Source organism: Silene latifolia, chromosome X (genome assembly GCF_048544455.1).
Source record: "Silene latifolia isolate original U9 population chromosome X, ASM4854445v1, whole genome shotgun sequence".
Taxonomy (NCBI): Eukaryota; Viridiplantae; Streptophyta; class Magnoliopsida; order Caryophyllales; family Caryophyllaceae; genus Silene; species Silene latifolia.
Genome location: NC_133537.1, coordinates 20,859,631 through 20,931,719, shown reverse-complemented (window position 1 = coordinate 20,931,719; position 72,089 = coordinate 20,859,631). Strand labels below are relative to the sequence as shown.

The following is a 72,089-nucleotide window of genomic DNA, read 5'->3' as shown; positions in this document are numbered from 1 at the left end:
GATACACCTTAAAAACTGGGCTTCGCCAACTAAATTGGGTTAGAATTAACAATTCCTTCTTAGAACGGGTTGATATCTTCTCTCTTCGAGAGGGGATGATTCTGTGGGAAAAAGGCTTGCCTTCCGTCATCGATATGGAAAACAAGGAGCTAGTCCGGGTTTGTCCTAGAATAATCTAAAAGCCTGTCATAAGCCTGGTTTTGATGGAGGTTTTCTACCGCCAAACATGGAATAGGTAAAGGAATCAAACACGGGATCCTAGTGTACCTTACATTTTGAAACGGGACATATTTCTACCCCAGGGATGCCTTTGAGTGTGTTGTGCATTTTATCATGTTTCCGGAATGATTGAGGATTGAAAACAAGACATATTTGGGAAACGAAACTGCAACCTTTTATTGGAATGGCAAAAGCTTAACAGAGTCGAAAGAACGATTCCTAGGACACACCCTAGGTCATCGCGGGACAAACGACTCAACTCCAAGAAAAGAAAGTCCTAGACTCGACTCGACTAAGAAAAGAAAATAGATCCCGACTCATAATTTTCAAATCTGGTCTTGAGCTTTCTCTTGTTCAGCTGTCAGCTTAGATGATCGGTTCTAGTCCTTGATCCCTTTGATGGTCTGCCTCCATCCTGAGGTAGTCCTCTGAGGATCTACGCCAGTGATGAAGGTTGGTGAATCGAATTGTCCTTTATTAACTTCGTTAACGAGAGGAGTACATTCTAGAGCAAGACTCCCGACTTGAATTTCATTCTTCGGGTTTGGCAAGAATTCACAGCAATCCACAGATATTTTCCCGATAAACACCCCTTTCAAGTGACATGGGCGGATAAGATGGGAATAATCGACATTGTCTTCGACAGAAACAAAGTTAGTGTGATCGCCAAATGGATTGGTGATGTTATTGGGTTTAACAGTTGGGATCGGGACTTTTCCATTCTCGATCATGTCTTGGATTTCGTGCTTCAGTCGATAGCACCTTTTAGTATCATGGCCTTTCCCTTGATGAAAGGCACAGTAGGCATTTGGTTTATACCATTTACCTTGTTGATCAGCGGGAGGGTCCGGAGTTGGACCAATAGGCTTCAGCTTTCCTTGGGCTATGAGCCTTTGGAGAGCGTATGTATAAGTGCATCCGATATCGGTGAATGCCCTAGGTGTTCGGCGCTGCGACTTCTTCGATTGCCCTTCTAAGAGATTGATGGCTTCATCAATATGGGTCGTTGCTGGGGCCTTGGCCTTAGACGATGAGGCCCCTTGGTACCCTTTCGGCTTTTCAGCCTCTGCCCTTATGACATCATCTTCTACCTTTATCCCGATTCTTATCAATTCTTTGAAAGAGCCAAAATTCTGGTATTTCAGAGCATTACGGTAAACAGGTCGTAGATTCTTTACGAACTTATCTACCGTTTCAACTTCATCAGGCTTCTTGTCTAATTTCACGCTTTCAGCGCGCCATCTTGCGAGGAATTCAGTAAAGCCCTCTTTTTCCTTCTGTGTCATTACCTCCAAAGTCCTTATGTTGGTTTGAATCTCGACATTGTCAGCATAGTGCTTACAGAACTCCACCGTAATATCTTCGAAAGTGGGGAAGTTCTTAAGGTCAAGATTATAGAACCACGCCTTCGGTGTTCATCCGGAGATTGGGCAAAAATTTCGAGAGATGCATGTCAAACAGTACTCCCTTCAGTGCTAAGTACCCTTTATAGGCCTTAACATGGTGGACTGGATCTTCGGTGCCCTTGAACTTTGGGATGTCAGTGAGTACCATGTTCGTGGGCAGCTTATCCTGAACTCGGGCATAGGCCCTAGCATTCTCATAGTGGATGTTCTTCCCCTGGGAGAGTTTCAGACGGTCTTCGATGAACTTGAACCGTTTCTCCAGATCAGTCAGAGGTGGGGTAGATAGAGGGGAATCTTCACCCAGCCTAGATTCGATTGCATCCATGCGGGTCATCATGAGGTTCACGGCCTCAGTGAGCTTGTTAACAGCATCTTCCATTGCTTGACGTCGGGTTTTTGGCGGCCTTTCTACAAGAAAACCCCGAACCGAGTCAATATTTAAAGTAAGAGCCCCTGCACACTTAAGGACACGACACCAACTTGACTCAAGCAAAGACTCGACTTGAGACTGACTAACCAAAAGTTCGACTCACGGTTGGATTTAGACCTCGATTTATTTTAGACTCGACAAGACGACATGACTCAAGTTGTCATAGCTCGATTCTAAACTGGACTCGGTGTGACTAAACCCGTGATTGGACTAACATAGCCCATAGGTTCGGGTGAAACGCCCTAAATGGCCTAGCGTGGACGTTTCTGTGGACTATCCTAGACCAAAAGGTAGACCAACACGACTCGAATCCCAAGAAGTGGGCTTGGGCGACCCAACAAGGTCGTGTTCTAGACACTTGAGACGAGACACGCCTAGCCTAACACGGCCAGGGCCCGGACACGACTCGACGCATTTCATGCTTGGTTAAGGTTCGAGAAATATTTTGGATTGAATTTGAAAAAAAAATGAATGATCGATTTGAAAATGAGATTTGAAATGGGCAGCATGCCGGCTATAAAAGCTCATTTTTGGTCGAAAATTCTAGTCCTATTTGGGCAGCATTCCGCGTTTTTAAAACCATGCTATTTTGAAAGTAAGTTGTTCAAAAGTTCGGTTTTGAAATTGATATGGAAAATTTTGAAAAGACTCGGGAAATTCATTTCGCACATTGTCATTCACATGTTACAAGGATGTATGCTCCTAGACATCTCTAAGTCTCGGCAAGTCTTCTACAAGAAGGTCTATGCCCTCCATCCTTTTTGGGTCTTATAGAGCAAGGGCCTTTAGGTAGAGTACCTAGAAGAGCATCCCCACCATCAAGAACCACGACGAGGCGGAGTGGAAGCAAGCAATGTGCGAGTTCCTGGCATAGTGGGACGTCGCCCCCCACGCATCACAAAGAAACGCTGGGACGGCCCGGGAAAGTCCTTAAGGGTTTATGCATGAATCGTAGCACTATGAGTAATGTTTTACTTTCCAATACTTTCTTTTCAAGTTTCACCTCGGAGGAAAAGACCCTAGAAACAAAGTGTAACTAGTCCTCTTTTCCCCAGCAGAGTCGCCAAACTGTGGACAAGGCCCTCGGGAACTGCGTCCGCGGGATCCACACTAGGCATAATCGACTCGAGGTTCTTTCGAATTGAATTAAGACAAATTAGAGTCGCCACCAAGTTTTTTGGGAACTTGGAACCGTTCAAGTCAACTTTACATCTTTCATCGAAAAGCATAAAGCCAATCGACTACGAGTGATTAAAGATAAAGACTTGTACCCTATATCACTCGATTTGAATGACTCTCGTAATCCAATGGTATTTAGACGGATCCACAAACCATAGATCTTGAGTAAGGGGTGAGGGTACGTGCTAGGAAGCCCATAAGGACACCTAACCCCGCCCGTCAATAACGGCCTCTACTAAGTCAAGTATCGGATTTCAAACAAGGTCATAGCTACTACGATATATGATATGCAAACATCGTTTTTAAAACCCTAACATGTGAAGTTTCTATGTCGATTTAGATGCAACTAAACTAACTTTGTCAAAGTTGTAATTTAGCATGTGGGTTGATTGATCTAACAACATACAAAGCAAACAAGGCTTAAGGGGAATGGGGGAGCCGTTGGGATCTACCCTATTACAACCCAGGCATTTCATGCCGACACAACGAGAAATTAAAGATACAACTCGATCTAAAATACAACGCTATACACAAAACCATACACGACACATTACACGGCCAATTCGGCCTAGGGAAACGTGCACAAGGGGGGTGGCCCACGGCTTACATGACTCACGGCCTTGGGTCACTCCTCGTAATGCGTGCTTTCGCTTAATCTTATCGAATTAGACATTGGGTCACACACCAAAGCATGCATTAGCATAAATCGGGCCATGTTGCTTTAAACAACATGCGATTTACTACGCTCTTACACGAATTGGAGCACAACCATCTAACCAAATGGGACTAAGGTTTTTTTGAAGAAGTTTTGACTCGATAAAAGTAAAACAAACTTGAAAGTTACAACTCGATGGACAAATTATAAATTACAAGCAACGAAACAATAAAGAACGAATGGTATAAAAAAACGAAGCAAGAAGGACAAAGAAAACGGCCACCCTCACGGCCAAACCACGGCCACCCTAGTTCCTAGGTCAAGTTCATTAGTTATATCAAACGATTGCGAAACGAGTTAGGAAACAAGTTTAGAAAACAAGTTTAGAAAACAAGTTAGAAACAACGTTGATCGATCGAGAAATTATCGCGCAAGTGTGCATTCTACACGGCCTAATAAAGGGTCCAATTAGGTCACGAAGCTACAAGATTAACGCTACTCATCGAGTGTTAATAGGAAGGTGCTAATCACGCACTCCTATGCTAGCGAGAAATCAAGTGAAAAGAGAGATGCGTTCAATTAGGTTATAGAATTGTTAATCGATTTTTAAAGCTATGTCGAAGCCACCTAACGTGTCTAATTAGGTTATTAAATCGATCTAATGTCGTCTAAATAAGTCATATGTTAATAGACAGGGGTCAAACTAACATGCAACGCGTCCTAGGGTAGATCGAATTGAACGAAACAAACAAAGGGTCAAAAGCGAGGAGCGAAGTTAGGATTCGTTTTAATTAATGCCCTACCTTGAACACGAGGAAATGTAAATGAGACGGGGTGTACGACCGACCGATGTGGCGGATTTATTTCCCATCTCAAGTCAACGCGGGTGTTCATGGTGGTACTTTAACTCATACTCGGACTAAACTAGTTTCATAGTTAACGATATCAAACGATAAAAAACGATAAACAAAATAAAACAAAACGATAAAAAACAAACATAAAAAGAACGAAATAAAAGGGAGAAGAGGAGGATTTGATGTACCCTCAACCTACATGTATCGTTGACACCGTCTTGGGTCGTAATCGATGGTAGATTTTATCTCGAGAGGTCGTCGTCGACGAAGGAACAAAGAAACAAACACGTTTTTTGTAAATCTGGACATCGACTTTCAAACTGCAATTTCTCACTCGTTTCACGGTGAAAATTAGATTTAAAAGATGTTTTGAAAACTAGAAAGAGAGGAGAACAGAGATATTAAAACAATCCACGCTCGTTTTGAGTTATTGGGCACGAAAAATGAGCACAAACAGAACTGGACAGACAGGAAAAGCCGCGAAAACAGAGTGTATAACACTCTGTTTTTCGAGGGGATTCTTGTACTCTCAAGGTCAATTTGGCTCGTGAATCTTTATCTAAGATGTAGATGGATATTATGTGGTTAATTAGGAACAAGAAACTCGAATTTTAATGGATATTTGAAAGGGAAACGAATTGTATTTCGAGAGAGACACAAACTGTTTCAGTTTGGATGTCTCGGTTTTGTCGAGGGTTTTGAGAGGCAATTAGGGTTTGTTTCTGGAGTTTAATGCTTTTGAGTGACGGTAGTATGTATGGAGAACTTAGAGCCATGAATGTATGGTGAAGGGGGGGTATTTATAAGGAGTTTCGAAGGGTAGAAGTAGGGCAACAAGCAGTCGGGCCTGTTTCGCATAGCTGCTGCCCATCAGCTAATTCGTGGGGTTTTTAGGGTTTGTATCGGGGGTTTGCTTGGTGGTTAAGCTAAGGTAATATGGGTAGGATACTAGGGTATGGTGTAGGATTAATGGGCACGGGTTTAAGTGGTGTTTGGAGCGGGTTTTGGACTCGGGTTTGAGCACGCAAAACAGGGGGACTGCTCGTGTTATTTGCGGGCTGTTTATGGAGTATTTGGGACGGGAATTGGATGGGTTTCGTGGTGGGTTTGGGTGATGGGTTGTTGTGGGTAATGTGGAGCAAGAATTGGGTTGGTTGTGGCAGGTTTGGGTCAAGCTTTGAAGCACACAAAACGGGTTGGAGGAAGGGTCGAGCTAACGCGGGTAAGGGGAAGTAGTTGGGCTGCTTTGTGTATGTTTGGGGTGAGATTTGGGACGTGGGTATGGGGGTTCGAACTGGGGTTGGATGGGTAGAGGCCTAGGTTGGTTAGTGTACTCGAGATTCGTGCCAACTCGTAAAGAAAACGGGCTCAAAAACCGAGCTATAATCGAGCTCCAAAACGCGTGGTTGAAACGAGTTTTCGATTTTCAAATTCGATTTTTCAAATCAAATAACACATTAAAATAAATGATTTTTCAAATCAAATACACTCATAAAATGATTTTTCAAATCAATTATTTATTTTATTTTCAATAAAATAAACTTGAGAAAATAAACTCAAAATAAAGTAAAATGAATTCACCTTAAAAAAGCTTTAATTTAAATATCATTTAAATTAATAAAATACTCCGTCGACAACGCTCATTCTACATCGTAAAACGAACCCAAATAATGACAATGACAACTAATAAATACATGTGTCCTATCATCATCGGGTGTTTGTCGGGTTCTCTATAAATTCCAATATCGACGGATACGGGTATCTACATAATTGTTCACCGACTTAGTTAATTTCTCACATGTTAGGATTAAAACTTGGATGTTGCATTGCATGCATATAATCGACAATATATCGAGTATAGACAACTTCCCTAATCATTAGTAGAGGCCGCTATCGAGGCGGGCGGGATTAGGTGTTCGATCAAAAGAGCTTCCTAATACGTACCCTCACCCCTTACTCCAGATCTCTGTGAACATCCGTGTTCATTGGCATCCACGAGAGTCATTCTAGACATAGAATGCTAAGGGTAACGAGTTCTTGGTGTTCATGTCACTACTTTGTGTCTTGACATGACACGAGGTATTCGAACGGTTTCCAATTTTCCACAATAAATTGGTGGCGACTCCACAAATGCAAACGCTTGTTCTCCTCCCAAGCGCCCCCGTGGGCCCGCGTCCACACTTATAAGGTGATTAATTTGCTTACATATATTTTTGTGTTGATATGCAGGTAGTACGTATAGATTATGTAATTGAACCAGCCAATATGGAAGATGTTGTGCATTCGTTAGGTAGTTTGATTTACATTGCTAAGACAAATTCGTCCTATTTCAAGATTCCGACAGATTTGAAGTATGTGATTAGTCACAACAATTGTTTGGTTTGAAACGTGATGTAGAATATTTGGTTGTTACCCTACAAAGTAATTAAATACAATGAAAAATGATTATGCATATGACTTGAGGCAACAAGTTACATCATCATGTTTAGAATGTTATGTAGATTATAACTATAATACAACTCAAATTTATAAGATAGTCCACCAAAATGAATTAAAGTTTGCATACTTTGTCACTAACATAAGAATTTCCATGTAAATAAAATTATGTGTTCCTTCTTTGTTTATAATGTCATCACATTAAGTACACGTTGACTTACTAACAAAAAAGTACATTTCGATTTTGCAACCCACTTTGAACAAACATATGCATAAATAAGTTTTAAAAAGAATTATACTCTGTATTAACTACTCACTTCTCAAACTAAATTCTTCCCTATTTTAAATCTTATCACAACATGGATTATTTCACAATATGGGTCAATCATTTTACATTTTATCTTAAAATCTTTGATTTATAATTGAAAAAAAAACTCGGTCTCTATTTTCCTTCCCCTTCATTAAATTTTCGTATCAGAACAAAGTTTTAAGGGAGCGTCTTGATAAAACCCGTGCATTGCACGTGTCACAAAACTAGTTTTATTATTATAACTGAAGAAAAATAATATAATTCATATATGACCTTTAATATTTTTACTTATAAATAATATAAAAATAAATTAATTTTTCTCAAATATAATTTTTTTAGGTTTAAATTCAATGTTTTAAAATAAAATACATACAATTTCAATTAAAACTAATAAGTTATAATTAATTATGCATGATCAATGTTTTATAAATGAATTTGTGATCGATTAAATATCATATTAATTAAAATAAAATTTGTTCGAATAATGTAACAATCAACATAAAGTTCTCAAATTATATCATTTCATGATACGCTATGTTTCAAATCAATTAATATTTGTTCAAAATGATGTGAATATAATTTTATGCACTTTTTAACTTTTTAAGTATAACGTGACATATTTTTGTATCAAACATACAGGGTCTAAATACAATTTATTCAAATGTTTTGGTTGTGTTATGTGCTATGTGTTAAATATATCTATAAGAAATTTGCACCTTTTGTTTTTTTAAACAGTTATATATAATGATGTTTAAGAGTTTTTACTTGTAAATAAAATAAATTGAACTTTCTCAAATAATAATCTTTGAGGTTTAACTTCAAAGTATTTAAAATATAACATATAATTAATTAAAAGTAATATTTAGTTAGTCATAATCAATATTTATACTTGACGTATACATATTTAATTGAAGGTATTTAAAAAAAAAGTACTGTGTTCTCTACTTTTTTATGTCGTTTATAATACTATATTGTATTACTTAATAATCATTACTTTTGTTTTGATTATTCAAATGCACTCGCGATCACTATTTATATTTGTACATAGTCACTGTTCAAACTGTTAGAAATCTATATCTCATTACTTAACATATTCATATATGTGATGATTTAATTTAGTCATAAAATTAAACATTGATCTTATACATGCAAACAATAATAAAAATAAGGAATAAATCATCAACCCTTACATTGATATTTCCGATTTTTGGGCACAAGTGAGTTCTCCTACTCACTTGTTCTTGAGCTCTCCAAATATTGGATGAACAAGGATTCAAGTGTGGAAGCCCTCCCAAGGATTAATACCCAAGGTAATCTCTTAATAAAATTAATATTATTATTACTAGAACAATATTAATTTAAATAAAATTGACCAAAATATTATTTTGTTCTCTTAATATTTCGGCTAAGAGAAGGGAGAAAGAGGAAGAATTTTATCTCTCTAAAAGTCTTATTTGTAGATGGATGGATAGAATGAATAATACACTAATCTTTTATGTAGTGTATAAGGTAAAAATTAGAGGAAAAACCCATGGTATTTTCCTTTCACAAAACCGGGTAGAGGGAGGGGTTCAAAGGGCCAATGCATGAGCAAGGTGCTCTTCACAAGAGGCATTAGGTTTGCATGGCTAGGTTTAGGCAAAAATGATTATGTTTACCACTTAGTTTAACATAATATTTTCCTAATACTCCCACTAATTTCGGTCCATATTAAGATAAAATGGATTCCATTTTAACTTTGTCAATTTGTCAATTTGTCAATTTGTCACATGTCACATGTCATGTAAAATTGTTATGTATATTTAATATATTAAAATCAACGCATTAATAAAAATACGTCATATACAAAATTGACTTAGTAATTCATAATTACTTGTACCAAAATATTTTACCAATTATAAATCACAACATCTTGTATTTATAATTAATTATTCATTCAAATGCAATTGTTTCCTTAAACAATAATTTCATCTAAGTAATAAAACAATTCGATCACTTAGACCGTATCTTATTTAATCAAATTATAATGAGATACGCAAATATTACTTCCAAAATCGTCCGTCAATTTTAAGTAATTTAATTAACCCGTATCGTCATACGATCAATTAAATAATCAATTAAGAGTGTTACCCTTTAGGTATGACCTAAGGGGATCAACTGATCACCACCGTCGCACGACAGTAATGTCAAACTCTAGTCAGCCAATCATTACCGATATGTGTGGACCAGTTGACAGTAAAATATTACTTCCCGATTGTATTCTTTAGAATGAGACTTAAACATGTGATCATCGTGATCAACAGTTGTGATCGTATCATTATTGGAGGACACATATTCCAACAATCTCCCACTTGTCCTCGACAAGTGTGCGCCACCAATTCTCTTGTCCTATTACTATCTCCCACTCAATCTAAGGTGTCTTTTAGGTCGTACTTGCAAGTGATTATATCGAGAGTGGTTTCCTCGATCTGGAGAATAACTAATTGACCGGATTTATCTACCATAGATATCTTCCGAGCATGGCCACGTATTTCCAGTTCATTACTCCTCGAGTGGCCCTGAGATATTGTTATTACCCTGACTAGGGGTGGACAATTCCTATCGCACTCATTCCCTTCGACTAGCCACAGCCATCATAACCCAAAATATGCCCATTTGACCCCATTTACGAAGGTCGTAGTAACACAAATCAAAGTTAATCTGAAACTGTGCCATCTTAGGCGAATAGTCTTTAGTCAAAAGAATCGACTCATTAGAATACTATAGTAGCTCTCGCCACGACCAGGCTATATAAATTTGCCAGAACTCTATAAGCGGTCATTAGTCCCGACAAGGTGTTCCTAACAGTCTGCCTATGTGATCGACTAGTCATCACACATGACTCCATGACACTTGAACTTGCCATCAATCGCATCACATTCTAGTCACTTCGAGACGTCACCTCATGTAAGTAACTATGGACGAATACAATGCCAATCCGTGTTCACTTTAACGGGGTTCAATTGTCTCTACAACCCGTTTGGATGTAACAAAGTACAAGGTGAGTTAATAATAACTCGAACGACAAATGTCGACATCACATTCGGGTAGTCAATACCATATTACGACCTTGTGATGCATATCGTAAGTGTGTAAACACTAGTTAATTGCAATAGAAGTTTAACATACCATGTGTCCATGTGTTCAAACTTCTTTTATCGCATTTTCCTTTATATTCATGTTATCTCTCATAGCATGAACCTTACCAAGTACACATATAGGTTCCCAACCTCGGTTTGGGTTCTTTATCTTGAAAGAACTTTCCGGTTGTTTATCACAAGTCCTAGCATATTAGAAAATATTAGTTTTGAGTAACTTCTTACTTTAACTAAGTATATTTCCTAACTTCTTATTTCTCCTTTTAGCTTGAAAAGTTTAGGATTTTCATAAAGCCTTACGCGTGTTCGAACTTTAATATGTGCAACCTCTTGACACATAACAGAGTGTTCTGTCCAACACTGAAATTGCTCATCGGATTCTCCTCGAGAATTCATGACGATTCTTCTATGGCTTGCCAATGATTCATCATGCTCTTATGCATATGATTCATTATTGGACATGTGCATGATTATTCTAATGGCGGAAACATTAGTAACTAATAATCATGTGATCAACCATTCTTAGGTTCAATGAACGACCATGACTGCTAATGGCAATTCCATTTTCATTGACATGAATAACCTACGTTTCTCGTTGATTCGATGTGTATAATTCAATACTTATCCAACATCTCATGATGTGATTGGATTCATCATAGTCCATTTTCATCCAGAATTGAAAACTCAAATACTTCTTTGTGAAAGAAAGTATTAGCTCGTCATTCTCAATGAGTAATGAGTTATAAACTTTTACAAGATGATTGCTCCCACTAAATTCCATGTCTTCACATGATAATTTCCAACTCCCACTTAATTCCACATGTTTCGCAATTGACTACTCAATCGAAACATTTCAAGAATTGAAATATATTTTGCTTTGCTAAGTTATTAAGATAAAACCATATATGTTCCCATCATATCCTTTCAAAATACCTATTTTGAAGAGGTTTCATCTTAACCTTATGGAAAGAGATTTTAATCTCTAACTCATTCATTTTATAATGATGCGTAGCAATGTCATTAGATTAAATGTGAATTATATCTAATACACGTCCTTCTCAAAATACCCTTTTCGGAAGGAGGTTTAACCATTTTATTTTCATAATGAGGTTAAGTAATGACATTAGTGTGGTTAATACTTAACTTAGCTCTTGTGGATATCGGCATATCAATATTTGCAACTTCTAGTCATAAATCTCATTTATTTTCTAGGATGCAACTTTGATTCATTTAGGCTCTTAAGTAAATATCAATATTTGAAACTATTTGTCAAATTTTATCATAAACTAGTCAAATCTCTTGTTAAGACATTACATTAGTCATTCTTCTTCCAAAACTTTCTTTTGGGCTCCTCGTGTAGTTATTTTGAGAACATATTCTTTTGATTACTTCACTTGGTCTCTTTTGTCATGTACATTTCATCTATTCGAGACTATAGATCTCATCTATTCGTGTATACTATCTATATAGGTATACAAATCATTCTTTCTTGCGTAGATCTCATTTACACAAGTACACAAATTTTGCTTGGTGTTCTTTGTGTTCTTTGTGTCTTCATTTTCTCCCACTCTATCTTTAGAATGAATACACTAGAGATTCAAAGATAGCATATGAGACACAAATAATGATTTTTGAAGTATAAGGAGGACTATCTCATAGGTTGACTAATTGTTTTAGATTTGATAAGTGTACTTGGTGATTGACATTCCTTTAAGAGAGTTCATCAACTCAATATCACTTTATGAATGATCATACACAAGCCTTAAGCTTGTGGACATATAATGAATCCCATCATTATAGTTGTCCATTAGATCACTTTAAGTGAATGATCATATGTTTCTATGAGCAAGCATATAAAGACGAATTTTAGAACAAGGACAAAATACGATAAAACGGGTGACTTGGGTTGCAAACCAAGCCACCATTATCCAAAATACAACCATTGTTAAGAAAGGATAAAACATTTCCATGTCGAACACGGAAATCAAAAAGTTCTAAAATCCGAAACATAATTAAAATAACACAATAAAAAGCCAAGCTTCATGGAAGCTACTCCTAGCTTCTTGATGGTTTCTCAAGCTTGCTTTTATTTTCCCTTGTCCTTGCTTGGTGGAGGCCATATTTACAATAAAAAGGGGATACATTATCACAACTTTGTATCACAATACCTTAGTTGAATTAGAAACATAAAAGAAAGGATAGTCATTTACCTACTGGAGTGATCTTTCCAGCTTTAATGTCACCAAGATATTTGGAACAATTTCTTTTCCAATGTCCAACACCATTACAATAATGGCATTTATCAAGAGGACCCTTCTTGATCTTGGAAGTGCTAGCTTCATAAGTCTTAGCTTTGGTGAAAGTGGGAGCTTGCTTCTTACCCTTCTTCCTGCGGGGTAATATCCGTATAAAACCCTTAAATTTTAGGACTATAACGTAAATTTAACATGCGATTTATGGTCATAAACGAAAAACAATAGAGAAACGATAAAGAACAAGAATCAACCTCGGGTCCTTTGAAATGCGGCCTAAGAACAGAAATCAAAGTAGATTTCCTCCTAATCGTTGCACCCAAGACCGTCTGAGACTATGCCCCTTGTGCTAGAAATACTCTCTAATTGACTTGCAATATTGAGAGAGTTGTTGTGAGGTTTTTCGATGTGAGATCTAGAAATTTCAGAGAAAATTGCCCCGAAACCCTAATTCTTTTGCAAATGAGATGATTAGGTCACAAAGGAGAGAGGCTCCCCTTTTGTGTGTTTCGGCCGTGAGCTTCAAGAGGAGGGAGTGGGCTTTCCACTTTCTCCTTATTTTTAACCCGTGGTCCGACACGGAAATGCTAAAATGTATATGACGGGTTATTATTATAAATCGTCATCGGTTATCGGTTATTAAAATATCAACTAGTAACATGACTCAGTCGATATATTAATACATGTCCGACAAAGACAATATTGTATAATTAATTCAATATACATCAATTTAAATATAATCGTTTATATTTAATTTACGAAATAACTGCTTAATTCGTCTTAGCCATTATTATTTAATCCGTATTAAATAAATATCTCAACATCGCGTTTGACTAATTATTAGTCAATAATAACTCCGACTAACTGTTTAGTCAAATTAGGCATCAACATGACTGTATTTTCACACTGTCACATCTCTCAAACGTATCCTATAGGTGTGACTTTTAGGGACCAGTTGATCACCGCCATCTGTATGACAATAACGTCAAACTTATCTAGCAAGCCAACCATTATTGATAAACGTGGACCAACTGATAATAATACAAAAGTATACCCTTTGATCCTTTTAGAGCTTTAAATGTTATTGCACTAACTGTAGAGGACACCAGCCCCAACAAGCTCCCACTTGTCCGTACAAGTGTATGTGCAATAACGTTATCCGCACTAACTGGAGGACACGGCTCCAACAAACTCCCACTTGTCCGTACAAGTGTATGTGCGATAACCGATTCTCATATTCATTTAAAATTTCTCCCACTCAATGTAAAACAATTTGCAGATCCGGATCCGCAAAGTTCGTATTTTACAATCGATCTGTATCAAGAGTGGTTTCCCCGACTAGAGAGTAACTTAACTGATAAAACGAATTCGTATTCGAGCATGGCCATGCATTTCGATTCTGACTCCTCGAGTGGCCCTGAGAAATATCGAGTACCCGATAAAGGCTGAATATTTCCTTCAACTCGACTCCTTCCGATCTAAGCACAACATGAAATGACCCGAAAAAAATCTACTTGGCCCCCTCTTACGGATGACCGTGAGAAAGAAACCAAAGTCACCCAAAATCGCCTTTAGTCTCAAGAGACAATCGATAGTCAAAAGAATCGACTCTTAGGATCACCATGGAGGTCCTATCCACGACCTGGCACCGAATGTTATAAAACATTTAGGACTCCACGTCGATGTCACAATTGTGTCCTACGAGATATCCGTATAAATCGCCTCTGTGTTGGTCAGTCAACCTTTTGACTTATGGCTCGTTGAACCCACCATCAACCAACGTCACAAAATAATTGCCAGAGTTATCAGCTCACGTGGGCAATTAAGGACCAAAAATATAATGTTTGTTCAGTTCACTTTGTGGTGTTCAAAATTGTCGTACAAATCCACATGAAAAACAGAATATGTAAATATCAAAACGATGATGTCGTATAGAGTACAAAAGAGAATGAATCTAATCCATAAAAGAGTACTACAACTCAGGAACACGTTTAATTCCCATGGAATTAACATGCCCTTCATGCTAATATTGTCGTAATGGTTTAGTGAGAGGATCTGCTATGTTATCATCTGTAGCAATCTTTTCTATCACTACCTCCTTTTGCTCCACGTAATCTCGGATTAGATGAGCTTTCCGTTGTACATGTCTAGACTTGTTGCTAGACTTAGGCTCCTTAGTTTGGAAGATGGCACCTCTATTGTCGCAATAGATGGTGATCGGGTCATTCGAACTAGGCACTACAGATAGTCCTTGTAAGAATTGACGCATCCATATCGCTTCCTTTGCAGCCTTCGACGCGGCATAGTACTCGGACTCGATCGTAGAATCTCTTTGTAACACTTTGTTTGGAACTCTTCCACTACGGCGCCATTAAGAGTAAAAACAAATCCAGACGAGATTTCGAGTCATCTCGATCCGTTTGGAAGCTAGCATCTGCACAGAATCGTTTTGCGCATAGCTTTTGATCGCCTCCATAAGTCAATGCCCAATCTTTAGTCCTCCGTAGGTACTTAAGAATGTTCTTGACAGCCATCCAATGTGATTCACCTGGATGCTGTTGGAATCGACTTGTCATACTCAATGCATATGCCACGTCCGGACGTGTGCATATCATGGCATACATGATTGATCCTATAGCCGAGGCATAAGGAATCCGTGTCATGCGCTCTTTCTCTTCCGGTGTCTCTGGTGCCTGAGACTTGCTCAAATGCACCCCTGGAGCCATAGGAAGAAACCCCTTTTTGGAGTTAGTCATGCTGAATCTCTCTAGGATCTTATCTATGTAAGACTCCTGACTGAGAGATAATATCCGACGTGATCTATCTCGATAGATACGGATGCCCAAAATTCTTTGTGCCTCACCCAGATCTTTCATCTGGAAATGGTTCTTCTACCATACTTTTACCGAAGTTAAGAGAGGTATGTCATTCCCAATCAAGAGTATGTCATCGACATACAATATTAGGAAGACAATCTTGCTCCCACTCGACTTGATATATAGACATGGTTCCTCGACCGATCGAGTAAATCCATTTTCTTTTATCACTTGGTCGAAACGATGATTCCAACTCCTAGAAGCTTGCTTAAGTCCATAAATGGAACGCTTAAGCTTGCACACTTTCTTAGGATGTTCTGGATCGATGAAACCTTCGGGTTGTACCATGTACAACTCTTCCCCCAAAAAACCGTTTAAGAAGGCGGTTTTCACATCCATCTGCCAAATTTCATAGTCATGAAAAGCGGCAATCGCCAAGATAATCTGAATGGAACGCAGCATGACTACGGGTGCAAATATTTCATCGTAGTGCAAACCTGGCACTTGGGTGAAACCTTTAGCAACTAGTCGTGCTTTATAGATATCTTGTTGACCTTCCACAGAATGCTTTATCTTGTAAAGCCATTTGCATTGAAGGGGACGAACCTTAGCAGGCAAGTCAACAAGATCCCATACGTTGTTCTCATACATAGAGTCCATCTCGGATTGCATGGCCTCAAGCCATAGCTTTGAGTCGGAACTAGTCATGGCACCTTTATAGGTTGCGGGTTCACTACTCGTTAAGAGTAGAATGTCATCTATGTCATGTTCCTCGACCATACCAATGTATCCGTCTGGAGGAATAGAGACTCTTCCCGACCTCCTAGGTTCCTCAGAAATATTAACCGCAACCGGGATTGAAGGAATTGGTTCCTCCAATGGTTGCTCGGTATTTGGTTCTGGAATCTCCGACAGTTCGAAGGTTCTATTACTCTTTGCATTCTCGAGAAATTCCTTCTCTAAGAATGTCGCACTAGCCGCAACAAATACACGTTGTTCGGTTGGCGAATAAAAGTAATGACCAAGTGTTCCTTTAGGATAACCTATAAAGTATGTCTTGACCGATCGCGGGCCGAGCTTATCCTCGTGTCTCCACTTGACATAAGCCTCGCAGCCCCAAACCCGTATAAAGGAGAAGTTAGGGACCGTTCCCTTCCATAGTTCATATGAAGTCTTGTCAACAGCTTTAGACGGACTTCGGTTAAGTATTAGAGCAAATTGACGAGAAGAGCATAACCCCACAATGAGTCGGGCAACACGGTGTGACTCATCATGGATCGAACCATATCAAGTAGTGTTCGATTTCTCCGTTCGGACACACCATTCAACTGAGGTGTTCCAGGTGGAGTTAACTGCAAGACAATCCCACAGTCTTTGAGGGGTTGATCAAACTCGTGAGAAAGATACTCGCCACCACGATGCGAGCGCGTTGTTTTAATCTTTCTACCCAATAGGTTACTGTGACCCGATTCTGGTATTCCTTGAATTTCTCAAAGGATTCACTTTTGTGCTTCATTAAGTAGACATAGCCATATCTACTTAAATCATCCGTGAAAGTGATAAAATACCTATAGCCTTCTCGTGCGGTGATTGACATAGGTCCACACACATCCGTATGTATGAGTCCTAATAGGTCGCCAGCCGCGCATTCCAACACCTTTGAAGGAAATTCGAGTCATCTTACCAATGAGACATGATTCACACGTGCCAAATGATTGAAAATCAAAGGCCGAGATAGCTCCATTCTTTATGAGCTGTTTTACGCGTTTCTCATTAATGTGTCCCATACGGCAGTGCCATAGATACGTTTGATCTTTGTCACCAACCTTTAACTTCTTATTCATTACGTGTAATATTTCGGTGGTCTGATCTAAAACATAAATTCCATTCATGGAGACTGCCTTGCCATAAATCATATCGTGTAATGAGAAAATGCAAGTATTATTCTCTATTACAAATGAAAAACCAAGTTTGTCAAGTGCAGAAACTGAAATAATGTTTTTAGAAAGACTGGGTACATAATAGCAGTTATATAAAAATAACTCAAATCCGCTGGGAAGCTGGATCACGTATGTTCCCCTCGAGACGGCAGCCACTCGTGCTCCATTCCCGACACGCAGGTCCACCTCACCCTTTACGAGGGGTTCGATGTTTCGGAGCCCCTGCACATGATTACACAGATGAGAACCACAACCAGTATCTAGTACCCAAGTTCCGTAACTTGCGTGGTTAATCTCAATCATATGAATAAAAGTAGAAGAGGAAGAAGACATACCAACAGGTTTAACGCGACCTACTTTTATGTCCTCATGGTAAACAGGACATGTACGCCTCCAATGCCCAGTCTTGTGGCAGTGATGGCATTCCATGTTTTCGGTCTTGCTCTTTGTCGCGCCTGATGAGTTGCTTGCCTCACCAGACCCACTCTTACCTGATCCTGACTTCTTAAACTTCGGTTTACCTACCGCTAGGTCTGCCTGAGCTTTGCCCTTACCCTTGCCCTTGTTTGACACAACGAGAACATCCTGTTTCAAGCTCCCACCGAACTTCATATCCTTCTCGGTCCATGCGAGTAGGGAGTGTAGTTCATGAGGACTTTTCTTCAAATCATTCATATAGTAATTCGCTCTAAAGAGCGCAAAACCATCGTGGAGTGAATGAAGCATGCGGTCAATCACGATGTTCTCGCTGATTTTACAATCAACCGCCTCCAGTCTCTCGACATTCTCAATCATGCTGAGAATGTGTGGGCTAACCGGTTGGCCCTTCTAGAGTCTCGCATCAAAGAAGCGAGTGGTATGCTCATAGGTCACAATTCTCGGTGCTTTCGAGAATTCCTTAGTGAGCGTGGTGAAAATCTTGTTTGCACCTTGGGCTATGAAGCGTTTCTGCAAATTGGATTCTATTGCAAAAATGAGTACGTTTTTAATCGCACCCGCTTCCATGACGAAATCGTTATACTTGGCGATCTCGTTAGCTCCAACCGTGGGGCTTGGGTTTGACGGGATGGGCTCATCGATATTTGAGCTTCCGTCGCCAGCGGCAAGATTCCGTAATCTTGCCTCCCATCCGATTTGATCCATCATTCTTGATCCGAGTATACTTGATTCATCCGATTCATGAAGATCCGGCCGGACTCACGGTCCAATGTAGCACTTGGCATTGGGTCGTCGGACGGCCACCATTTTGTTATTAGCAGTTTAAGTGATCGTGATCTACACTGAAAAAGAAAGGAAAAACAAAACGAAATAAGCAACTCATTGAGGTGATTTAAGTCTATTTAAAATTCATTTTAATCGTGTAGACTCATTGCACTTGCATAATTGATCTCCCTCAAGAATGATGCAAGTGATCCCAAGACTCAATTTCCGTAAATTGATAAGCCAACTGTTTAGCTAGTTCTATCGTTAGAACTCTTGGTCGATAGATTTCCGTAAATCCTATCTATAGTCCACCATAATCACAGGATCGTACGAGTGACCATAGTGTTGAGATAAAATAGGTCAATCAGTTCCAACTTACCCGACGTAGAAGGGGTCATATTATGCCTACCGACGAAGAAGGGATTCATTGGAGTTTGACCTATAAAGACTATTCTCAATTTTTGGTTATACGAGGAAGATCCCATCAACTTAGTTTTAATTCATTTTAAGTGAACAAAAAACTAGCATTGCGTGAATGAATTAATTTAGGTGATGGCTTATGAAAAACGTGTGATATCTGTATATCAAATAAAACTAACGTGTGACCTCTATATGAGTCAGTTTTCATGCAATTATTAGGTGGTTTGGTTTTAGGCGGAATATGATGCAATCTATCGTTACGATAAAATAAATAAAAGAATGCAAAACGTAAATAAAAATTCCTAGTGTGGCCTATCCTAGTAAAAAGAACATAATACAACAATACAACTTTGGAATCCACCGTTGGACCCGAGAAGCTTGTCTTGATGTTCCATCTTTGTCCATGCAGCGGGAGTGAGCATCCGATCTCCATCTTTGGTCTTCTCAAAATTACAATTAAAAATTACAAAAATAAACCTATTTACATTCTAAATAAAAACTGTAATTACAAGGAAAAATCAAAATGGAGATGCGAGATCTCAAAATACAACCAAGACCGTGTTCCATCATTACGGTAACACGTTCTACTAAGGCCACACTAAGTTACAACTGTTTGTAAAAATTAAATACGTAATAAAACATTCAAGGCATTCAAAATAACGATAAATAAAAATGCATCAACTAAAATAAAAATTATTCGTGACATAATTCCGTAATTATGTTAAATTTATCCAAACCACCTATGATAATTAAAATTATGTGACAAAACCGCTTTAATCAACTTAATTTTAATTCATTACAATCCGTTACTTTAAATCGCTTTAAAATAACTAAATGGTACGTGAGTGAACCGTTTCACTATCAAGCGAATGCATAAAATCCGTATTATGCACAAAACATGGCCGAGGAAAAAAAAAATTGAAACATGAAAAAAAAAATTTCTTCTTTTTCACGGTTAAACCGTGACAAACAGCAAAAAAATTTTTTTTTTTTTAAATTCCAGCAGCAATACCGAGAGGTACAACAGTCCCAAACAAGAATCGATTTGATAAAACCAATTGCAAATTAGACCTAATCCGTATAGAAATGAATTTACAATTGATAAAACATAAACATATTGCAATAATAATCGTTTAAAAAAACAATATGCAAAGAACAAATCGAAAACAAAAGACCGTCTGATCAGACATGAACCGTATGGCACGGTTTCCAAGACAAAAAAACGCAACAGCCAAAAAAAAATTTCTGCCGTGACAAAAAAATGCTGCTGCCGCACGGTTTTTATGCAAACAATTTATCGATTCAAATTCGTTTGATGAAAATTACAAAGAAAAATTTACGTGGCCTCGCTCTGATACCACTTGCGGGGTAATATCCGTATAAAACCCTTAAATTTTAGGACTATAACGTAAATTTAACATGCGATTTATGGTCATAAACGAAAAACAATAGAGAAACGATAAAGAACAAGAATCAACCTCGGGTCCTTTGAAATGCGGCCTAAGAACAGAAATCAAAGTAGAGTTCCTCCTAATCGTTGCACCCAAGACTGTCTGAGACTATGCCCCTTGTGCTAGAAATACTCTCTAATTGACTTGCAATATTGAGAGAGTTGTTGTGAGGTTTTTCGATGTGAGATCTAGAAATTTCAGAGAAAATTGCCCCGAAACCCTAATTCTTTTGCAAATGAGATGATTAGGTCACAAAAGGAGAGAGGCTCCCCTTTTGTGTGTTTCGGCCATGAGCTTCAAGAGGAGGGAGTGGGCTTTCCACTTTCTCCTTATTTTTAACCCGTGGCCCGACACGGAAATGCTAAAATGTATATGACGGGTTATTATTATAAATCGTCATCGGTTATCGGTTATTAAAATATCAACTAGTAACATGACTCAGTCGATATATTAATACATGTCCGACAAAGACAATATTGTATAATTAATTCAATATACATCAATTTAAATATAATCGTTTATATTTAATTTACGAAATAACTGCTTAATTCGTCTTAGCCATTATTATTTAATCCGTATTAAATAAATATCTCAACATCGCGTTTGACTAATTATTAGTCAATAATAACTCCGACTAACTGTTTAGTCAAATTAGGCATCAACATGATTTGTATTTTCATCTTGTCACATCTCTCAAACGTATCCTATAGGTGTGACTTTTAGGGACCAGTTGATCACCGCCATCTGTATGACAATAACGTCAAACTTATCTAGCAAGCCAACCGTTATTGATAAACGTGGACCAACTGATAATAATACAAAAGTATACCCTTTGATCCTTTTAGAGATTTAAATGTTATTGCACTAACTGTAGAGGACACCAGCCCCAACACTTCCCATTCTTCTTGAACTTCCCCTTGCTTTTGGTGCTTATGTTAAGCATATCCTTAGGTGGGTTAACATTTAACCCCATGTCTCTTTCGGCTTGCACAAGTAACTTGTGCAACTCTTCAAGAGACACGTCCTTGTCTTGCATGTTAAAATTCACCCGGAATTGAACATATGCCTTGACTTTGGATAAGGAGTGTAGAATCCTATCTACAATGAGTTCTTTGGGGATTTCAACCTTTTGAATCTTCAAGGTCTCGACGAGCTCCATTAACTTGAGCACGTGAAGGCTAACCTTTTGGCCCTCTTTGAAGTCGAGATCAAAGAATGTCGCGGCCGCCTCATATTGGACGATCCGCGGAGTTTGTGAAAACATTGTCACAAGCTTGGAATAGATTTCATTAGCGGTGCCCATCTTAAAGGCTCTCCTTTGGAGATCCGCCTCCATCGCAAAGATCAACACATTTTTCATTGCGGCGGACTCCTTGTGGTAAGCCTCATATGTTTCCCTAGTAGCGGCACTCGACCTAGCATTAGGTTCGGGTGGAGAGGCCTCGGTGAGGTAACGAAGCTTGTCGTCACCTTGGGTGGCTAGTTTGAGTTGGGCATCCCAATCGGAGAAATTTGACCCATTCTTTTCAAGTTTACATCGATCCATGAAGGATCGGAGCCATGAAGTATTAGTGAGAGGTGTGGCGTTGGTGTTTGGAGTGGCCATTTGTTATGAGAAATAGAAGCGGTCTACAAAACAAAATATAGAAGGAATAAAACATATGTCGTTTTCAAAATAATAATACTCGTAAAATTTATAATTTAAACAAGTTTTATTGCATTTATCTAGTGACCTCTACCCAACTTAGATAAATGATTCCAAGACCCAAATTCATATCAACTTGGGCACGGTGTGGCCGATGAAACCCTTATCAATATAACTCGGTGGATTAACGTTTTAATCGATTCTACTATTAGAACCCTTGGTCGATAAAATTACATTAACATTTATCTTTAGCCCAAAACACATCCGACAAGGGCACGGTGTGGCCGATAAAACCCTTATCAAAAACTTTTGTTGAGTTCAATCCAAATTTCGAATAAATGTGTCCATGATCCAAACCCACATTAACTTGGGCACGGTGTGGCCGATAAAACCCTTATCAACATGAATTCGGTGGATAGACATTTATCACCCACTTCCCCTACGTAACAAGGTTTGTACCCCGGTGTGGCCGAGTGCACTCTCTCACGAAATAGGTTTTCATGGTTTCTACTTTTTGGTAAGGCTATGTCGCAATTGATTATTTTAGCGAGAGGTCATGTCAATTTATTATCTATCACGTTTGAAGTGAACTAAAGCGGTGAACTACGATAATTCTAATTGACACGGTCGATAAACTCGATTAAAATGACAATGCATGTTTTAGTTATGGCGATTTAGCGATGCATGCAACATATAAATAAAATGCAAAACATAAATTAAATCCTAGTATGGCCTTCCTAAAATAAAAAATCTAATTAACTATTACATATTCGGAAACCAACTCCATTGGTCCCTTGAACTTCGGTTTTGGCACGCATCTCGAGGTAACACCGTCTTTATGTATCGCATTCTTGAGTGACACCATCTTCAAGGAACTCCGAAATAAATAAATTACATAACAAATTAAATAATTTCCTATTATACATTTGTAATTAAAATAAAATAAATCTATTAAATTACAAAACGGTGATACGAGATCACAATAAATTACAACCGAATCGATATTCCCTTACATTTCGGGTAATACCAATTAAAAACTAAGGCCATACTAAGTAAAATTACATAAAATAAAATTATGACAATCATAAATAAAATGCAGCATTATAATATGTATGAACATGCCCAATTTTATGCTAAATCGCCTTTAAGGAGCCAATATCGTATATTAAACGGTTTTTACGGATTTGTGTGATTCAACCTTTTAAAATCACAATAAATTACATAAAATCATATTTATGCATAATTTAATTACCCTAACCTACTTAGGACTCAAAATTAGTCTCCACTAACATATTTACAATAATTAACTTTTATTTCTTAAAATTGTTCATTAATGGACTCAAAATTACAATAAAATGCCATAAACTCCAAATAAATCACAAAAATTTCAAATAAATTCAAAATTTGAAATTTAAACTCATGAATATTCTAGAAAATACCATGACACTCATAATGTTCAAAAACTTAGGTTAAAATTTCGAAAACTTATCGTAAAAACTATGTTGCGGTTTATAGGATTTATCAATTACAATCATAAAAATATGAGAAAAATTATATTTATCAACTTTTCAATTTTAGATCTGAAATGGATAATAAAATGCAAGATGTGACGTTTTTCCTTAGTCCTGAAGTATGTTTTAGCAATTATTCACTAATTAAAGTCACTATTTATGCTATTTTTCATCAAAAATTCATAAATCATGCATAAAGACTTCATTATAGCCTATTATTTTACACACATCTTGTAAAATTTCATGTGACAACATACTAAATTTATATGACCATATTAGAAATATTTCTCATATTAACCTATTTTTCATTTAAATTCGATTTTTATAATGAAAAATCCATATTTCGAGCATAAAAACTCCAAAAATTCTGAAAATTTACAGGTCATCTAAAACTAATATATGTGAAAACATATACAAAAACCACTGGAAAATTCGAAGTTTAGCTAATTTTAGTCCGAAAATGACATTTTTATCATAAAATCACATTTTAATGCCATTATTATATAAAATGAACAATAAAAATCCATAAATTAACCACAAAATCCTAAATACATTTTAGGACCAGAAACTTTAACATGCATAATTTATTTCGTGATATATCATAATAACACAAATTTATAAGTTTTATATGTTAATCGTATAACTCGGAAAAACTATAACCGATTTGCATGCAAACAACCTAAGGCTCATGATACCGCTTGTTAGAAATCTATATCTCATTACTTAACATATTCATATATGTGATGATTTAATTTAGTCAAAAAATTAAACATTGATCTTATGCATGCAAACAATAATAAAAATAAGGAAGAAATCATCAACCCTTACATTGATATTTCGGAATTTTGGGCACAAGTGAGTTCTCCTACTCACTTGTTCTTGAGCTCTCCAAATATTGGATGAACAAGGATTCAAGTGTAGAATCCCTCCCAAGGATCAATACCCAAGGTAATCTCTTAATAAAATTAATATTATTATTACTAGAACAATATTAATTTAAATAAAATTCACCAAAATATTATTTTGTTCTCTTAATATTTCGGCTAAAAGAAGGGAGAAAGAGGAAGAATTTTATCTCTCTAAAACTCAGGGGCGGATTTGGGGGGGGAGGGGGGAAGTGAGGGCACGTGCCCTCACGTGACAAAAAAAAAAAAAAAAAAAAAAAAATTTTAAAAAAAAAAAAAAAGACAATAAACACAACTCAGAGACAGAAACAACATAAACACAAACACAAAAATCAAAATAGAACCATAAAATCAAGACGATATTTGAATTTTAATGTATAAATGTTGTCCGCAAATTTTTTTTTTCTTACTGTGCCCCCCCTTTACTGAAATCATGGATACGCCACTGCTAAAACTCTTATTTTTAGATGTATGGATAGAATGAATAATACACTAATCTTTTATGTAGTGTATAAGGTAAAAATTAGAGGAAAAACCCATGGTATTTTCCTTTCACAAAACCGGGTAGAGGGAGGGGTTCAAAGGGCCAATGCATGAGCAAGGTGCTCTTCACAAGAGGCATTAGGTTTGCATGGCTAGGTTTAGGCAAAAATGATTATGTTTACCACTTAGTTTAACATAATATTTTCCTAATACTCCCACTAATTTCGGTCCATATTAAGATAAAATGGATTCCATTTTAACTTTGTCAATTTGTCATTTGTCACATGTCACATGTCATGTAAAATTGTTATGTATATTTAACATATTAAAATCAACGCATTAATAAAAATACGTCATATACAAAATTGACTTAGTAATTCATAATTACTTGTACCAAAATATTTTACCAATTATAAATCACAACATCTTGTATTTATAATTAATTATTCATTCAAATGCAATTGTTTCCTTAAACAATAATTTCATCTAAGTAATAAAACAATTCGATCACTTAGACCGTATCTTATTTAATCAAATTATAATGAGATACGCAAATATTACTTCCAAAATCGTCCGTCAATTTTAAGTAATTTAATTAACCCGTATCGTCATACGATCAATTAAATAATCAATTAAGAGTGTTACCCTTTAGGTATGACCTAAGAGGATCAACTGATCACCACCGTCGCACGACAGTAATGTCAAACTCTAGTCAGCCAATCATTACCGATATGTGTGGACCAGTTGACAGTAAAATATTACTTCCCGATTGTATTCTTTAGAATGAGACTTAAACATGTGATCATCATGATCAACAGTTGTGATCGCATCATTGTCGGAGGACACATATTCCAACACAAACCTCTCAAAATCTCATATGTATAAAATTTCTTGCAATATAGTTTTTTCATTCCCAAACTATAAAAAACTTATTTCTTAATAGTTATTTTTAAGTTTTATTTTTAATAAATATAATGACTCTTCCAAATATATTTTTCTAAATGGATTTAATGGTTTAAGTTTTATAACTTTCTCAAAATGAGTTTTTACGTAAACGTAAAATATTGTGGGACTCTCACTTTAATCATCTCTACATTTCAAAATATTTCAATAAATATAATGAAAATTATACTCAATTGAAAACATTTTTCACAATGAACGTTATTATTTACATTTTAGAATTTTTATCAAAATATTTTTTTAATAAATTTAGAATCAAATCACCGTAATTATTTAATATAATTTTATGATAAAATTTATTAAACTATAATTAATATTTTGCTGATATTTATATAACATTTATTAGGTTCATATTAAATGATTAGTTATAATTAATGCTTGTCATCAATGTTGTATAGGACATGTGGCGCATCCACAGCGTTTCAACTCGGTTATATATATATATATATATACTAGGTAGCATCCCGCGCTTCTCGCGGCCTGTTTGGATATTTTTATTATTACAATTAAAGAAAAATATTAGAATTGATATATGACGTTTTATAATTTTAGTTATCAATAAAAGTAGATTAATTTTTTTAAAATATTAGTTTTTATGATTTAACATCAAAATTTTTAAATAAAATACATACTCCGTATAAATATATTATAACTAATAAGCTTAGTTTATTCTGCTGGATCAATGTTTTATATATAGGTATACATATTATTTGACGATAATGATTAGAATCGAAAAAGAATCATCTTTTTTCTTTTTCTCATGTATTTTATCACGCAAATGTCTAATATCTTTAATTTTGTGGTGAATAGTCGTATGGATGTCATGCCACATGGCACATACATTCTCGTTACCATATTATCTATGTCCACTTAAGCTCGTGATATGTTCTACTATTTAGTATGTACATATAAAAACTTTTGCGATAAATTTTGCTATTGTTAAAAACATACATGTCACATAAAGTTTTTTCTATATTTTTCGTTATGTTGAATTTCTTTTACTCTTTCCCATATACATCGTATAGATTTTAGTAATATTTAATATCATATTAATGAAAATAAAATGTATTCGAATAATACAACAATCAACATTAAGTTCTTAAATTAGATAATTTCACCATACGTTATTTTTCCAAATCAATTAATAGTTGTTCAAAAGGATGTGAATATAATTTTATGCTTCTTTTTTTTTCATTTTTTTTATGTATAACGTATGATGCTTATGTATCAAATATATAGGGTTCAACATATTTATAAGAAAATTGCAAGTTTTATTTTTTTTGAAACAATTATATATAATGGTGTTTAAGATTTTACTTATAAATAAAATAGATTGAACTTTTTCTCAAGTATAATTTTTTGAGATTTAACATCAAAGTATTTTAAAATACATATAAAATATCTAATAAAAATGCACTATCTATCACTGTGTACATACACGATCGTTATCACACTTTCTAAGCGCTCATAAAATCTTATATGTATTTACATTTTAGAATTTTAATTAAAATATTTTTTTTACTAAAATTAGAATCAAATAATCGTAGTTATAATACTCCCTCTGTTCTTTTTTAATTGTCATTCTTACTTTTCGATACACTCAATTCTTTTTTCAATATCTCTCAAATATATAATGAAATATATTGAAATGTATACTCATATTAAAGCTCTATTCGTAAAGAAATTTATGGTGTAATTTTTATAATTTTTCAACCAATTTATTTTTGTAAAATTGAATTCAAAGTCGTGCCTCGTAAAATAAAAACGTCAATTATTTGGAACGGAGTATAATTTAATAAAAACCGTAACATTTATTAAACTATAATTAAAACTTTGATGAGATTTATGCAGTATTTATTATGTTTATATTTAATAAATAGTTGTAATTAATGAATGTAATTAAGGTTGAAATGCCACATGGCGCATCCACAGCGTTTCAACCCAATTTATTATATATATATATATATATATATATATATATATATATATATATATATATATATATATATATATATATATATATATATATATATATATATAGAGAGAGAGAGAGAGAGAGAGAGAGAGAGAGAGAGAGAGAGAGAGATGAGTTCTAATGAGACCACCTCTTCCATTGAGTCCCTAAGTCCCTCTAAGGGCCATTGGATGGACTCAATGGATGGTTGAGATGGATGAAGAGAAAAATGATTAAGGACTATTAAAAAGAAAAGGAAAAAAATGTGGATGGTTGGATTGAAATGGATGGTTGAGATTGAAAAAAAAAATTATCACTAATCAAATTTCTATACACTAATTAAATTTTATTTCTCTCTCTAGCCCCTAATTAATCAGTTTTGAGTTTCAGATTTCATGAGTGTAAATGTAATGTTGTATGAGTTTTACAAGTGTAACTCTAACATTTTACGAGTGTAACTTTGATGTTTTATTTTTTTTATTTTTATTTTTTTATAACGGAAAATTTGAATTGAGATAATTTTAACATTTTACGAGTGTAACTTTGATGTTTTACGAGTGTAAATGTAATATTTTAAGAGTGTAATTTTGAATTTTTTGTGACGGGAAATTTGAATTTATATAATTTTAACATTTTACGAGTGTAACTTTGATGTTTTACGAGTGTAAATGTAATATTTTAAGAGTGTAATTTTGAATTTTTTGTGACGAAAAATTTGAATTTATATAATTTTAACATTTTACTAGTGTAACTTTGATGTTTTACGAGTGTAAATGTAATATTTTAAGAGTGTAAATTTGATTTTTGTGACGGAAAATTTGAATTTATATAATTTTAACATTTTACGAGTGTAAATTTGATGTTTTACGAGTGTAAATGTAATATTTTAAGAGTGTAAATTTGATTTTTTGTGGCGAAAATTTTGAATTTATATAATTTTAACATTTTACGAGTGTAAATGTAATATTTTAAAAGTGTAAATTTGATTTTTTAGGCAATTTTTTATATAAATATTTGAATTTATATAATCTTAACATGTTACGAGTGTAAATGTGATAATTTACGAGTGTAAATGTAATATTTTAAGTGTAAATTTGAAGGTCTACGAGTGTAAATTTGAAAGTTTACAAGTGTAAATTTAATGTTTTACAAGTTTAACCTTGGTCCTTTAAGAGTGTAACTTTGGTCCTTTATGAATGTAACCGTAATCCGACCACCGACAAACACCACCACCATCCTCCACTACCAACCCACCATCATAAAAAAGGTAGACCTATTAAAAAAAACCTTAAAAAATAAAGCAAAAAAACTAGATCTGAAACCAAAAAACCAAAAAAATAGAATACGAGTGTAACTCTGATGAAATACGAGTGTAACTCTGATGAAATATTTATAACAAGACGAATTTACAAGCCGAAATTAGAAAAAAATATAAAACAAAAAGAGATTTAAAAAAAATATAAAACTAGTGTAACTTTAAGGAAATACAAGTGTAAATTTGAGGAAATACAAGTGTAACTTTAAGGAAATACGAGTGTAATTCTAAAGAAATAAGAGTGTAAATCTGATTTTTTTTAAAACCCTTTCTTTAAAACCAACCCTTCTCGCCTTTTTACCTCTTTAATGTGAAAAAGACACCTTCTTTTTAAAACCCTTTCACTCAATTAAAAAAAAATCAGATTTAAAAAAAAATCAGATCTAAAGAAATCTCGCGCCCTCCTTTCTCGCCTCTTTCTCTTTCACCGTCGTTGGGTGGGTTGCTTGGTGGGAGTGAGGGCGTCTGGTGGTTGGAGGTCTCTGCTAATATAAGAAGGGTAAGAAGAAAGTGGGGGCTGGTGGAGGCCGGGATGAACGAGGGGGAGTGCTGGTGGCCGTCGTCGTCGGTGTTGCGATGGTGGTGGTCGTGTGTGTCCAGATCTGGAACAACGAAGAGAGGAGGGTGGTGTCGCGTGGTGGTGTCGTTGTGGTGATGTTGCATGGTAGTTGATGCGGTTGGTAGAGATGGCGGTGGGGCTCGAATCTGGAAAAAAAGGAAAAAAGGGAGGGAGGTGGTTGGGCTGGTGGAAGTGTGGGGCTTGGATCTGGAAGTGTGGAGGTGTGGAGAGGTGCGAGAGGAAAAAGGAGGTGGGATAGTGGCGGTCGCTGGTGGGATGGGCGGTTTGGTGAGAGACGGTGGTTGTGGGAGGGTGTGGCAGATCTGGTCGGAGGAGGAAGACATAGGGTAGTGGCGGTTTGGAGGAGCACATAGGGTAGTGGCGGTTTGGTGAGAGACGGTGGTAGTGGCGGTGGTGGGATGCGCGGTGGTGGAGGAGATAGTGGTTGTTGTGGTGCGTGGTTGGTTGTGGGTTGCGGTGGTGGTGGCGAACAGGAGGGAGGTGGCAGGTCATGGAGGTCGGGTGGGGTGGGGTGGTGGTGGGGGTGAGGATGAGAGGAGTGATTTGGTTTTTTGATTTTTTTGGTTTTTTAGAGAGATGGAGGAATGATATTTGTGTGATAGGAGAGAGAAGTGAGTGGAAAAACAAGGGTTATATAGTGAAATTAAGGGTTTGATTAGTGATGGTAGAGAGGAAAAGTGATTAATTAGTATCAATCCCCTCCTTTTAGCATTAATCCCCCACTTTTTCCTTTCAATCTAAGCCTTCCATCTCCCACATTCAAGGGTCCTAAAGAGGACTTATGGACTCACAGAATTTGGGTGGACTCATTAGATCTCTCTCTCTCTCTCTCTCTCTCTCTCTCTCTCTCTCTCTCTCTCTCTCTCTCTCTCTCTCTCTCTCTCTCTCTCTATAAATATATATATATATATATATATAATATATATATATATATATATATATATATATAGAGAGAGAGAGAGACGGGATCTCGTGAGTTTGGTTCTTATAGTGAGTTTGTGCTCACAAATCTAAATCATTAAATAAGGAGAATTGGAGGGCTGAGATTAAATCACATAAAACAATTGAGATATAAAAAATCTAGCGTATAGGAAACAAAACATACGCAAAACAAAATCACAACAAGTAAAAAAAGATCTAACGGAAAATTCACGTGGTACCCTCAAACAATTTCATTTTTCACATGGTACCCAAGTTTTTATGTTTATGCACATTGTACCCATGACTTTTAAATTTTTTGCCAGCGTAACCTTTTTTTACGATACACTTAACAGTATACACTTAACAGCGTTAAGTTAAGTGTATTTGGCGCCTAAAAATACACTAGCATGTGGATTTGTGTCTACAACTCTTCATTTCCTCCAAATAAGACCCACTACTCCATTATTTTCCCCAAATTACAATCACTCTCCTAAACCCTAAAAAACCAAAACTTGATAATCATCGACAACATGAACAACACCATTTGCACTTCATGAATCCATGTTTATAATACGAAACGAAGTTATCATCTGATCTTTGTAAATGTAATAGCTTTAATTTATTTCCTTTATTTTAGCTTAGTAAGTTTTTGCTTATTAGAGATTAAAATTCGATTCTTTTTCAATACTAGAAAACATAGTAATGCTCATGTTGGAATACTGGGATGTTTGGTGAACAAAGTTGGGTATTGAATTAATTTTTTGTCCACTAATTCATCATATACTCCCTCCGTCTCAATCATTTATTTACCTTTGATTAACATACCTCCACATCAAATATAAAGGTAAACAAATGATTGAAACGGAATAAGTAACTAGAAGCGCTAAACGCTGTAATGTAGCACCCAGAATTATTCTTCAAATGATGTAATGTAGCATTAGATACCATTATTTGTTCCTTTAGATAAAATTCATTATCTGATGCCAAACTACTGAATGGCAGCGCTAAACGCTCTCGTTTTTCGTTTCCCCTAACTGTTGAGTACTTGAGTTAAAGCTGTAGTTATTCATCACAGGTTGTGATTTTCTTTCTGCTACTCGTACTTTCATATGGTCAATGCGTTAAATTACCCCGTCCAGATCATTTGTTTACCTTTTATATTGTTTGCCAAAAGTATTTTAATCCAAGTTAAGGACGGAATGCATTGTTCTCACTGTCAATTTTATGGCCTTTTTCTGAACTGAGTGAGTTGTTTATACCTTTTGGCTTTTTTATATGAGATATTGATGCACATGTTTCAATCCCCTGATCACATAGTGTATGTCGATGATTCTTTATTTCCTTTAATTTGATTTAGTAATTTTTGGCTCATTTTGATTTAGTAATTTTTTTTTGTGAAAAATTATAGGATGGCGGCTGTATGGTTGGAATTTCATTTCAAAGGAAAAGCTTTTGATATTCCGGTCTATGATGTTGATTTGGTACAATTATTAGACATAATTGTTGGAATACGTGTCCTCCGACAATAATGCGATCACAACTGTCGATCATGATTATCACATGTTTAAATCTCATTTTAAGAATACATGTGGGATGTAATATTTTACAGTCAACTGGTCCACATATATCGGTAATGATTGGCTGACTAGAGTTTGACATTACTGTCGTGCGACGGTGGTGATCAGTTGATCCCCTTAGGTCATACCTAAAGGGTAACACTCTTAATTGATTATTTAATTGATCGTATGCTGATACGGGTTAATTAAATTGCTTAAAATTGACGGACGATTTTGGAAGTAATATTTACGTGTCTCGTTGTAATTTGATTAAATTAGACACGGTCTAAGTAATCGAATTGTTTTATTGCTTAGATGAAATTATTGTTTACAGAAACAATTGAAACTGAATGAATAATTTATTATAAATACAAGATGTTGTGATTTATAATTGGTAAACCGTTTTGGTACAAGTAATTATGAATTACTAAGTCGATTTTGTACATGACGTATTTTTATTAATACGTTGATTTTTAATATGTTAAAAATACATTACAATTACACATGACTAGTGACATGTGACAATTGACAAATGACAAAATATAAAATGGACTTCCCATTTTATAAGTGCCCAAAAATGGAGGGAGTATAATGTTTAAATTGTGTTAAATAATTAAGTGGAATGCAAAATGATTACACTACTTCTAGCTATGCATGCCTAATTGCTTTTGTGAAGAGCATCTTGGCCATGCATTGGCTTCTTTTTCTTCCTCCACTCGGTTTCCACCTAGAAAAACAAGAGTTTTTCTTCTATAATCATTCTACTTTACACTACATATTTTTCCTAGTGTAATTTTATTCCATTCTCTAAGATATTGCTAGAACTTAGAGATAGAAAATACTCCATCATTTTTCCTTCTCTTAGCCGAAATACTAGAGAGCAAAAACAATATTTTGGGTCAATTTTGGTAAGATTAATATTGTTCTAGATCAAATGATATTAGTCTTTTAAGAGGTTACCTTGGGTATATGCTTTTGGGAGGGATTCTATACTTGAATCTTTGTTCATCCATTATTTGGAATGCTCAAGAACTAACAAGAAAGAGATCTTGTTGGTGCCCATAAAACCGAAATCATATAGTAAGAACAATGATTTCTTCTCTACTTTTGTTCATGTTTGCATGCATAAGATCTATATTTAATTTTATGACTAAATTAATTATAACATATATGAATATGTTAATTAATGAGATTAAAGAAACCTAACAAGCGGTATCATGAGCCTTAGGTTGTTTGCATTCAAATCGGTTATTGTTTTTCCGAGTTATACGATTAACATATAAAACTTATAAATTTGTGTTTATTATGATATATCACGAAATTTATTATGCATGTTAAAGTTTCTGGTCCTAAAATGTTTTAGGATATTTTGGTTTAATTTATGGATTTTATTGTTCATTTTATATAATTATGGCATTAAAATGTGATTTTTATGATAAAAATGTCATTTTTGGACGAAAAATAGATAAACTTCTATTTTTTCAGTGGTTTATGGATATGTTTTCACATATATTATATAATGATGGCCTGTAAATTTTCATGATAAAATGAGTTGTTTTGCTCGAAATATGGATTTTTCAAGATAAAATCGTATTTAAATGAGAAAATAGGTTAATATGAGTTATATTTTGAATATGGTCATAGAACTTTAGTATGTTGTCACATGCAATTTTATAAGATGTGTGTAAAATATTTGGCTATAATGAAGTCTTTATGCATGATTTATGAATTTTTGATGAAAAATCACATAAATAGTGACTATAATTAGTAATAATGCTAAAACATACTTCATGACTAATGAAAAACGTCACATGTTGCATTTTTATCATATTTCAGATCTAAAAGTGAAAAGTTGGTGAAAATTATTTTTCCTCATATTTTATGGTCATAATTGTTAAAACCGATAAACCGCAACATTGTTTTTCTCGATAAATTTTTTGAAATTTTTAACCTAAGTTTTGAACATTATGAGTGTCATGATATTTTTCCAGAATGTTCATGAGTTTAAATTTCAAATTTCGAATTTATTTGAAATTTTTATAATTTAATTTGAAGTTTATAGCATATTTTTGTATTTTTAGGTCCATTTGTGAACAATATTAAGAAATCAAGTTTAATTATTGTCAAAATGTTAATAAAGACTAATTTTGAGTCCTAAGATGGTTAGGATAATTAACTTGTACATAAATATGAATTTATGTAATTATTGTGATTTTAAAAGGTTAAATCACGCAAATCCGTAAAAACCGATTAATATACGATATTGGCTCTTAAAGGCGATTTAGCATAAAATTTGGCATGTTCATACATATTATAATGCTGCATTTTATTTATGATTGTCATATTTTAATTTTATGTAATTTTTTGAATTATGTAATTTTACTTAGTATGACCTTAGTTTTAATTGGTATTACCCGAAATGTATGGGAATATCGATTTGGTTGTAATTATTGTGATCTCGTATCACCATTTTGTAATTTAATAGATTTATTTTTATTTTAATTACAAATGTATAATAGGAAATTATGTAATTTATTACGTAATTTATTTATTCCGGAGTACCTTGAAGACGGTGCCACTCGAGAAGGCGATCCATCAAAGAAAGTGTTGCCTTGAAATGCGTGCCAAGACCGAAGTTCAAGGGACCAAAGGAGTTGGTTTCCGAATTTGTAATAGTTTATTAGATTTACTATTTTAGGAAGGCCATACTAGGATTTTATTTATATGTTGCATGCATCGCTAAATCGCCATAACTAAAACATGCATTATCATTAAATCGAGTAAACCGACCGTGTCAATTATAATTATTGTAGTTCACCGCTTTAGTTCACTTAAAACGTGATAGATAATAAATTGACACGACCTCTCGCTAAATAAACAATTGAGACTTAGCCTTACCAAAAATTAGAAACCATGAAAACCTATTTCGTGAGGGAGTGCACTCGGCTTTATCGGGGTACAAACCTTGTTACGTAGGGGAAGTGGGTGATAAATGTCTACCCACCGAATTTATCAAGATGAGGGTTGTTTTCAACATTACCGATGCCCAAGTTGATGTAAATTTGGATCATGGACACATTTATTCGAAATTTGGGTTGAACTCAACGAAAGTATTCTCGACGGTTGCCGGATGTGTTTTGGGCTAAAGATAAATATTAATGTAATTTTATCGACCAAGAGTTCTAAAAGTATAATCGATTAAAGAGTTAATCCACCGAGTTATATTGATGAGGGTTGTATTCGGCTTTACCGATGCCTAAGTTAATATGAATTTGGATCTTGGAATCATTTATCATAGTTGGGTAGAGGTCACTATATAAATGCTTTACTTGTTATTTACAAGTATTAATAAAACGATGAATGTTAAGTTTTCCACTATTCCTTATCATATTGTTCTATTTCTTTACCACAATTCATATACGATATCATTTCGATTTTAGTTCAAATCTCCATTAAAACATCGTAACTAAAGACAAAATTTGAATTTTCTTCTAAAACCTTATATTATCCATTGTAAGGATCTCTTGTGAAGAGTATAGATAAGAGTTATTCATGATCAAAAGGGTTTTTGATTCTTGACTAACATATCTACTTACAATGAATTGTTTCTCATATGCTTAATTGAGTTAAGTACTTTGAAATATTACATCATTTTGGTAACTAGATTTGTTTGAAATCAAAATTGACCAAAATACCGCAACTACTTCAATGAAAGTTTTAAAACTAAACAAACGAACGACGAGTAGTCTTCATGAATTTCCATATTGCTTCTCTTAGCAAAGACTCATTGAAATGAGTGGGAGCATTCTCTTAAACCGTTCAGAAAAGGGTGAGGTTTAAAGAAGTAAAATTAGAATGGAATTGATACAAGGTAATGTTAAAAGTAAAGTTATTGAGAATAACGAAACTAAACCTATCAATCTCGACCGTTAAAATTTCCATTGTCTTAATTGTTGGACGCTAGAAAGGAAACTACCCCAAATTATTAAAGAAACAACAAGTTAGTTGTGGGACATCTAATGAAACCTTCTTCTTTAAATGTTTATTCGATTAACATAAATTTTGCTAGTATTACTTCGTCAATATTAGAAACCGGTGGTGGTTTTCATCATTGTATTTGATACATAGGATGATTAGAATATGACAACTAGCAACAATGATGTTGAGAGATAGAGTCATTGTGTACTCAATCTAGTTTTTGGGTTTAGAGTTGTACTTAATTGTAACTATTAAGTGCATAAACTCTAAATAAGAATATAAACTTGTTAAGATACAAAAGAGGTTTCACTTTTGTGACCCTATACACCATGATTTGATGTATGGCTAGCCCATTATCAAGATGATTATATTCTAAACCAAACTAGAATGATATATCATGAAGATAATGCAAGACTCAAATTGGTAACCCAAGATTAAACCTTAGATTCTGGAATGATGAACGCAAAGAGTTATCGAGTACTCTTGAAACCATTAGATCTTATGGTATATGCGTATCTTGTATTCAAAGCAAGATTTCTCGTGTCTTTTGGTTGAAAAGGAGATCGAGGTTGTAAATCATTAATCCAAAATAGGTTGATCATTTTCTTTTACCAACGATTTAAGTTGACGCTAATGTGTTCACTTAATAAGGTAAATAGAGAAATTTTTGAAGAAGTTCAAAGAGTTCAAAGAATCACGATTTAGTCGTGATGTGATTATCAAAGTGAAGACTTTGATATAAGCCAAAGGAAATGTGATATAGTATCACAAATTAATCTCTCTTAGCACGCATTATGGGATAATGTGTGGTTGGATAAAGAAATCAAACGCTATTCGATATGGTTTGGACTTCAATCAAGTTACTTTGAATTACTTGATCCTTTTGGGGATTTTATCATTTTGTCTAAATTATTTTTCCACTAAATCTAAAACGAATCATATGAGATATGAAATAGTAAGGTACCATGTTTGTAAGTTTTCAAAAGAAACAAATGCTCATTTTTCCTTATTATAATCACGAGTACAACGGGTTTGTGGCTCGTGAAGCTGTCTTTCTAAAATACAAGTTTATTTCTAGAAGACAGAGTGGGAGAAATCATTCAAGAGCCATAAATGATGTTATGTCGCGAGAAACTGGTCTTTCTTGGCTACATGAGACGTTTTGTGTAAGACGTTAGAGCCACAAAGGATGTTATGTCGCGAGAAACTGGTCTTTCTTGGCTACATGAGACATTTTGTGTAAGACGTTGTTTCTTCAAAACCTAGGAGGTTAAAGTCATCACTTGTTGAAGATGATGAATTAGTGTTACTTTTAGAAAGTAAAGAGCTTGCAACTTACAAAGAAATTGTTTGATTCAAGTTGATTACTTCTGGAAAGTAATGAACATATGATTTACATGAGAGTGTTTAAGTCACAACTCAATACAAGGCTTAGAGCCATGAAAATCCGAAATAAATTCCAAGTGAATTGTTAGATATCAAAGCTTGATTGGTGGCAAAGGATTTTGCACTAGTTTAAATGCTTAAGTCTATTTGGATCTTCTTAGGAATTGTGTTTCATTATGAGATATATAGCGAGTGAATCTAAAACCCACTTCTTCAATTAGAAGGAATCTATTCAATACATGTCATGAGTTTTGTAGATTCTTGCAATCCTAAGATAATGTGAAACTTAAGAGAGGGTTTTAAGTAGGACATCAATGAGTTGGAATCAATGTTTTTATCATGATTATAAAACTTTTCTCGATAAGTCGAGAAGTTGTGTTTATACATGGAGTTTAGTGGGGGTTACGGAAATTTTAATTAGTCTTATATGTGGATGATATATTGATCATTGGGAATGATTTGACACTTATGGAGTATTACAATACATCTTTAATATCCGGATTTACGGAGATAAATCTACATGATATTAGCATCAAATAAGGAAGTCTTATGTTGATAAGATTCATGATTAGTTCAATCGAGTTGAACATATTTGATTGATTCCATTTGCTTCCGCTGCCGAATCAATTAAATAGGAAATGATGTAAAACACTTCATATACTTTGAGTATGATGAATTGTTTCAAATCGAATTTAAGTAATAGTTACCAAGTAAGCCATAAAGATTAACCTTAAGTACTTGCAGAAGCATTAAGGATGGTAAGCAAAGTGTTTTTGATGCAATTTTGTATAAGGGTGTTACACAAATGACAATTGACAATTGAGATTGCGCATGGTTTACGACAAAACCATAATCAAAACACATTAGGATGGTTAAGGAACCATTGTGGCTATGTTATTTAAGAAATAGATTTGCTAGAATCGTTCTAGGCAATAAAGAACAATGAGAGATATTTACAATGGAAATTGAGTACACTTGCAATCATGAGATGTGCAAGAAGGATGAGTCCCGCACAATAGTGAAAACAGTGGGAGCTATTCTAAGGCTAGATGGCCTATGTCTAGATTGGATCTAGACACGTACTCAGAAAGTTCTGTAATGCAAATGTATACATTACGAAAGGAAAACAAGTATGTAGCAAGGTTGAGCAGGGAGCTGCTAAGACCTACTACAATGCCTATTCATAGGCTTAACATGATGAGTCATGTCATTTCAATTGTGTTGAGATGAACAACTACATACAAGATCTAAATTGGATTATAGAATATGAAGTAGTAATCAAGTATTGACTACTCATATGATAATCACATTTGTTCATGTTTGCATGCATAAGAACAATGATTTCTTCTCTAAAACCGAAATCATATAGTAAGAACAATGATTTCTTCTCTACTTTTGTTCATGTTTGCATGCATAAGATCTATATTTAATTTTATGACTAAATTAATTGTAACATATATGAATAAGTTAATTAATGAGATTAAAGAAACCTAACAATAATTAGTGACATTGGTGAAGAATCTATGAAGCAGAATGTTCTTGTCCCTAATGTCTATGATTTGTACTACCAAAATGGTGGTAAGACATATATATTAGGAATGATATGGAATTATTGTGTATGTTTGAGCATTTTAATGGGAAAGAGACAATACAGATTTTCATTGAAGAAACAAAAAACCCTATCAGACATTTTGAGATGTTGTTTGAGTTAAGAAAAGCACAAAGGGAGGAGGCTGAAAGGAAATTAAACAGGGAGAGGAAGAGGAGAGGAACAAACTAGAAAAGGAAGCTCAAATGGTGGAGCCATTGACAATGGATGTGCCTATTATTGATGTGGAAACAAATAAAACCAACTATGTGAGAGTTTTCGAGTCTGAGGAGCTGTCCAACCTAAACCATGTTTCTAATACACAATCTCCCCATTTTAATGAAACCACTCCAAAGCCTGCTTCTAATAAACAATCAGACATTCCCACAACGTCAAATCTAAACTCAAACCCTCAAAATGAGACCCAGTTTTCACAAAACTGCCCCACAAATGATAGGTTTATATCACAACAATTTAATGAATATACTATGCCAAACCTATCTAAAAAACCACTTCAATCACAAAAGAAAATACCTACAACTACTGCTAAGAGGAAGGGTCTGTATATACCTCCATCATCTTCTAAAAGAAAGAGCAATGACACATGTGGGGCCACTGATATGAGGCAAAAGAGGAACATAAGGGCAGTAGGGTATATAGATGAGGAGGGGAGTGATGATGACAGTTTAGATGATGACTACAATGAGGAATCCGACAGTGATGAGGGCAACACTGATAGTGATGTGAGCATCAATGATGAAGAAGCTGGAATTGTGGATGGTTCTAATAATGAAGATGCAACTACTGTTGATAATCCAAGGGAAATGCATCCTTTTGATAAAACTATTGATGGTTGTAATGAAGAAGATGGAGAACATTACTTTAATAGGTCATATAAAAATGACAGAATGTATGTAACACAAAGATGGGGTGAGATTACACTTGTGCCATGGTTGTTGTTTATGTCAAAAGAGGACTTCTTGTCAGTGTTTTCAGATTATTTCATCCAACAAGGGTTTAGTGTTGTTGTTTCAAAGTCTGATAAAGCAAGGTATACTGCCGAGTGCAGTAGTGAGAAATGTACATGGAAGATTCATTGCTCAAGGCTGCCTGATAAGATGACATGAGCAATTAAGAAAATTGAGGGAGAGCATAAAGAATGTTTTTTTCTAAAGAAGAATCCTATGGCAACAACAATATGGATGGTCAAGAAGTTAGAGTCAGAACTGAAAGGACAACCTAATATGTCAGTCAAATCCATGGCAGGCAGGTTAATGACAACTTATGGAATTGAGGTTTGTACTAGAACATTGTACAAAGTGAGAGTTGTTGCTGCTGAACTTATATCTGGAGCACAAGAAAAGAGTTACAACCTGTTACCAGCTTATGAAGAAATGACCAAAGCAACCAATCCACGATCTTGGGCACTCACTACCTGGTATTCACCTAATAATGATAATGTGTTTCACTTCAAATGAATGTTTGTCACATTTAGCGCTTGGGTCAGGGGGTTTCTAAGAGGTTCTCGGCCCATTATTGGAGTTGATGGGTGTCACCTAAAGGGGAGGTATAAGGGAATGCTACTATCTGCCATGAGTTTAGATAGCAACAACATTCTGTATTGTGTGGCTTATGCAATTGTAGGAAAAGAAAAGACTGAAACATGGGCTTATTTTTTTAGGAACTTGAGATTTGCATTCCAACAACATGGGTGTAGAAAATGGAATTGGACATTCATCAGTGATATAATGAAGGGTGTTGAGAAAGAATTGGAGAAAGAGTTTCCATAAGCTATAAGGAGGATTTGTGCTCAACACTTGTACGCAAACTTTAAAGAAAAATGGCCTGGGCCTTTGTACCATAATTTGTTCTGGTTTGCAGCCAATGCCACGTCTCATTTTGTGTATAACAATATGTTGGACAAGATAGGGACGATGTCACCAGCCGTAGTGGAGTACTTTTTAAATATACCACAACAATGGTCTAAACACCAATTTGATCCTGAAGTGGCTTGTGACCATAACACTTCAAACTTTGTGGAATCATTTAATGCGCTGATGAATGAACTGAGGGAAAAACCAGTAATGGAATTAATGGAAGGCATTAGAACATACTATATGGAAGCGTTTGCTGAAAGGGCAGCATTGAGTGAGAAAGTGGAATTGAATGGTCCAACACCCTATGCTTTGGGTTGTCTTGAAGCCAATTGTGCAGACTCTAGGATTTATGAGGTGATAAGAGGAGGTGGTGGTGAATTTGAGGTGCATGAAGGGTACACAAAATTCCCTGTTAACATATTGAGTGGTACTTGTATGTGTGGAGAATGGCAGGTCACAGGAATTCCCTGTAAACATGCTTGTAGAGCTATATATGCAAATAAGGAGGAACCAGTCCATTATTTGCATGGTTATTACACAGGTCAGTGTTATAGGCTCACTTATGCAGACCATATGCACCCATTACCTGACAAGGACCAATGGCCAACATTCCAATTTCCTGAAATTTTACCACTAGTGCAAGAGAGAGGAGTAGGTAGACCAACAAGACAAAGAAAAAGAAAGTTAGGTGATCCAAAGAAAAGAAAGGGCAAGAGATCAACTACCATTACTTGTTCAATATGCAAAGCATCTGGTCATAATTCAAGGTCCTGTCAAGGTGGTCCTAGAGCAAAACAGAAGAAGGTTGCTGCTACTGCTGAAAATATTCAGAACCAAAGAGGAAAAAATGGAAGTGCAGGTGATGGAGCTTCATCAAGTCATCCATAGAATATGGTATGTTATAGTTACCAATTAAGTATGTTTTAGTTTAAGTAAGTCAGTCCATATTTTGCAAAGTCGGTCCATATTTTGGAATTTGTCAGTTGTTGGGGCCATGTTTTGGGGCTGAAAAACAGTCAGTTGGTAGGTATATTTTGGATGCCATGTTTTGGGGTTGCATTTTGGACAATCAGATCATAATGTAAACAAGTGCTTATGAAGAAGCTATATTTTGGTATACATAAATCCATCTTTTCTAATGGAAATTATGCATTTTATTACAGTATCTCCATTTCTTATTGCATTGTCTTTATTTATTTAAAACAACATATAGTAGAAACATGTACATTAAGAATGCAACTGTAAAGCCAAAATGAAGAAATTTAGAGAACTCTTCAATTATCTTGCGTTGCTCCTTCATCTTTGTCTTCATATCTTGTGCCATTTTCTCCAATTGTTGATTTAAAGCCTGTTGAACTTCATCTACTGCATTACCTTGGTTTACTGCTTTAATTTTTACTTGGCACCATTGGAACCATCCACAAGAATCACATTTGTGGTATAGCTTGAATGGGTTTGCTGCAGTAGCTCCGGATGACCTTATTTGAGATCTTGTATTGCATCTAGGACAAGCTTTGTTTTCCACTTGAATTCCATTGGAAGATAAACTTGTATAAGACATACTAAGTTTGTTTGATTTTAAGTTATTAGTGTATCTTTTGGTGTGTTTACTCACTAGGGTTATAAATCCTCAATTTATACGCACAAAACAAGGTTCCAACGGCTAGTTCATTAATCTAGCCGTTGGACATTTTGTAACAATAAGGGTACCATGTGCCAAACAGAAGACTTGAAGGGTACCATGTGCAAACAGTTTTATATTCCAACCATAAATATCAACTAACTTTCACACGTCAGCAACATTTAACAGCAGTTATGTATTTGGTTACGTTGTGCAAAAAATTTAAAAGTCATGGGTACAATGTGCATAAACATAAAAACTTGGGTACCATGTGAAAAATAGAATTGTTTGAGGGTACCGCGTGAATTTTCCGAACATCTAAACATCTCTCTCTCTCTCTCTCTAACCCCTCTCTAAAAAAATCCCAAATTCTCTAGATAACCTTGATAATCCCATCAGCTACATACATAATTGACTTGGCTCGATTCTTGTTTGAATTTGAAGATCTCGATGGGTTTCGACTACTCGTGGTCAAAGACGAGGTAGCGGAACCGATCTAATATCTGTTATTGATGACGGCGTACCAGAAATAAACTGCTCGTGGTGGTTATAAAGTAACGAAGGCACATACCATGATGGTCGACTCCAGGTGGTGGCTCGACTGCTAGAGTCGAGTTTCGAATCCGGTACTCAGATTCTATGCGAGATGGATCGAGCCAAGGTGGCTCGAAGTTTGGAGTGAAAATGCTGCGGAATTCTGGTGGTTTTGGGTTCAAGGGGCAGCCGCTGGTGTAGGCGTCTCTGCGGTGGTGGTCGATGTGATGTCGGTGAGCGAGGAGAGGAGCAAGACGGTGGCGGACTCGATGAGGAGCAAGACAGTGGCAGTCTGAGGAGGTTCCAAGTGATTAGAATCGAAGTAAATAGATCATGGTGATTTGATTGAGATGGGTAATTCTAGATACCTCAATTTTAATTTTGAAAACATAAATCAAAGTCATTTGAGTCGGATGAGCACAATGGTGCAGGAAGGAATATAAGGCACGGTGGCCTGAATTCAACAGAGGGACAAGGGTATGCAGCGGTGGTTCACGGTGTTAATAGGTTGGACAGGGGAGATCGAAATCGAGCACTACTTGCTTGTCCTTCGCTTAAAATCTATACTACCCGACGAATAACAATTCCAAAACGCAGCACTGCGATTCAATTACACAAGCTCATTAATCACTTAATTGCTCACCATGTTCAAATAAGACTTAAAATTTGTTAAAATTATTGTGTTACGAATTGGTCAAAGTCATCTTTCTCTAAACTATTAGTGACTAGATTGACCCGGAATAACATCACAATAATACCAGAATAACAACACAATAACACGTGGTACAAAAGAGTAAAAAATCAAAGTAGTAAAAAAATCAAAGTGACACCGGAATAACATCACAATAACACCAGAATAACAGCACAATAACATGCGGCAAAAAAGAGTAAAAAAATCAAAGTAGTAAAAAAATCAAAGTGACACCAGAATAACTTCACAATAACAGCAGAATAACAATAACACCACAATAACACGTGATAAAAAAAAAGAGAAAGAAAATCAAAGTCGTAAAAAAGTAACAGCGGAATAACATCACAATAACACCAGAATAACAATAACAGCAGAATAACATCACAATAACACTTGGTAAAAAAAAAGAAAAAAATCAAAGTCGTAAAAAGTCAAAGTAAAAAAAGCACAATAAAAGCATAATAACACGAGGTAAAAAATCTATACTTGCTTGTCCTTCGCTTAAAATCTATACTACCCGACGAATAACAATTCCAAAACGCAGCACTGCGATTCAATTACACAAGCTCATTAATCACTTAATTGCTCACCATGTTCAAATAAGACTTAAAATTTGTTAAAATTATTGTGTTACGAATTGGTCAAAGTCATCTTTCTCTAAACTATTAGTGACTAGATTGACCCTTTAATAACATCACAATAATACCAGAATAACAACACAATAACACGTGGTACAAAAGAGTAAAAAATCAAAGTAGTAAAAAATCAAAGTGACACCGGAATAACATCACAATAACACTTAATAACAAAGACAATAACATGCGGTAAAAAAAGAGTAAAAAAATCAAAGTAGTAAAAAAATCAAAGTGACACCGAATAACTTCACAATAACAATGAGAATAACAATAACACCACAATAACACGTGATAAAAAAAAGAGAAAAAAAATCAAAGTCGTAAAAAAGTAACAGCGGAATAACATCACAATAACACCAGAATAACAATAACAGCAGAATAACATCACAATAACACTTGGTAAAAAAAAAAGAGAAAAAAATCAAAGTCGTAAAAAAGTCAAAGTAAAAAAAAGCACAATAAAAGCATAATAACACGAGGTAAAAAATCTATACTTGCTTGTCCTTCGCTTAAAATCTATACTACCCGACGAATAACAATTCCAAAACGCAGCACTGCGATTCAATTACACAAGCTCATTAATCACTTAATTGCTCACCATGTTCAAATAAGACTTAAAATTTGTTAAAATTATTGTGTTACGAATTGGTCAAAGTCATCTTTCTCTAAACTATTAGTGACTAGATTGACCCGGAATAACATCACAATAATACCAGAATAACAACACAATAACACGTGGTACAAAAGAGTAAAAAATCAAAGTAGTAAAAAAAATCAAAGTGACACCGGAATAACATCACAATAACATCAGAATAACAGCACAATAACATGCGGCAAAAAAGAGTAAAAAAATCAAAGTAGTAAAAAAATCAAAGTGACACCAGAATAACTTCACAATAACAGCAGAATAACAATAACACCACAATAACACGTGATAAAAAAAAAAGAGAAAAAAAATCAAAGTCGTAAAAAAGTAACAGCGGAATAACATCACAATAACACCAGAATAACAATAACAGCAGAATAACATCACAATAACACTTGGTAAAAAAAAAAGAGAAAAAAATCAAAGTCGTAAAAAAGTCAAAGTAAAAAAAAGCACAATAAAAGCATAATAACACGAGGTAAAAAAAAGAGAGAGAAAAATTAAAGTAAAAAAAAACTGGTACAAAAAGAAAAAGAAAAAAATGTAACATATTGAGAAAATTAGATAAAAACTTAAAAATAACACTACAATAAGAATGTGAGCACAAACTCACCATAAGAAACCAAAATCACAAGATCCCCCACACACACGGTAGTATCCCGCGCTTCGCGCGGCCTGTTTTAAAATTTTATTATTATAATTGAAGATAAAATAACATAATTTATATGCGACCTTTAATCTTTTTTACTTATAAATAAAAATAAATTATTTTTTCTCAAATTATTTTTTTTAAGTTTAACTTCAATGTTTTAAAGTAAAATACATACAATTTTAACTAAAACTAATAAGTGATAATTAATTATGCATGATCAACGTTTTGTAAATTATTTTGTGACTGATCAAATATTATATTAATTAAAATAAAATTTATTCGAATAATGCAACAATCAACATTAAGTTCTCAAATTATATCATTTCACGGTACGTTATGTTCCAAATCAATTAATATTTGTTCAAAATGATATGAATATAATTTTATGTAATTTTTATTTTTTTATGTATAATGTGTGATATTTATGTATCAAACATATAGAGTTCAAATTCAACTTATTCAAATGTTTTGATAGTGTATTGCATGTGTTATGTGTTAAACATATCTATAAAATTTGCACCTTTTGTATTTTTAAACAACTATATATAAATGATGTTTAAGAGTTTACCTGTAAATAAAAAAAAAATAGGTTGAACTTTCTTAAATAATATTTTTTTTGCGATTTAAATTCAAAGTATTTAAAAGATAACATATAAAATATTTAACTAAAAAGTAATATTTAGCTAGTCATAATCAATATTTATACTTGACGTATACATATTTTAATTGAAGATATTAAAGAAAAATGTAACGTTTTTTCTACTTTTTCATGTCGCTTATTATAATATTATATTATTTAATAATCATTACTTTTGTTTTGATTATTCAAATGCACTCGTGATTACTATGTACATACATACTCGTACACATATTCGTTATCACACTGTTTAAACCTATCAAAATCTCATATGTATTCAATTTCTCGCAATATAATTTTTTTCATTCCCATATAAAAACTTATCTCTTAGCAGTTTTCTTTAAGTTGTGTTTTAAGAAATATAATGACTCTTCCAAACATATTTTTCATAGGATTTAATGGTCTAAGTTTTATAACTTTCTCAAAATATCTTGTTACGTAAACATAAAATATTATGAGACACTCACTTTAATCCTCTCTACAAATCAAAATATTTCAATAAATATAATGAAAATTATACTTAATTTGAAGCATTTTTCACAATGAACGTAATTATTTACATTTTAGAATTTTTATCAAAATAATTTTTTAATAAATTTAGAATCAAATCACCGTAATTATTTAATGTAATCAATCTATATATATTTATAAAAGAGGCTTTTTTCGAGCGATTTTAAGCTATCCACGTCATCAAAAATTAATTTAAGAAAGTATCATAAATAATATTTTTTTTATATAAAAAATAAAGTAAAAAATATTTTAATTATTATAATATATATTTCCTAAATTATATTCAAGTGATTTTTCTATAAACTTTTTACATTTCATTTGAAGAAAAAAGTATCGTTAAAAAAATTATGAAAATAGTATAATTAGATTCGTGGTAAAAATGTTATCATTAGAGTATAGATTTCATATTATTTTCACATATTAAAGGAGATATACTTCTTAGTATTTTATATGTTCCATATTGAACATATATAAATAATAAAATTATCGCACTTCGAAAGATTAGCATAAGGTGGGGCGATCCTATGATTATAAATAGAAGGCATCCTTGGAATTTATTTATCAACCCAAAATATTTTTAGTCTCTCAAGTATTGTTTTAGAAAGTTCTTAAAAGTTTGTATCATTATCTTCACAATATGATATAAAAAATAATGTGGAGAATATTTTAATTAATATAATAATATTTTCTATATTAAAATGGGTTATAATGTTTACAATGTTTTAATTATTCAATTTAATGAGAAAGAGAATATAAAAATGAGTTAGGTATGATTTCATTACAATGAGAACAACTCACTGAATATTAGTCAAACAATTAAGCAGACAACAGTTGAAGAAATCCAAGTATAGCAAAGAGCTCATGGTTCAGCTAACATTTTAGCTATAGGAACTGCCAACACACTCATAATAAAATACTACAAAAATATTTTCCTAAAAGACCCATAGGCCATAACGGCTTATGTAGTCTTAATACCAAATTTATTTGTATTTTATTATCACGAATTTTTATTTGAGACGGAATTATCCGTCTTCAATCTTTTTTGTTTAAATAGGTACTTAACTTAAAAGAGTTACAAACAAAGTTCATACATCAATTAAGGGGGAGTAGGAGGCCTGACTCCAAAGAACAAATCGTTATTAAATCGAGTTGGATGTCGAATTAGGTGCAAAAACGATGATGTACTTCTTAGTATGTTATATATCACACATTGAAAAATAGTATAGATGTGGTGAATTACATACTACGTATAAATAGTAGAAAAGGTGGGGTCATCCTATTATAAATTGTAGAATTGTCCTGCATCGAAAGATTAACATAAGGTGTGTTGATCCTATTATTATAAATAGTAGAATTGTCCCACATCAAAAGATTAACATAATTATGAGTCATCTTTGGAGCTTAAATATCAACCCAAAGTCTTTGGAGGCTCTTAAGTATTATCTTAGATACCTCTTATATCTTATATGAGTTTGTATTATTACCTCCACAATAGTGAAATATATTTGTATTATACTTTTGATTTTGGTGGTTTCACAATTATATAATTATATATAGTTATATCATCTCCTTTTCTACTCAAATTTAGTAGTTTAGCAATAAGTTATTTATTTTTTAATTTTTAAGCTGAATTTTTAAATAACGAACATACATCAGTAGTATATTTATTATATAAGAGACTTTAAAATTAACATTACATAATGTTAATTTTTCAAGTTTTAACATTATTTTTCATCTAGAGAGTCCAACCTTTAAAAACTACGGAGTACTTAATATTTATAAGAAAAAAAAATTAAAACTTTGGAATTTAGATAATATTAGTTTGTTAGAAATAAGATAAAATTGCACAAATGTTACCAATATACGTGCGAAAAACTTTAGACTCTAGATAAGATTAGTTTGTTAGTATTTGCTTATTATTAATCGGATTGGATGTTGAACGTACGAATATTAACATATAGTATTTGCTCATATTATTAAATATAACTATTATTAGATATAATGAGTAGCAATTGTCCGTATTTCGGGATTCGGGTTGGATGTCGAGCTAGGTGTGAAAAAGATGGTGTATTTCTTAGTATGCTATTTGTCCCACATTGAAAAATAATGGAGGTGTTGTGAATATACTACGTATAAATAGTAGAATTGTCCCACATTGAAAAATTAGTATAAGGTAGGGTGATCTTATGATTATAAATAGAAGTCATCCTTGAAACTTGGGAATCAACCCAAAATCTTTTGAGTCACTTGACATTGTGAAAGAGAGCTCTTGAGAGTTTCTATTATTAACGGTTAAAATTAAAATTTAACAAACTATAATTTTGTTGTCACTAAATTGTATGTTTGCTTATAGTGGCAAAAAACATAGATGTGTTTATCTTTTACGCCTTTACGGTGGAATGATAGCAATAAGATGATAATAGGAGTATACATTACATGTGCTTTGTGAAAGAAAGAACATAAAATGAACTCTGTTTATCAGTAATTAGAAGATTAGTTATTATTATGTAAGACGGTCTTATTAATTGAACAAAAAAATTTAAAATGACTAATTTAAAAGCATCATATGTCTAAGAAAATTGTCCATATTTGAAGGGTAGGTATATGGTACAAATAAAATATATACTCCCTCTATCCCAGTCAATAGTTTACATTTGCCTTATTCCTCCTTACAAAATACAGTAAATGTAAACTATTCATTAATTTCACACCTGTCTTTATATTAATCATAAGGGCTATCATGAAGGAGAAGGAGGATTTACTACCGACGGCTTATTCCCATATACTTATGATATGCAAATCTCTAATTCAGAACTCGGAATGGCAAGTACGCATCAACCATGTTTATCGTAAGGCCAATTTTTGTGCGGATTGGTTAGCAAATTTGGGAGTCGTGCAGGAGCAAGGTCTAAGCATTTTAGAGGCGGATTATGTGCCAAGGGAACTTAACAGGCTCGTTGAACAAGATGCTCGAGGAGCAGCATGGCCGCGCTATTTCCCGTTTAGTTTTATGTAGTTGTTTTCTTTATTTGCTTGAACCCGTTTTTCTTTTCTGTTTTTGTTAGTTGTTTCGTGTTTTGTTAGTGTTTGCTCTGGGCATCCCCTGCTTCGTGTTACCCAAAAAAAAAAAAAAAAATCATAAGGGCTATCAAAGCGCCCCGATTTCCTTACACTTATGATGATTAGTACTTAATAAATTTTGCTAGAATTCGAGATAACAAAGCTTTTGAGGCTACTTAATGCTTAGAATCAAGTACGTATTAAAAGACCATAAGGGATTAGGATATTTCTTTTTTTTAGAACTATGTGACACTCGGATTTTGAATTTCGAACCACCTGTTCGATAATGTTCTATAACTTTGTTTTAAAATAATCAAGGTCATTAACCCGTACGAAGTACAGGCTTTTAAACTAGTTTTATAATAAGATTTATTAATATTTTGTTGAGAATTATACAGCATTTATTGTGTTTATATTTAATGTTCACCTGTAATTAATACTTGTATTTAAGGCTGGGTTGACACGTGGCGCATCGACAACGCTTAAACCCAATTTAGTATATATAACAACAAAAAAATTGCGTGTAAAATTGAACCCCATTGCACTAATCCTAGAAACGCCACTGCTCTCAGGTGGCATTTGCCCTTCAATGAGCATAAGTGCATAGGCGTGTTTAGTATATTTGCTACACAACTTTTTTTATTTTTCAAATATCGAGTTTCAAATATCTAAGCTCACATAGACCAAATTTCATCCGTTTACCATTTTTGTAAGCATTGTTTTTTTTTTAGAAAAGGATTTCTAATACTACTCCTTTGATTATCCTTGAGATTTATATATTTTTGTCCTTATATACTCGGATGTTTTCCTAATAAACTTATCAAATTTTAGTGGGACTTGGGAGAGATTTGACTTCGAAGTAAAGAAAAACATACTGAAGCAATACTAAACCGATCTAAAGTAACAAACATTTATATTAGTGCCATTCAACGCACGTTTGTTTAGAGACGGTCTGAAATAAGATGGATCAAATGTTACCATTTTTTAATAGAATATAACCAATTAATGACAAAATGTTTATAACTAAAGTTGTTATTTTTTACCCGGAAAATAATTATAACATTTTATCAGAAATAGTAATATTTTATCGTAAAATAACTACATTTAATCTGTCTTATTTAAGACATAAAATAGCCCATCAAATAAAAATGAGCGTATATAGCAGGATTTAGGAGCTACAATATATTACGGATTACGGATGGAGCTCAACCCTCAGGCGAGAGGCAACTGAATGTCGTCTTATAACTTATAAGTAATCGCATTCTACATTTGTACCTAACTACCTATTGCATTTTTTTTTTGGTACATAAGAGGGGCCAAGCCCCAAAAATTATCTAGCTATAATACGAGAAATAGAAACACCAAGAACATCTTCATGTAAGATAGGACGTAAATCTGTCGGAGGAACGGTAAGAATAGTGGTAGAAGAAGAAGAGGAGACCTCTTGATTGGCAAGCCAGTCAGCAGCTCGATTCGCTTCTTGGTAAGTATGGTCTATCTTAACTGACCATCCATCAAGCCCTATTAAATCCTTGCAACGTTGTACTAGAGGACGTAACCCACTACTTATGAGTTGCTGTTCTCGGAAGAAGCTTACACAAGGGCTATTGTCCATAAGGACCATCACCTTAGATAAACGCAAAGCACGTGCATGCTCAAGACCAGCCAGAAGAGCCCGCATCTCTACTCTCATAGAGTTACAAATGCCACACGAGAAAAGAAACGCAGACACAAAATTACCCGAATCATCCCGTATAATTACACCACAGCCCGCTTCACCCGGATTTCCTTTTGATGCGTCGTTTGTATTAAGTAAAAACCAACCAAAGGGGGGAGGGTTCCATCTCACAAACATTTCTTCATACCTAGAGCCCAGTGAAGAGTTGAAGAGCGAAAATGGATCGAAGGCATTTTTAGAGGAGATAAATTGTTGCTTGAGGAAACGTATAGGATCAACTAGGTTTTCATTTCCTCTTCCAAAAACGGCATTATTCCTCCATTTTCATATCCACCAACAAGTTAAAGCGAACTCCATAGGCCAATCGACTGAAGCAAATTGGGAAGTATTACGTATATTGTTCGAAACCCACTGGTTGAAAGGAATGGAGAAGAATATGTCTTGGGACATAGGCAGCCCAATTTGGTGCCAAATTTTGGCAGAGAAAGGGCATAACCTGAGAATGTGGTCAGTAGTCTCGTCGTCCATCAGGCATCTAGGGCACATAGGATCGTCTGATAAATTACGGCAGACTCTATTATAATTGCACATAATACGACCATGAGAAGCTAACCACATAAACATACAGATTCTTTGTTGGACAGGGACTTTCCATATGAGATGCAAATCCATTGTATCTGGTTCAATAGGCATCTTGGTTGGATGAATAAAAGCAAGAGCAGATTTTATCGAAAATTTACCGTTGGAAGTTCCATTCCAGAAAAACGCGTCCTCGATATATGGCTCCGGGGTAAGTGTATAAGCTTCAATTTTCAAAAGCTCCTCCCTTGGGAGATAATTTGAGAACAAGTCCCACTTCCAACCTAATGTTTTGTCCCATATTTCACTGACTGTGGCACCTAGTATTGATTCCGGAATAGTCAAAATAGCTTTATCGGATAGGCATCCTCCATCAACCCAAGAGTGATCCGAGAAAAGAGTGGTTCTCCCATTGCCTAATGCGACTGAAGTTCCTGCCGAAACAATCTTAGCTTGAGATGTAATTCCGGCCCAAATGTTGGACATATTTGGCTTGGGTTAAAACCTATCGACATCACATCTACCATTGCAACATTTGGCCCGTAGAACCCTTGCCCATAATCTTTGTGGTTCAGCAAGAACCCGTAACCAAGCTTGGTAAGGAACGCGGCATTGGACTGTCTAGAAGATCGTATTCCAAGGCCACCCAAGCTCTTGGGTTTTTGTATCGTCTCCCATGATATTAAATGAATTTTTCTTGTATTCTCATCACCTCCCCATAAAAATCTGCGGGTTTCTATCTAGCGAGTCACAGACAGTCCGTGGTATCTTTGCGGTCTACATATTGTAATTAGCCAAAGTAGAAAGCGTTGATTGTACCAAAGTTGATCTCCCAGCCAGTGAGAGGTGTTTGGTCTTCTATCCAGCTAGGCGCTTATTGAATCTCTCTTCCAAATGGGCGAATGTAGCTCTTGTAACACGGCCATTTATGGTGGGAACCCCAAGATAAGTGCCCAGATCAGTAGTAGCTTCAAACCCCAAGTAATCCATGATCACCTCCTGTGTTGCAAGAGGCGTGTTAGCTGAAAAGAAAACCCGTGATTTTGCAATGCTTACTTTCTCCCAGAGGCTTTACAAAAAATTTTAAGGACTTCATTAATGACATGGGCTTGTTCCAAGCTCGCTTCCGCAAAAAGAAACATATCATCGGCGAAAAATAGATTAGCAAGAGAAGGGTCGTGCTTGCAAATAAGCGTGGGTTTCCAACGTTTTGCTCTAACTTCTACATCGATTGCTTGTTGCAATTTCTCAAGGCACATGACGAAAATATAAGATGAAATAGAGTCACCTTGACGGACCCCTCTAGTTGGATTAAATTCTCCGTCGGTTCTCCATTCCACAAAATTTGCATAGTGGTGGTGGTGACGCATTCCATGACAGTGTCGACAAGTAATTGTGGAAAGCACATATCATTCAAAGTATCTCGAATGAAATCCCATTTAAGCCTATCATAAGCCTTCTCGAGATCAATTTTAATAGCCATAAGACCTCTACTCTCATGCTTCTTCTTCATAGTGTGAATCGTTTCTTGGAAAATAACAATATTATCTGATATTTGTCGGCCAGGAACGAAACCACTCTGATTTTATGAGATTAGCCAAGGCACAACGGTCTTGATCCTGTTAGCGAGAACTTTACTAACGATCTTGCACACAACATTACATAAACTTATAGGTCTAAATTGAGAAACTGTTTTGGGACCTGTAACTTTTGGAATTAAAACAATATTTGTATCATTTAGACCAGGTGGCATTCCCTTTCCTTCCAAAGCTTTTATCACCATAGCACAAACATCGTCCCTTACAATATTCCAATGCTTTTGATAAAACAAGGCTTGAAAGCCGTCTGGCCCCGGAGCCTTGAGTGAACCCATTTGAAATATAACTCGTTCAATTTCTGCTATCAAATAATAACGAGTCAACCCTTCCCACTGATCATTACTAAATTCTTGGAAAAGGTCATATGGTATATTAGCATGCGGGTCATAAGGTGTGTCATCAGTGTAAAGCTCCTTATAATATTCAATCACAAGCTTTTTTACCTCGGCATGTTGCTCTACCCAATCACCCTGATCATTTTTTAATGCGTTAATACGATTTTGCCATCTTCGGATGAAAATACTAACCTGAAAATATGAAGTGTTACGGTCTCCGTCTCTCAAATAATCGACCCTGGACTTTTGGTACCATAAAAGCTCTTCACGTTCAAGAATTTCATACAATTCTTTCCTTAATCTTGATTCGAGCTTAATAAGGTTGCTAGTCCGCTGCACTGAAAGATGCTTTTGACATCCTGCAATACGAGCTAGTAACTATGATACGTGCATTTTATATAGTCCTTTTTTGCCTCTTATGCACGCATTTCCATGTAATTCTCGTAGTGTTAAGCTATGAAATGCCCCGAATAGGCTACTTTGGTTTGGTTTGCTTTATTTGCAGGAATGAACCTGAAAGTAGCGGAATCAAGCCTTTTACTGTCCTTTTAGCTTGCATTTAGGAGATAAGTGGATTTGGAGCGGAAGTACTGATGCCTTGGGATGCATGAAGTGGTCTCGGAAGCTAAAATTAACGAAGCAATGAGCTGGTGTAGTGGCAGTTGATCGATCGAGACCTTTTTGCTGACCATATTACTCGATCGAATGGTCTTCTTGCTCGATCGAAGGGTGGAATTTGGAGGTTCCTCGATCGAGTAGTTTATCTACTCGATTGAGAGGTTTCTTGCTGGAGTTGCTCGATCGAGCAGTTCCAAAGTGCTCGATCGAGTATTTAGTTATTAGATGCGTGATTTTAATATCTTAGGTTTAATAAAATATCTCTCCTATAAATAGGAGAGATGTAATTAGGTTTAGGGATCTCTTTTCATATTTCTGGAACCCTTTTTCCTGTTGAACATGGCTTGTATCTCTTTTCCGGATCTAAAACTTTTGTAATTCTTTCTTCCCTTTTACTCTAAGTTTTGTTCTTCTCTTGTCATCTTTATACCATGCTTACTATTGTTCTATCTTTCGTTCTTATTTTATTCATTGTTATGAGTAGCTAATCCCTTAATGCTAGGATTACGGGAGCCATGATAGAAAATCGATGACGCTTTAATTGGTTAGGAGGCTTGTTGTGAGAATTGTTTAATAGCAATATAACTGTAATTGTTAGGTTGAATGCATCCAACTGAATCAATTAATCCGGTAAAATTCAGACCTAGATCGAGAGATTGGAATGAATAGACCTGTTATGGACAATAGAGTACAATAATGAGGGCGAGAGCTAAGTTAGTAGTACTTTAGGGCGGATAGCGGACCGAGAGGACTTTTCCACTACCCTTCTCACATCAGACCGACTGACCTACCTCAGCTAATTTATGTAATAACATGGTGGACCGACATCTTGGCATCTAACTCTTTATTTGATCTTAATTCTCTTTACTCTTGCTTGATTACTCTTTAGTTTTGTCAAACAACTCAAACCCCCCGTTTTGTGACCGTAGACGGACCAGAATAACGAGTAGATAGTGACCGCCTCCCTGTGGATATGATACTCGACTTGCCTCTGCTGCATTAGTTATAGCCTGTTGGTTTTATTTTTGATAGGGTTGCGACATCCGTGTTAAACTGCCGTTTTTGACGGAAAATATTGCCAAATACTTCTTCATTCCACTGCTGTAATTTCTGAGATAAATCCGACAATTGGGTAACAATATTTTCAGACGATGACCTGCTAGAGGAGACAAATTCACTGAATTTTTCGTGAGTTAGCCATGCAGCTTGAAACCGGAATGGTCGTTGCACCGAGTTCAGAGGAGCAAAACCATTCGGAGATATTAGGAGAGAGCAATGATCAGACTAGAAGGCGGGCAAATGCTTAACACTCGCGTCACTAAACATCATACTCCAATCGCTATTACATAAGGCACGATCCAGTATTGCACTCTAACGTGTCTCTATTGAGGTACCACGAGCCCATGTGTGAAGCGGTCCAGAAAATTCTAATTCAATTAGCTCGCAGTTTTCAATCCAATTATCAAAATTTTCACATCTACGAGCCATGTTACTATCTCCTCCATGGCGTTCAGACAAGTTCCGGGTTTCGTTAAAGTCACCAGCTATCATCCAAGGATGATTATTACTTTTGGCATAAGTCTCTAATTCATTCCATAGTTCTCTTCGATCCATTGGATTTGGACTGGCGTACACAGCCGAGAAAAATCAGGGAAGCTCTCCCCTACGAATTACTTCAACTGTGAGATATTGGTGATGTTTTACAACCGGTATAATGTTCACCAATTATGGCTTCCAGTAAAGCGATATGCCACCACTGAACCCAATGGTATCAACACGGGTATGCCCGCTATATCCAAGAATATTACGCAATTTTTCAGCATGCTCTCTGCTCATATGGGTTTCAATGAGGGCCATAATAGTTGGTGTATACGTTCTGACAACTTCTTTCAAGGCCGTAATCTTTAGTTTGTTTCCCGTCCCTTGGATATTCCAAACCATACAAGATATGTGGGACGATAAAGGACTCAATCTCGGTATTAAATCTGACATATGAAAAAGGGCAATATTGTAAAGCAGATAGATAAGCGCGACTTACGAGTGACAAAACATGTTCAATCCTCCATGGAATCGACATCTCTATCAAGAGATTCGACGGCTCCTACTTGATCGTCTCGAACTTGATTTCCATCACCAGACTTTCCGGTACCATCACCCCCATAAAGGGAGCGTGCATCTCCATCCATAGGGGTATCGTGGTCTGAATTCGAGGGGGTACCATCTCGAACTGAGGGTACTGTGGGAGGTTTCGAAGTTGGGGATGTGGATTGTCTAGGTAAGACACAAGATGGGCCGGAACAAGGGCCATTCGAAGGTGCTGGAGCGGTTTTGTAAGTGGTGGGTAGACTCGTGGAAGATAGAACAGTGGTATTGGGAAGTATATTTTCTCTGTTATTTGGTAAATTTGTAATATTTTGAAGAACAGGGGATTGCCCTGATGAAGGACCTTTGGACGCTAATTTCTTTTGGAAAGTTTTATTATTTCGCGTATTATTTCGGGTAAGGGCGGAATTATGGTAAACAGTACTATTTATAGAATTATTATTATTATTATTATTATTATTATTATTATTATTATTATTATTATTATTATTATTATTATTATTATTATTATTATTATTATTATTATTATTATTATTATTATTATTATTATTATTATTATTATTATTATTATTATTATTATTATTATTATTATTACTAGGAGTAGATGATGGAATAATATTAGAATCTTTATTATTATTACTAGGAGTAGATGATGGAATAATATTAGAAGAAATATTTCTATAAGTTTGAGTATTATTGTTATTAATAAAGGGATTTGATTGAGTAGAGGGATAGAATATAGGAGATATGGAAGAAGCAATTATAGGAGGATTTTGAGTAATTACCGTATCAGAATCAGGCCTATCATGGGCAACGTTAGATATCAAATCAAATCTTGAGCCATGATTGTTATTCTTGCCAAAATTGGAGCGGGAACTGCGTTTGAATTTGAGCTCCCTGGTTTGGGTTGTATGCGTCGCCTGGAGGGCTTCTTGACCATCACCCAATCCCCGAATGTAGGGGATTCCGCAAGTGAATTATCATTTTCTTTCTCTACCAAAATTGTATCCTGGCTTGGTTCAGTAAGAAGTTGCTCTTCTGTAAGAATTTCAGTGTCCTCCTCAATGGATGAATTCGACTTAGGACAGGACTCAGACATGTGCCCCAAACGACCGCAATTAAAACAAATCATACGAAGGCCCTCATATTGAATGTGATAAACTTTGCCCTTCATTCGAAACTTCGAAAGAAGCGGTCTAGCAATATTAATTTCAACACTTAGTCTTGTAAACTGACGTCTTTCCACCATGGCAGTATTCATGTCGATACGTACGACGGTCCCAATTTTTGAACCAACCTTTTTTAGAAAGGCCTCATTGAAATATTCTAGCGGGAGATTAGGAATCCGGACCCATGCTGTCAAAAATTGCACCTTGTCCTCTGTCGGAATAAAATTAGGAACCCATCTTCTGATTGTAAGATAATGATCATCAATCATCTAGGGTCCTTGGGTGACTACATGTTCATAGTTTTGCTTATATGAGAACCGGGCTGCATAGTAAGAGCAACCCAGGTCGGTGAGTTTGAGGTTACCTTTAATCGACCATTTGTCTTGGAGTTTTCGCATTAGCGAAAGATAACCAATTTGTTTGTCGAACATTTTTATGATAAGAGAGCGTCTCCAAGGCATTCGTAGGGCGGTCTTCTCCTGCTTGGATAGTCGAATAATAGGGCAAGCATCGTCGTCTTTCTCTGACTTAGACGCCACATCATCAGAGTCGATCATAAGATCCTTTAAACATGAAATGTCATCTTCTTGGGATTCAGAACTGAAGCCTTGCACCATACTTTTGAACGACTTGACAGGAGGAGTAGAAGTGCGGTGTCCTTCAGGGACCGTCACAGACGTCGGAGAATGGGAACTCGAATTCGCACCAAGTTCGGTGTTATCAGTGAGAAATTCGCTTAGATGGAGTATTTTACGTTTGGAGTTTTTTGTGATTGGAGGGAAATCAGATGGCTCGATAACCGCGGTAGAAGCATTTTGTAAGGGACTGGATGAATTTAAATTGATCTCTGACAGGAGACCGCTCGTTGAGCCTTGCATCCAAGTTTTGTCAATTAGAGAATTTTTTTCTAGAGATAGAGAGAGAATTTTTTTCTAGAGATAGAGAGAGAATATTCTTCAGTTCTTCAAGGTAAAAATCAATTGTAAATGGTGTTACCTGGGGAATGATGGGAACTTCTGATTGAGAATTAATTTCAATGTTGAAAGAAAATACTATTCTAAAAACTTCCACCTAACTACCTATTGCATGACTCATGAGTAAAAATTTCTTTTTTTTTTTCTCAAATAAGGCAATACATTATAAGAAGATTTGAGATCGAACCAGGAATCTATTACCCAAATTAAAGTACTTTCAGTTTTATCACTAGGCTTATACCTCTTCGATAATATATTTATTTTGCATGTATATACTGAGTCTATTATGTTATGCATAAACACCTAGCCAATAAAAATGATGAAATTAAGAATATTTTCTATAAATAGCCCCGTAAAAACTAATTAAATAGAAAAATTAGAATTAAAAGTTACAATTGATTAAGGTTTACTATATTATTATACGGAATATCTAAGAATTTGTCAAAATCTTACTACATATAACTTAGATACCTTTCTTAAACAACTCTACATAATTTTCCCACTATATTAACCGCTACACTAACTTACTATAAACCCGGTTCACAGAAGACTTATTCCGTCCTTAAATAGCTAAAAATATTCAAGAGTTAAAAGTTGACAATAATAATTAAGAAATGATAATTATAATAAAAAGCATATAAAAAAGGTAAGAACAAATGAACAATCTCTTAAAATCACATCCGCTAAATTTGGCGGCACTAAAACCGCTCTTAACAACACTCACTCACACTCTTACCCGCCATAATCAACTCCCCTTCTTCCCCTCTCTTCTCCATTTTCCCTAGATTTCCTCTATCTTCTTCTCCCTATATTTTTTGCAGTTTTCCAATTTTTCCCTTCATTTTCAACTACCCTTTTCTTTTTAATATTTTCTTTTCTTTATTAATTTCATTTTTTTTTGGATTGAAAAATTAATAAAATGGAGGGTTCATCTTCTCTTAATCTTCTCTGTGATGAAGATCAATATTGTATAAATGATGAAGATGATCAAGATAAGCACAATTTGATCATCCAATCTTGTTGTGATTTGGAGTATGAAGATGATTATATCAAAAATTTGATTTTAAAAGAATTGAACTTTGAATCTAGTAATAATACCTCTTCTTCTTCTTCAATTGATTACCCTTCTTGGTTAAGGGATTCTCGATTCGATGCGGTCCGATGGATTCTCAATGTATGTTATTCTTGATTGTCTTATTCTAATCATTTTGTACTTTATCCGTATCAGTCATTTGTTTATCTTTGATTTCACTTAAACGCAAATGCTTGTGTAATTAAAACGGTTTTAGACAAGTGTTATTGTAAAGCCGGTAGTTGTTTTACTTAACTATCGCTGTAAGGGTGGTTACCAATTAGCCAATTACATTTATGTGACTATTTTGGTAAATAGAAATGCGGTTTTACTATATAAATTAATGTAAAACCGCCTTACAAAAGACCTTCTCGACCGTGACAATGGAAGTATTTATTTGCAATTTGCAAAGTTTGATTTCACGGAACAGATTGCTTTGTACATTGTAACACATATATTGTTGTAATCGCAGACTCAAACTCGATTGAGATACCGGAATCAAACAGCATATTTATCGGTCAGTTATTTGGACCGATTCATAGCAATAAGATACATTGATGTAAGTAGACTACATTATCTTCTTGTTGTAATTCAATTGCATTTATGCTAAAAATTAGTGAAAATATTGTTTGATTGTATTTTTATGTGGAATGTTTTTGACTCGTTGGAGCAGTTATTATCAGCAAGATACATTGATGTAAACATGTAATGCAATCTGTTTTTTGGATTTTAGTAACTAAGATTAATAAAGTTGTTGGTTGGTTAATCAATCTTGTTATGATAAATGTATGATTGTAGGAAAATAAGTTGTGGGCAGTAAGATTGTTATCAGTAGCATGCCTGTCATTAGCGGCGAAAATGGAGGAAAGCAAAGTGGCTGCATTATCGGAATACCCTGTATTAGATTTCGGGTTTGATACTCATGCCATACAAAAGATGGAATTGCTTGTTTTGAGTACATTGAATTGGAAGATGGGTTTAGTCACTCCCTTTGCTTACTTACATTTCTTCGCAAAGGAGGTTGGTGATCACAAAATTTTGTTAGGTGACTTGCTCTCTAAAGCAGTGGAACTACTGATGGCATTGATGCAAGGTAATCAGAATCATTTATCTTATTGTCATGAATGTCATCATCGTCATTATGAGTCGGTTTTTAGTTGGTTAATTGGATTGCTCTCCCGTTATATTTATAAATGAGACCGCATAGACTAATGTACTATCTGAATGCCTACAGAAAAGCTTTACATTCGAGGCACTTTCAGGAGGTCGGATGAATGTTAACTTATCCAGTGTTTATTAATCTTTTATAGTATGTGATAATGTTGATGCAGAGATTAGACTGATTGAGTATCGACCATCAGTGATCGCTTTAGCAGCAGTGTTAGCAGCTTCGGATTGGCAAATGACACGGGAAACGTTGAAGATTAAAGTTAATTCTGTTTCAATATGGGAGACCTCGGATACTGTGAGTCTGTATTCTATAACATTCACTCTTCTCAGTGTAATCAGTGATCTTATTACTGGATTATTACCTAATTACCTTCAACTGTTTATACGATCGTCTCGTCTCTTAACAGCTGCAGCAGGAGACTCAATTGCTTTCATGTTACAACATAATGCAGAGATTATCTACTAAGGGTAACACAAGTACACCAAGTCTTCCTGAAGTTCAGCACACTTCGGATGAAACTCCGTTTATAGTGGGTACAAAGAGGAAGCTCACATTCACTGATAGTGACGAAAATCCAAATTTGCCAGACAAAACTCGTCGTAATTGATTGGATTAATTTGCATAAAGCGCATTCATTAAGCCTATATTGAACATCGATTTGGCTTGATTACAAGATTATTAAGAGACATTTTTTATGAGTAATAGTATCCGTATGAAGGAAATTTTTGGTACTACATTATTAATGACAGAAAGAGTGAAGATTTTGAAAGTGGGGTGGGTTCTTATTTTGTATACCCAACAAAAATAATCTGCCAGGGACAGCCAAGCTTATGGACCATGACCATGATTACCATGTAAATAAATAAATAGGGAGAGGTGAATTCATGGCAAAGTTTCAGTAAAAGAGGTTGACTGAAATGCCAAAATGCTATTTAAGGACAGTAAAATTTTAAGAGGGGGGCCATTTATTTGTTCTATAGTGTTTTGGTGTTCATGCTAATCAGGGATAACCATTTCCTATTGTATTGATTTTTTTTTTCGTAATATTTTTCGTCACATAAGTGTATGAATTTGAATGTTGTATGAATGTGTTTCCATTTGTAAGGTGTTTTGGTTTCGAAATGTTCCAGAATAAATGGGAATAATTTGTTGAACTGTCTTTGTTTTTGCGACATGTATATTATGAAGGCAGCTAAGGAGTTGTAAAGACGATGCTGAGCATAGTAAGGGCACTGCACATAGTTCGGAAATCTGTCATGAAACATGAACAAAAAAAAAAAAAAAAAAAAAAGTGGAGTAACCATAAGATTAACAAACAAATACCCTTTGCGGCAGCGGTGAATTTAAAATTTTAAACTATCTTTGTTTTCTTTATATTACGAAATATAAATCGATCTATACAATTATGGACTCAATTATTATAGATCTTTTTGAATGTGTTTTCAGTGCTCAGATGAAACTGCGTATATATGGCATGAACTTTAAATGGCAAACGAGGTAAGACAAACAAAACTGGGTACAAGTTGAGATAGTACTACTGTATAATCAGGTGTTTCTGAACATCATCTTATCTTTGTCGTGGGGATCGAGTATTTGAGTACCAGTCAGTGACACCCTATCATTTAAGTTCGATATCTGGTAATCCGAGGCCAAAAGAATAGTCAAAGTGTGTACAAAGAAGTGAAGAAGCATCCATTGATATAGATGAAGTTTATAGTTGAGAACAAATTCCCTGAAAGTGAGGGAAGAGTGTAGTGGAAGGCCTACCAACAGAGCTGGTACATTGGAAGTTTATGGTGTGCTGCTTCCTGTGACATTCAAAAAAGAGTGAGAATTCTAAGGAATATATGTTAGTATGTGTATGATTGACCATGTATAGGAGGACTACTTGACTTGTTTGTCTTGTTTAGATATGACATTTCTCTGCTGCTTTTGGTCCAATACCTTCACAAGTCTGTCAAAGACAATGACTTTCTCTATTTGTTTGTTTGGTTGGTTGGGGGTATGTCATTCATTCATTCACTTTGTTATTCACTCTCGTGTCCGGTGTCTCTCCCTTCGCTGTGGGTGCTCTTCTGAGAGGTAAATGGTTGGCCAAGAAGTTTGCTCAATTCCAATGCACAAGGATCGAACCCACTTGGTTTTTCTCATTATTATAAAGGGTAGGAAATCGAAACAACAGTTAAAATACATTATTAGGGATTAAGGAGAGAGTACTATACTATTAATAACTTTTGTAGAGATCTTATAGTCTACTCGTTTAATTAAGACCATAATTAATCTAGCACCACAACTGTTTAGTATATTTTGATGCAGAGCTTTTAATTGTTCCTGCATTAGATGACTATGAAGCACATGGATCTTTATACGGAGTACTATGGAGTAGTACTCTCACGACTGATAATAGGTGTCGAACCCACAACCTTGCTCAATTCCACATATCTTTTCGTTTATTACCTAGGGTCTACACCCAACGTTTCATGAAGTAAGGTGAATCCAAATTGGAGTTTGATAACCCGATTGACAAACGATTTAACTATTTAAGACAGCCTGTAGAACTACCGCGCGCATTAGTTCGAAACCACAATAAATACAGCACCAAGAAACTGAGTAGTGTGTAAAATTAGGAAGAAGGTGAATTAAGTGTCCCTTTATTAGGATTGAGGAGGAGACATATAGTAGTAATTAGTAGGTGACATATACAGTATACCATTAAACCATAGTCACACACACACATAGGGCATGAAATAATTTACTCTATATGTTACAGTCTGTCACTAGCACAACAATGAGCATGCATCTTTTACCCTGTTACTGATTGTACCTACCTTACCTTTGTTGTGGCCATGCTGCTGCTTTTTCTGCCATGACTTTGAATTTTACGTTTCACTGAAATGCATGCTTGATTTCCACTACTTTCCATTTCACAATCATCATTTTTGTTTTGGTGGCAGGTAAATTTACTGCACCATACTCAAGTTTAGATATCATACTCAAGTTTAGATATCAAAAGTGTAGCAAGCCTCCCTTGTGATGGGTATATCCGACAAAACAGATTGCTATTCCCTAGGCATTTGATTGAGCGGGCCAAAATTGTTGATTCGACCGAATTGGGTTTTAGGATTGCAGGTGCTTTGTTAAAATCTTTTGTATTTTTATTTAAAAAAAAAAAGGCCCAAATGACTTGCTGAATGTTTCAATTATTTCTGGCACGTGAATGAATACAAGATTGATGGGGTCATGAGAAAAGGTTGAATAGGCTGAGCAGAACTGTACGTTTGTACGTAGTTCTGAATTCTGATGAAGATTTAGTTACAATTTTGCAAACAGTTTTCTGGTTCCTGTACTTTAATTGTAAACACTACAATAATTCTCATCTGAAGAAAAGAAGCATCGATCTTATTGTTTGAACAGTTTTCTGACTTGCTTTGAAACTACAGAAGAGTCACAACACAAATTCTCATTTAAGATGGAGCTACAAGCAGCCTCAGCCACTTGCAAAGGTTGAAATTTTGAGGCGTGACACAACCTTTCCATAGCAAAAACATGAAAATTCCGAGTATTGTGTTCGTATGGTTCAAAAGTTTTGAACCGACCTTCTTGGGTACTTGTTATAGGCCCAAACCAAGTAAAAGTAAACGCTGGAACGGCCGGTGACACGCCTAAAACGTCGCTATTTAAGGCGGCCAAATTAACAATTTATTATACCACAATACGTACTAATTAATACTAATTATAAACTAGTAAAGTAGTAAGCAATGGGATCGAACCCAAAAGAAGGGGGGTTTTGCAATGGTGAATTTAAAAGAGCAACTAGAACAATTGTGACAAATTAAACTACAAACAAGTATGGAAAAAAGGGGTTTTTGGTTTGGTTTTCAAAAGTAACAAAGACAAAACAATATTCAAACAAGAGTATGTAGCAAGCAATCAAACAAGCAAGTTTTAAGATGGATATTTATCAAGTTTAAGAGAGACTTAATCCGACTCAATAAAGTGAGACACTTTAGTTAATAAAACCACAAAATCAATCCTTTAATTATATATTATCACCCTATTGTGAAGATAAATCTATGGACGCGGGCCCACGGGGGCGCTTGGGAACAAGCGTTTGCATTTGTGGAGACGCCATCAATTTATTGTGGGAAATTGGAAACCGTTCGAATACCTCGTGCCATGTCAAGACATAAAGTAGTGACATAGACACTAAGCACTCGTTACCCTTAGCATTCTATGTCTAGAATGACTCTCGTGGATGTCAATGAACACGGATGTTCACAGAGATCTGGAGTAAGGGGTGAGGGTACGTATTAGGAATCTCTTTTGATCGAACACCTAATCCCGCCCGCCTCGATAGCGGCATCTACTAATGATTAGGGAAGTTATCTATACTCGATATGTTAAAGGTTATATGCATGCAATGCAACATCCAATAAATTAATCCTAACATGTGAATTAAACTAAGTCGGTTATCACGTAATTTAATCATACAAGTGGGTCGAAGTAGAGATTTAAATCGATTACATGTGAAAACATACAAGTGATACAATAGAAGGAATACAATAATAAATACAATAATGAAAACTACAATAATTACATTGGATTAATTGATTGACGTCGAAAATACTTTTAAAATGGATAATTTGAGAAAGAATAAATAAATAAATTAACGAACAGGAATTAGGGTGATAATACGATTAGTAGTAAATTAATACGTAAAATAATAAACTAGGTCAAGGCAAAACGGGAGTTCAGGGACAGAAATCAACCAGGAACAGGCGCAACAGAGCTGCGTCCCTTGGAAGAGGCGCAGCAGTTGCTGCGTCCGTTCCTTGGCTCAGTTCTAGCTGTGAAGCCGGAATTGCAAATTGTTAATATTCGTTGGTGATTTTAATGCTTGATTATGAATAATTGACTTGGATGAAAGTGATTAACATGTTATTTACATGTGATTAAGGGTCATAAAAGCAATAAACATGGATGAAACTAATTAGAACTAATTATTGTGAGATTAAAAGGTTAATTAATGAATTGAATAAACTAATTAGGTTAAATTAAGGATGAATCAATGATGGATATGATAAATAACAGATGGGAATATATCAAAGATCGAATTCTAGAGACTCAATATTAATGAATCGAATCTCTAAAACTCGGATTGACTTTAATGACGAAAACCCGCAAATATTGGTTATAAGGGATTTAAGTCGAGATTTAATGACGAATTAATTAATAATAATTTATTTACATGTTAGAATTATTATATTAGAATTATCGTGTTAAAAGAAACATGAGCAATTGAAAACAAAGCGAAAAACAATAGGACGAACAAAAGACGAAGGAAGAAGAAAGGAAGCAGGAACTGCGGCAGCCTCACGAAGAGACGCAACAGGTACTGCGTCCCTTCGAAGAGGCGCAGCAGTTGCTGCGTCCTTTCTCGACGGTTGTCCTCTGATAATCCGTAAAAAGGGTTTTAAAACATGGTTTTACAAATCGGTTTTAAGCATATTTTCGACATAAATCTTACAATATTATACAAAAATAAAGAACAATAATAAAATAGGATTTACACCCTCAGACTTACATGTTTGACGAAACGAGATGAACTAAGTTAACGTTTAGTGATGCTCGACTCGAATGTAGACGAAAGTTCCCTCGTAAGAGGAAATTAAACAGATTGATTAAAGTTGATTATGGTGGAGTTGGTCAAATTGGTCGGTCATGCAAAACGAGGCTGGTACTCAGAAGGATCCGAGCTTACGTGGTCGAAAGTTCAAGCACGTAGGCGCCAAAAAGTAAAAACGTGGTCTAGAATGCAAAGGGAGAAGAGAAGGGCGGACACTCGTGTGAGAAATATGTGAGACCGAAGGTCTCTATTTATACTAATTACACGGGGGAAATAGGGTTTTTCGGAGAAACTTTGAAAGTGAATCTCGAAAAGATATGAAAAGATACGAAAAATACGCAGAAAAGGACTTGGGAAGAGGCGCAGCAGGTACTGCGTCTCTTGGAAGAGGCGCAGCACTTGCTGCGTCCTTTCCCAAGTGGTTTCCTCCTGCGGAAGAAAGATTTCCATGTTTTGGTTATGGAATAACGAATTAATCTTGTTTTCCTTATATTAATATTTTGTGTGAATATTACGGGAAATTATTTGCCAAAGATTAAAAGATTACGAAATATGGAATAGAAATATCCGGAACATTCCTGAACATCCTGACTCGGTTTTAGAAAATGAAGACGGTTTTCTGGCCCGGACTCCAAATGTACTCTAATTACTGCCAAAACGACCGTATCGGCACGTAGATGACAATTAAGAGGTAGACACAAGTGTTTGAGCGATCACTTGACGATAAACTTACGAACTATCACAAATCATTCCGCGTACCAAACATGCGGCCCAATCATCACCGGGTGTTTTTGCGGGAGGTGCAAAAATGAGGTATCTACAGAGCCCCCACTTTGACTGAGGCTTGGACAAGGCGAAAGTCAGAGTATAGCCATCAGGTCAATCGAAGATTACAACCTGACGACTATGGCGACGCGAGACGGCTCAAGGGGTCTGAACCAAGGACCTATCGTCGGGAACATTTTAGAGTCTGCCGACTATCGGGGAGGGTCGTTTAAAGTCCATTAGACTACGTAAAGAAGCTCGCCAGCCATAAGAAGAGACCATACCTGAAATTCCTTGAAACTCCAGGGAAAACAAAACGCGATATTGGGAGAAGACAGCAGAACATAGTCTGGAACTGCTGGGAAAAAGCTGCTTGTGGTCGGCTTCAAACAAACTTCGGAAGAGCTTGGGTCGATGCTGATCTCCATGTCTCGAGAGGGAATGACTGTCTGTCGTGAATTCTCGCTGGGGGAACATAATCGGGAACTGATCTCCATGTCTCGAGAGGGAATGTCTATCCGTGTACTCTCGCTGGGGGAACATAATAAAGGCGTGTCGAAACACCTGTCAAAGAAGAACCGCTCGTTGTGACAAGCTAGGTCTTGGCAGAATATGGCAACAGTTTGCTGTTGGCTTAGAAATACGGATCCGGGCGAAGAATATACGTCGAACGGACCAAATATGTGATATAACATCGAGGAAGAGGCGCACCAAAGATGGGCCCACAAAATAACGAACTTATAACGAATCTATGGAGAGAAACTGAGGAAGAAGTACAGCAAGAGCTGCGTCCCTTGGAAGAGGTGCAGCACCTGCTGCGTCTTTTCCTGGACGTGTCAATCCTGCGTAAAAACCCGATGAAATAGAGGGGTTTGCTTCATTTGTTCGAAACACAAATTCTTAATTTCTCTCTCAAATTCCAACCATTTCCGTCAAAATTTGATCCAAAAGCTTTCATTTGCCATGAATAATCGAGGTATGTGTATCAATCTTGCATTTATCTTCCGTATTTGATCAAATGAGACCGACAAAATTAGGGTTTTCGACTCTAATTAGTCGAAAATTTGGGGCTTTTCCCCCAAATGATTTTGCCTTGCAAAATTGACTTTGTAAATGGCTAATTGGTAGTATAAGGATCATAACCATGTATTTGTTTTGAATTTTCATTAAATTGTGACGGTTTCACAGCTAAACCGTAAATCGCTTCGAAAATAGCCTTAGGATTGCCCATTTGTGACGAAACTTGGTATTTGGAATCTTGCATGATGGGTAAACGTCCTACCATCTCGGAATTTTGATTTGTGACGGCTTTTTCGGGACACTTTTCTAGGGCATAATCGCCGTTATAACGAAATGCTGTCGAAATTCTGACTCGAACCCATGACTAGGCTTCAACTTAGGCTTGACTTGACTCAAATTACCATGTGAGCGGACGGGTTTGTGGAAAAATTGCCAAGGATGACGAGAAAAGAGCGATTTCGGAGCTCCGAAAACTCGAAAATCCCCTAATTAAGGCTTGTCGTCACTTGACGCGGCCTAAATTCACTTTAATTCTGCAGGCGACAAGGCCAGGAACATTAGATCGTTCTCGGGCTATATGACGGTGATGGGGTGCTACGAGAGGCTGTCGGCGGAGGAGCGGGCCATGATCGAGCGGGGAGCATTCGGTGCTTTGCTGCAGGCTTGGAGGGATATCGCGAGGAGGAAGCTTCGGGCCAACCTCAGTCTCGTCCGAGCTTTCTTGGACCGGTTTTGGGAAACGACCTCCACGTTTCACATGCCTTTTGGCGAGGTGGGGGTCACGTTAGAGGACTACGGCATGATTTCTGGTCTGCCGTGCGGGACTGAGGAGGTGGAGTGGCCGGAGACAGCCATGAGGGTTGACTCGGCTGAGGCTAGGAGGTTGATCGGCTAGAACTTGGCGCCGAAGGCGGCTGCGGTACCTGGTTTGGTGCCTAGTTCTTACGTTCGGGACTACTTTGCGGGGAAGACCCCGTCGTCGGTGGTGATCGAGGGGAGGGAGACGGCTCCTCCTCCTCCCCGGACTGCAGAGCAGAGAGTCCGTTTGTGGCTCTGGTGGTTTCTGTCTTCGATCTACCTCGGAGACAAGGGAGAGAGGCTTTCGACGAAGCTCCTTCCCTTTCTTTCTGACCTGAGCTCCCTAGGCCATTGGGACTGGGTCACTGCTTGTTTTGCGGTCCTCATCCGCTTTATGAGGGCCATGGTTCGTCTGGAGTTGATGGAGAAGGGGACTTCTCCTGCTGTTGTCGGCCCTGGACTGCTGTTGGAAGTATGAACCTTCACTTCATTTCATGAAAGATCATTTCCTTTTCCGTCAAATCACGAAAGATCGTTATTGACTATCTTGTTTTACAGGCGTGGGTGTACTCCTACTTTCCGGGCCTTGCGCCCAAGAGGACGGAGCCGGTGGAGAAGGCCTATCCCGTTGTGAGGGATTGGGTGATGTGTCGTACGACGAGTCGGCGTTCCTTCCACGACGTCTGTCGGCGGGAGGTGAACGCTCTTCAGTTGGACGGCGTGAGTACTTCACCTTCGTTCGTTTCTATTACCTTTTTCAGAACTGATCATAAGAATGACTTCTTGTTTGCGTTTCCCAGTGGGTGCCAGGCCTTGGGTGGAGTACGTTGGCGCTGATACCGTCGTTTTGTATCAAAATTAAATTTATAATCCAAACTAAAACTATAGATAGTGATAGTAAGGGTCGAACCACAAGGAGGTAGGGAGTTATAGTTGTCTTAATTTTAGTCTAGGAAATTTGGGGGGGTTTGATTGGTTGATTGTAAACTAATTACTGAAAATTAAATGAAGATTAAAATAGACAATAAAAAGGTAGCTAGGAATTTCGGTTCACCATGGCTTAACGGTCAGTCTAGTAAAGTCAAGGTCTATCCAATACCGTCTCAGGATGTCAAATAGGTCGTCTAAGTCCCTATTCAAATTAAGCCTTTCGGTCTCTTTTCCACCCTAGAAAGAAACTAAATTACTTTCGCACTATAGTCTTTCCAATTACTTGCAAAAAGTCAAACTTTGCTAATTTCTCAATCTAGCAAGGGGTAAAAATCTCACAAAGGTAAATAAGGCCGGTACGGGTTCAACCTAGACTAAATAAAATTAACTCATGACGCCATAGATTCCCTAATTCCTAGCACGAATAATTTAGCTACTCATGATATTGGTAAAAACAACAACAAGATTAACGATTAAAACTACTGTATTCATGCTAGAAATAATTAAATAAGCAAATAACAATAAACGATAATTGGCTTTTGGGATTACTACTCTAGCAATTCTATACTACAAATGAACAAAGTAATGAAACTGAATATAAGAACAGAAAGGTACCGTGAAGAGGAATTGTGAAGGAAAGATCGAATGCAAAACAAAAACTTTATTAATGAAAGAACAATAATCTCAAGAACCCTAATTGTTTTATGATCTAAAACTGATAAAAACTGGATGCATATTCTGAAAACTAAGCTACGTTATATAGGAATATCACGCAACTTCTTATTCCTAAACCTAATATACAATGGACTTAAGCTAAATCTCGTCTTTAAATTCTCGTCAGACTCGTGGAGTGGTCGATCGACCACTTGGACCAGTCGATCGACCAACAAATACTGTCTGCAATGCATTCGACGATTCCTACAGCGCGCACCGATCTTAAAATAGCTGCCATTTCTTCGTTACTTGGTCAAATCAGGCGTTCTACACGGCGTTGGAAAGCTAAGAGGATAAGCTTTCACCTCCAATTAGAATCACTCGATTATCTGCTCTAGAACTCGAGATATAGCCATCTGAAGCAGCCTGCAATGTCGAGAAGCATTCTGACGGTCTATAGACCATGTAGGTCAGTCTATAGACTGCTGTAGCTGGTAATCCGCTTCTAAAACTCTCGCAAATGCATCTTTCAGGCCTTGAAATGCATTCTAAACTTCAAGTCCGAGTCAAGTATTCATGTCCTTCCTAAGCTTAGCTTTCGGGGTCAAGATTTGGTTCATTTTCTGCTCATTTCCGCAATAATCTG

At 35.6% G+C, this 72,089-nt stretch overlaps 2 protein-coding genes across 3 annotated transcripts; both read left to right on the top strand.

Annotated features, from left to right (window-relative positions):
- The first annotated feature begins 41,424 nt into the window (after positions 1-41,424).
- Positions 41,425-42,255, top strand: LOC141617011 (uncharacterized). The gene has a single exon (XM_074434179.1). It carries the CDS (start codon positions 41,425-41,427, stop codon positions 42,253-42,255), a length of 831 nt encoding a protein of 276 aa, XP_074290280.1.
- Positions 42,256-60,039: 17,784 nt separating this feature from the next.
- On the top strand, positions 60,040-62,348 carry LOC141623114 (cyclin-D5-1). Of its 2 annotated transcripts, XM_074439184.1 has the most exons (5): positions 60,042-60,581; positions 60,952-61,038; positions 61,278-61,572; positions 61,811-61,944; positions 62,057-62,348. In XM_074439184.1, exons 1-5 carry the CDS (start codon positions 60,327-60,329, stop codon positions 62,255-62,257), a joined length of 972 nt encoding a protein of 323 aa, XP_074295285.1. In that variant the 5' UTR covers positions 60,042-60,326; the 3' UTR covers positions 62,258-62,348. The 2 variants fall into 2 exon arrangements, with proteins under 2 accessions (XP_074295286.1, XP_074295285.1); XM_074439185.1 differs by lacking the exon at positions 60,952-61,038 and having other exon boundaries at positions 60,040-60,581.
- Positions 62,349-72,089: the final 9,741 nt, after the last annotated feature.

Bases quoted from the DNA above. Each gene is read 5' to 3' on its own strand.
- LOC141623114 (XM_074439184.1), top strand. From the start codon at position 60,327: ATGGAGGGTTCATCTTCTCTTAATCTTCTCTGTGATGAAGATCAATAT. The intron at 60,582-60,951 runs GTATGTTATTCT...TTGTAATCGCAG, and splicing joins CGGTCCGATGGATTCTCAAT to ACTCAAACTCGATTGAGATA. The intron at 61,945-62,056 runs GTGAGTCTGTAT...GTCTCTTAACAG, and splicing joins TATGGGAGACCTCGGATACT to CTGCAGCAGGAGACTCAATT.
- LOC141617011 (XM_074434179.1), top strand. From the start codon at position 41,425: ATGTCACCAGCCGTAGTGGAGTACTTTTTAAATATACCACAACAATGG.